The following is a 66,408-nucleotide window of genomic DNA, read 5'->3' as shown; positions in this document are numbered from 1 at the left end:
CCTAAGTTCTTTTTTTTTTTTTTTTTAAACCTGAGATCAAATAAAATGCATATATTACAAATGGTGGATGGTTCTTGAAATCTTGAAAGGGAACACCTTCTACCCCCATGTCTTCTTTTTCCCCATTGTTTTTGTGGTTGTCATTGAAGAAAACGGGTCATTGGTAACACATAATTTCCCAGAGCCTCCATATCACCGATTGCATTCCTGTCTTGTCAGTTAACAGATCCCAGCCCTTCTTTTAAAATTGGTAGTTAGGTCGACAGCTTTGATTTTCTTCAGGGCTCATTTTTTAAAAATTATTTTTCAGTTAAACATGACAGTAGATATATTTTGACATAGCATCCATACATGGAGTATAGCTTCCCATTCTTGTGGTTGTGTGTGATGTGGAGTCACGCTGGTTGTGTGTTCATATACAAACATAGGAAAGTTACGTCTGATTCTTCTCCCATCTTTCCCATTCCCATTCCTTCTCCCTTCCCTTCATTCCCCTGTTCAGTCTGGTGAACCTCCGCTCCTCACCCCCCTTGTGAGTCAGCATCTGCATATCAGAAAGAACATTCAGCCTTTGTTTTGAGGGAGCGGCTTATTTCACTTAGCATGGTAGCTTCCAGTTCCATCCAATTACCAGCAGATGTCATGATTTCATTCTTCTTTATTGCTGAGAATCATTCCATTTGGCATATGTACCATATTTTCTTTATCCATTCATCTGTTGAAGAGCTCCTGGGTCAGTTCTGTAGTAGCTTAGCTATTGTGAATTGAGCTGCTATAAACGTTGATGTGGCTGTATCAATGTAAGATGATTTTAACTCCTTTGGGTATATGCTGGGGAGTGGGATAACTGGGTCAAATGATGGTTCCATTCCAAGTTTTCTGGGGAATCTCCATACTGCCTTCCAGAGTGGTTGCACCAATTTTCAGTCCCACCAGCAACGTTATAAGTAAACCTTCCCCTCACCCCGCCCCGCATTCTCACCAACATTTATTGTTGCTTGTATTCTTGATAATTGCCATTCTGATTAGGGTGAGATGGCATCTCAGTGTAGTTTTAATTTGCATTTGTCCAAATGCTAGAGATGTTGAACGTTTTTTCATATATTTGTTGAATATATGAAGTGTGAAGTGTCTATTCAGTTCTTTTGCCCAGTTACTGATTCGGTTAGTATTATCATTTTTTTTTTTTTTTTTTGGTGTTAGGTTTTTTGAGTTCTTTATATATCCTGGAGGTTAATACTCTATCTGAGGTGCAGTGAGAAAGGTTTTCTCCCAGTCTGAAGACTCTTTCTTCCTGTTCTTGATTGTATTCTTTTCTATGAAGAAGCTTTTTAGTTTGATATAATCTCAGGGCTTTCTTTCTTTTTTTTTTTTAAGCCAAGTTACTTTACACGTGGCTTTGTCTATTTGTGTCAAGAGTACATAGTATCTATTTTTTTTTATCAGCCATGAATGATTATTGCCAGCACCAGGGGAGTCTCCCTCTGCCTGTCCCACTCTGACTTGTGCAGTTGAACTTGTCGGGAGAAGAAGGTGCTGACCTTGTTGACAGGTCACACTTTGTAAATTCGTGCTCTCTGTCAGCACCTGTTCTCTTGGGGTTTTAAATTTCATGTCTTTAAATAATAGCTATCTGCTTATGACTTCTCAATTATATTTTATCCAGAACGTCTCCCCTGAACTCCAGGCTAGTATGTCTAATTACCTATTTAAGTGCCTATTTAAGTAGGTGTTACCTATTTAAGTGCCTAATAGGTCTACCTAACTTGACATGCCTAATTCAAACTTGTTCACCGGCAGTCTTTTATATCTCGTTTAATAGCAATTCCAAACTCCAGGTTGCTCAAGTCAAAAAAATCCTTGGCATTATTTGTGATTTTCTCTTTACATTCAAAGTCATATAAGATAATGCCTCTTTTAGCTCCCATGTGTTATGTGCTAGGGCTCAAGAGAATTCTACATAGTTGCATTGTTTGTGTTAAAATAGCAGGTTTTATTGGGGGGAGATGACAAACTAAAGCCCTGGCGAGAAGAGAGGACCCACGATTCCCTCCATTGTTCCCACACACGGCACATTAAGACACGAAATTTCACTGAATATGCTGGGTGTGTGGATATTTCAACACTTTCTATAGCACAACTATAGCACCCTTGAAAATGGAAGAGTAAACAGACTTTTGGTGCCAGGCACTTGGAGTTAGGGTGCCAGCTGTTCATAGGCATAGCCTGTTTGGCAGCTGTGACTCCCGGGGAACCTGGGAGCCGTGAGTTGCACGCCTACTTATTCTGTTGCGTTTGGTTTGCTTCTGCATTTCTGAGCTATAGTCTGGAGTCGTATTTTTTGCCTGTCAAAATTTTAGAATGTTTATTTAATGAGGTTTTTCTTGAAGATGTCTGCCGCAGTCTGGCTGGGCAAAAATCACGAGCCACTCAAGCAGGAGCAAACTTTATTTTCGAACTCACACAAACGCCACCCACGCGACCCCTTCCTTGGAACACCACACACCCACCGGAACTCCCTCCACCCGAACTTCACCAACCAACACAGAATTCCCCAGGAATCTCCTCGAGAACTCTAAAGTAGCGGGCGCTTGAGGCAGACAGCAGGGGTCTATATACAATTGAATATACAACCTGTTTCATTCCAGCATCATCTTAATGGCTCGCCTCTCAACCATTACTTCTGGCAAAATGCCAGGGGCCATTCCGACTCTGCTGTGGCTCTCAACATCTCCCCACTTCTGTTTAATTAAACAGCAAGCATGTGGCTTAGGGACCTGCCTGTTTTAGGTTGTCCAATACTACATATGGTCCTTACCGGTCATCGGATGAGCTGACCTCAAAGTGTCAGCCTCCTGTCTTAGGTTGGTACCATTGCAATTGGATCTTTGTTTTGCTTTCATTTTTAAAAGGATGTGTGTGTGTGTGTGTGTGTGTGTGTGTGTATTCTTTTTTTTTTTTTTTAAGATGTTGTTCCATCGTCTCTGGCTTCCATACTTCTGTTGAGAAGTCAGGCTGAAAGTGTTATTGGTGCTCCTTTGAAGGTACTGTGTCCTTTGCCTTTTCTCTTCTTTGTCTTTGGTTATTTGGCATTTTACCGTGGCTTGCTCGAGTGTGGTTTTCCTTGAATGTATCCTAATTGAAGTTCATAGTGTTACTTGAATATGTTCCTTGAAAGTCTTTCTCATTTTTGGAAAATTTCAAGACCTTGTATCTCCAAATATTGCTTTCCCCAATTCTCTTTTGCTTCTCTTACTTGTGTTCCATTTACCTACATATGAGACTTTTTTTTTTTTTTTTTAAGGTACTGGGGATTAAACCTGGAGGCACTCTACCCTGAGCTACATCCCCAGCCCTTTTTAATTTTTATTTTGAGATAGGGTCCTACAAATTGCCAAGGATGGCCTCAAACTTGCAATCCTCCTGCCTTAGCCTCCCTAGTATGTGAGATTACATGCATGTGTCACTGTGCCTGGCCAGAGAGACTTTGTCTTTTTTCTTTTTTGTAGTGAGACTTTTTAATTACATCTCATATAAAAGTCTAAGTGTCTTTGTGTTATTTGCATCATTTTCTCAGTATGATTCCAAGTGATTATTTTCTACCAATCTTCCAACACTAATTCTCTCTTCCCTGTGATTAATTTATTGTGAAGCTGCCTGCTGCAGCCCTCATTCTAGTTCCCTTATTTTAATTCTGGATTTTCAATAAAATCTTATATTTAAATTTAACTTCTTTGGGGGAATTCTCTATTTTTTTAGTTATTTTATTGAACATATTAATCACATTATTTTCTCAAGGATATGTTTTTATTAAAAAGTTAAGCTCTACGTTTGTGCCTTCCTTTACATCTGAAATAATTATATAAGCCCTTCAGGCATTTTTGGCTTTGATTTTGGGTTTTTTGGAAGTTGTGCTAGTGGGTCCCACTGGAATATTGCCTCTCCCTGGGCACTGCCCCCAGGATAATGGCCCCTCCCTACGCCTGTGCTGGACAGTTTGTCACAGTTAATTTTATTAATGTGGATGTTCAGTAACCAGATCATCTGGGGGTTTCTTCCATTTTCTCTTTTTCACTGTCTTCTGTCCAGCAATACATGGCATAAATATATATACTGGTTGTAGCTGGACACAATACCTTTATTTATTTATTTATTTATTTATTTATTTGTATGTGGGCCCAGGACCTCACACGTGCAAGGCAACACTCCATCACAAAGCCACAACCCCATCATATATATATATATATATATATATATATATATTTTTTTTTTTTTTTTTTTTTTTTTTTTTTTTTTTTACTGAATGCTGAATCCCAAATAGGAAAAAATTTCTTATAGGCTAAAGATGATTTCTGTCTTCCTCTAAAAAATTTTCTGGAGGGCAAATAACTCAATTCTAAGCTGGGATAAAGTTGATTCGAGACTGGGTTTTAGGATTTGTAAGGTTTGTTTTATTTCTGATCTGTACACACTTCATCTTGGGACCAATTCTTTCAGGGTTCGAACTGAAATTCTGGAATTTTAAAGGGTGTTTTAACCTTGGTAATCCTCTGAGCTCTGGTTTTATCTTCCAAAGGTTCTGTTTTTCTATTTGAGCTCTTAATGGGAACTTTCTGATTGCTTCTGCCTCTTGGCCTGTGTGGCTTAGGATTAGGTGTATGCCCCCTGCCCCCCCCCCCCCCGGGGGAAAAGCCACGGAGAGTGATGCACTCACCATTCTTTGCTTCATTTTTATTACAGTCTCGGTCCTTCAAGTTCTGGCTGCCTTGAAAGTTTTAAACTCTGTTTTTCACCTCATCTGCCCTGATGGATTATTGAAATCTCAATCTTCTTTGCTTTTTATAAGTTACTTTCAGTTTTGTTCAAAATACTTAAGAACTAATTTGTGTCCAAAATACTTAAGAACTAATAAATGCCTCAAGGAGAGAAGTGGCTTAAAATTTTGAATTCATTTATTGAATTTTCTTTTTCTTGGGATCAAAAAATTTCAAGTTTTGGCCACTTTGATAAGTTTCTGATACTTTTTTTTTTTAAGTCATGGATGGACAATACCTTTATTTATTTAATTTTTTTATGTGGTGCACAGAATTGAACCCAGCACCTCACAGGTGCTAGGCAAGTGCCCTACCACCGAATTCCAACCCCAGCCCTCTGACACCCTTAAACAGATTATTTCTTGAATTTTAAAACTGGTCTGTTACAAAAATACACTGCAGTCAGGTGCAGACATTTTAGCAGTCATATTGAGCTACAGGGTTCTTAGTTCTGCTAGAGAGAAAGCATTAGTCAGGCTAAGAGCACATGTAGCCTGTGTCCTAATTAAATATATACACTCCAAAGAAGTACTCACATGATCCACAAGGAACTCATGTAACAACAATCATCATAGCACTTGTGTTGGTAAGAAGTGGGAGGCAATCTTGGGATAGAGCATGTATCTGTGGGGGAGCTGTAGACAAAATATTGTGGCTTCACATTATAAATTAAATGCACGTTGGATGTAATAATCTGAGAACAGCATGGATACAAGTTGGAGTTCCACTAAATTTCTTTAAAATTCTTTTGTTGGAGTGCATGAATTACAGACTCTTGTTCTTATACGTAATGGTCACAGAAGTTGGCTGGCTCATGTGAACTTCCTTAATGTATTTTGAAAAAATCCAAATGGAAAATGAAAGATTAAAAGATTGTCAAATAGCAAAAATGATGCTAATAAGCCAAAGACTCAACAAGAAATTTGGAGTCTTAATACGAAATTGAGCATAATCAGAGACAGAATCATGTGCCCACTGAGAAGCAGCCAGCATTTAATCCAACAATTTTGAGGGTGGTGGGGGGATAGGAGAGCCCTGGAACTTATCTCATGTTTGTCAAAACTCTTGTAAAATAGAAATGAAAACAACAACGAGATTTTATCTTACACTTAACTGAATGTATTTATTCTTTTTAAAAACTCTTGATTTGTTCTTTTAGTTATACATGAAAGTAGAATCTATTGAATGTATTCATTCTTTGTGGCCCATCAATTCCTTTCCTGGGCAAGAATACTAAAGAAATTATAGATCTGGAAGGACACAGGCATGGGAATGCTTGTATAGAGTTCCTGTAGAGAAGGTTAAAGGGTGCTGAGAGCGGTGGGGCATGCCTGTAAATTCAGCAGATTGGGAGGCTGAGGCAGAAGGATCACGAGTTCAAAGTCAGCTTCAGCAACTTAGCAAGAGTGTATCTCGAAATAAAAAATAAAACGGGCTGGGGATGTGGCTCAGTGGTTGAGCGCCTCTGGGTTTAATCGTGGTAAAAAGAAAAAAGGTGAGAAGAGGGCACAACAGATTCAGCACCAAGGACAGAAACACGCTGGTAAAGTTTATCTACCAGGCAACATTACTGGAGTCCTGTGATACTGGGATTCCTTGGGATCGTTTGGATTCCTAGCTCTTTCTCATGTTGGCTGTCATGTGAGTTCATCACAGAGTTATTAATTATTCTTTCTCTTTAACACTAACATAATGCATAAATACTACTAAATTGCTCTTGATCAAGTGATTAATCTTGCTCTAGTATGTTTTAGAATGAAGGTTCAATTCTGATCAGGATGATTCTAAAACTTGTACCCTTAGGCCCATCCCTATAATTGTCTACTTTGAATCTCAGACAATATCTTGATTCCCTACCCTGTTACTTGAAAAATTTTTAAAAAGTCTGGTGAAAGACAACTCAGTTTCCAGTTTGGTGACTGGTGCCCTGGGCCATGGCCTGGCTCTCCTCCCTCTTTACATCAGTTCTCTTCTGTAATCCACATGGTGTGTTGGGAAGAACATATTTCCCTTGACTTCCTGCCATGGCATGAACACCAGTATCTCAGGACGTATGAGAATTGCAGGCGGGACCCGTGGTCCTTGCCCTCAGGGAGCTCACCTCTCTGGGATGACATGGGTACATAAACCGAAAATTCATGATAGGCATGATGAACCCAACTGGCATAAACAGCAGAAGCACTTAGAGTGTGAACTATTCTCAGGACCACCTCTAGACAAGTCGATGAAGAAATATTTGTCCGCACATTTCTTCCTGAATTTTATGTATCGTTGCCAGGTGAAGGGAGCATTATAAGGTTAAACCTGAGCTGGAAAAAAAGAAGACAGGGCAAGCCGACCTCACGATCGTGGTGCTGGGTTAGGAGTCTTTGGTATGCTGGCAATGAACTTCAAAGTCCAGTGACCTGCACGTTTTATTGAGGGTCTTTTCTCCTGGGGGATCAGGAATTGAAACCTGGGAGGCTTTTAGCAGTTTCCATTTGTCTTTTAAAATTTACTTACTTATTTATTTTTCTTACCTTTTTATTGGTCACTTTTAGTTCCATTAATCTTTGGACCTGATTCTTGGGGTACTTTCCTCTACTTCACAGCCTGTCTATAGACCTGATACCAAAGGTTTGGCCTTTTTTCTTGATGCTAATCCAATAATGAGGATAAGGTTTTGAGAAAAAGAAGTTTCATTGCTTTGCTAGCAAAGGGGGAGTCTGCACAGGGAACCCTGCCCCAGGGACTGTGATTTCAACTTGTAAAGGGGGAACATGGGCTTTTACAAAGGGGATCTAAAGGCCATGCCCCCCCTGTGCCCTACCAGGAGTCATAACCTTGAGAGATAGTCCTGTGGCCAATGAGCTGAAGTTCAGGTAGCTCGGCCTAGGATGGGAAGAGGACTGATCTTGCTTCCTCCATGGTTAGGGAGGGGAGAGAGAGAAGAGGAAGGAAAAAACAGGGTCATTTAAGGAATAAGGCACAGGGGTAGAGCAGCAAGGTTTGTATTCAAAGGAAGAAGTGGCTTCCTGTGAGAGTCTGGAGGTTTTAGATTTGAACTGCTGTTAATACTAGATTTTTGACCAGGCTTTAGACAAATATACTTTCATAAAAAAAAGATTCACAGTACCTGTGATGGGCTCGAATGTTGTTATGTGCTGGAGTTCCTATGTGGCTAAGGTAGGTGATTTTCCTCCATAACTCAGGGCTGTACAGGAAGGCTGAGGGGAAAACTGTGATTTGGTTGCTAAAGTAGATTTGGGTTCAGGGGTGTATGTGAGGGAGACACCATTTCTTTTGGGTAGAGAGTTGGCAGTTCATTCTCTAAATGTCTAAGTAGAAGTTAAAGTTCAGACTTGAAATTTGATGTTAATCAGGCAGATTAGACATTGCAATGTATTTTATGGGGAGGGAACAATTAGAAAGATTGATATTGAGGCAAGAAACAAAGAGATATGTTGAGGGTGGGCAGTTGCAAATACTTAGAATAGTAGGAGCTAGGTTAATGGGGTTCCCAGAGTACTGGCCTGACAGGAGGCCAGACAGCATCTTTTGGAGGCCTGGCGTGATGGTTCCAAGCAGCCCTGGTATAGGGGACAGAGGACAAGTGGGGGAGGTGGATTCAGGTTTGGAGATTCGCAGAGAAGCTCTGGCATAAAGGAAAGAGGCAAGTGAATTGAGACTAGGTGAGACAGCAATTTGTATGGTGGTTCTTGGGGAGGCAGGCTGCAGAGGGAGAGCCACAGGGGGCTGATAAGGAACAAAACGACATTTTAGGGAAGACAGGATTTTTGTGATTTGCAAACAAGCAGGATAAGAATGAGGGAGGGAGCTGGGAGCAGTGGTGTGTACCGGTGACTGGAGAGGCTGAGGCTGGAGGACTGCAGTGTTTGAGGCCAGCCTCAGCAAATTAGGGAGGCCTTAAGCAACTTCGTGAGACCCTGTCTCAAAGTAAAAAGGGGTGGGGATGTAGCTCCGTGGGAAAACACCCCTGGGTTAAATCCCTAGCATCTACTTCCACTCCCTACTCCAAAAAAAAGAAAATGAAGAGGGTGTGGGGGTGAGAGGAGAAGAAAGTAAGGGTAAAAGGCCAAATATTGGGATGTACCCCTGAGTAACGACAAGGCGAGGAATATGGTCAGGAAATGATGCTCCTCGTGTGGAGAGGAGGTGATAGTCTATGAATAGAGGTGCTAAAGGAATGGTGTGAGCAGGGAGTGGACCAATCACCATGGATACAAATAACTCACTGCACACGCTGCCCACAGGTGGGATACAAAGAGAAGCTGCAAGACAGCCGCCTGATTCTCAGGACGCCTGGGCTAACCAAGAAGTTCACGGGCCTGTGGCCAGGAGGGAGGGTAGGGCTGGTTGGACAGACGATGATGTGACTGTCACGAAGGTGAAGCTAACAGCAGCTGCTGGGGGCGTGGTCTGAAGGCAGCAGAGGAGGTGAGATGAGGCCGACCCTGTGCTGTGGCCTCCTGGGGACCCGGCACTTCTGGGTAGAGTCAGCCCAGCCCCATGTCCTGATGTTTTCCTGCGTCCTCAGCTTCTGCACAGTGCCTGCCTAGAGTGGGTCACCTGTAAACCCCTGTGCACTCACCTGTCCTCACTCTCTGTTCCTGTCCTGACTCTCTGTCCCTGTCCTCACTCTCTGTCCCTATCCTGACTCTCCGTCCCTGTCCTGGTCAGCCTTCCCACAGGTGCTGCTGACCCAGGCCGGTCTCCTTCCTTGGGCCTGTGTGGGCTTCCAGACCACCCCGGGCTCCTCAAAAGCCAGAACTTTCCCCACCCTGGGGACCCGCGGATTCTCACTCCTGACGTTTGACAAGCCATTACTGTGGGTCAGCTTAGCATCAGGTGGACTCTCTGTCACTTCTGCAAGGTCACCTATAGCCCATACACCCAAGTCAACAGCACACAGACAAGGGCCCACCTCTAGGTAGCAGTCCTGAGGGCCCTGCTGAGCCTCCCATTCACCCAAGGGCCCTGGGTCCTGATGCCTGCCAAAGAGGTACTGGCCTCCCCTATGCCCTGGAGGAATAGATGGGGCAGGAGCAGGGTTGGGGACAGGGCCATGGAGCCCAGCAAGAGAGAGAGGTGGGCTCCTTCTCAGTGTAGTATCTGAATAACTCTGATATCCGAGCTTTGGCAAAGAAAAGCATCCCTAACACTTGGCAGAAGGCTTTGCCCACCTCCACCCTGGAGTCTGCCATGTTGGCTGCACTTAGGGGTCAGGAACAGGGGGGGACACAAGGTCCTTTGAGAGAAGTGGCTCAGTATTGCTGGAGACCCTAGGGAGGGACATTGCTGGGACATTCCTGGTTGAATCCCCTCAGGGAGATTCTCCATAAAGTTGACCAAGAATTGGTGGCTTTAACAACATAAGTAACCATAAAGAAATAAGTAATAAGTGAACGCGGTGAGTGTCCTGCAGGAGGAGACACTTTGTTGTTCTTGGTGGTCTCTGGCGGTTCCTGGGCTGGGCTAAAATCGCTGCTTTTCCCCAGAGCAGGGTGATGCTCTGTTCATGAGAGTCTGTGAGGATGTCCCCAAGCAAGGACAGAGCTCAGAACACTCAATCTTCTTATCATTATTCTTGTCCTTTTTCTCACAGATAATGACCAAGAAATCTGTGCCCTTTTGGTCCTGTGAGGAATGAAACATACAAACAAGAAAAAGAAATAAGGACGTCATGGCTGGAAGGGCAGATGGGGACGGAGGGACAAGGGGCTAGGGCTGGTGTCTCTGAGGCTTTTGTGTGTGTGTGTGTGTGTGTGTGTGTGTGGTACTGGCGATTGAACCCAGAGGCACTCTACTGCTGAACTGCGCCCTGAGTCATATTATTATTATTATTATTTTGAGACCAGGTCTTGCTAAGTGGCTGAGGTTGGCCTTGAACTTGGGATACTCCTGCCTCAGCCTTCCGAGTGACTGCCGTGACAGATGAGCGCCACCAAGCCTGGCCGCCTGGAGTCCTTTGTAGGGATTCCCTGACTAGGACGTCACTGTGTTCCACCACGCGACCAGCACACTGGTTTCACTAAAGAGGTTCTTGGCATAAAAGTCAGCTAGTGAGAAAGAAAGAAACACACAGGCTCAGTTGCCTTTTTCTATGACCAGGTCCGAGACAGCTCTCCCTCTGACTCATACCTCGAACCACCCGTAGGGCAGCAGGGATTGCTCAGGGCTAGCAGGAGAGAGAGCGGGAGCACGCCAGGGAGTAGCCTTTTATTGGGGAGCAAGAAATTCAGGGGAGAATTCCATCCAATGAAGGTTGAGGGGGCCGCACTCCAAGGTCAGGGTCAGTGATTGGGCCCAGGGTCAGTGGTCAGTCACACCCCCGCACGGACAGGCTCTCGCACCTGGAGAGGGTCGGGAAAGCTCCAACACAGCCAGAGCGCCTCAGACCCTGACCGGGAGTCGCCCAGTCACGTGTGAGAATGGCTCCCCACAACTGTGAAAGGCAGGGGTCAGGGTGGGCAGCAAGTTCTGCCCAGAGTGCTCCAATGAATGGACAGGGTGGGTAGGGGTGTCGGCCCCTGTCCCGTTTCCCCCATTTCCAGCCTGAGTGAGAATTCACTGCCCGTCTGTCTACACCAGGGGCTCAATATAAGCCTCATGCCTTGCTCTCCGCCTCCCCAGCCCTCCTCCCCGTTCTCTCTCTCTCTTTGCAGTGCTGGGGATGGGACCCAGAGCCTCGTGCATTTTCTGCAACAAAACCTGCGTGTTCTGAGTTCCTTCTTCTTGGTACCTAGACTCGGGGTTACCTGCAACCCACATTTTTTTTTTTGGTTTGTTTCAGGTTTGTTAATGAGCATTGTAAAGAGGGGGGTTAATTTCAATTAGCGGTGGCTTTAGCATAAGGTCAGGTCAAGTTCTGTCCCATGGAGTATCAGTGACAACGGGGAGGGGACCCATTCACTGCCCACAAGTCGCACTTTGTTGACCACCTAATATCAACCCTTTAGATCCACATAACTCCCCATCTTCATACCTTTACACATGGACACTTTACATGTCACAATAATCCCCCTTTTGCAGATGAGATAACTGGGAACCAGAAAACAAGGGTGACTTGTGCAAAGTCCCAGAGAAAAATGAAGGAAATGGATTTGGTGCTGCTGAGTCAGCTTTGCCAGGGCTCCATCAAGATGGAGAAGCCAGATCCCTACTCAGATTTCCACTCAGGCCTTCAGGGAGTTGGGGACGTTCCCCTTCGTCTTCAGCAGGTCTGGCTTGTCCACTGTGTCCTTTTGTCCCCTGAATTTGTGAAACACGTTCATGGTGCCCATCCTGGCTTTCTCAGTGTTTAGCAACACGCTGCAGAGAAGACAAACAATGACCCGGTTTCCTTCCCCTCACCTGTGGGTCTGCGAGTATGGGTGACGGTCCACGGGAGGGCTGAGGACCAGGGAAGGAGGGCCAAGATGGAGCAGAAGGAATTTGTTTTCCCAGTGTGAGGGGATAAGTTGCTCAAAAGCAGAGGGTAGGTTGGTGTCTGAGACCCAGGCCCCACAGGTCAGGGTCTTAGAGGAGATGTGGAGGGATAGCAGAAGACCAGCTGTGGGAGCCCTGGCAGCATGGAGGTCAGCCATTCAGAAAAGGACTGAGGTGGTTCACCCAGAATCTGGTCGACTCAGCAGCACCAAATCCATTTCCTTCAGCGTCAGAGTCGGGGTTAGAGTCCTTGGGGCCATGTCCTTATGATCTGCTCTCCGACCTCTGTGTGGAATGAAGGAACAGGACCCCTGGGGGCCCGTCTTGACTCTCTGCAAGCTCTGAATGAAAGTGTGGAGGCTCCAGGTGTGAGGAGGAAGGCGAGTGTCCTGAAGGGTGGTGGAGGTCTTCTGCCTCCGTCTTTGGAGTGAGAAAGAGGAACTGGTGACAGTGGTTGGCCTCAGATGGTAATAAAGCCCCTTGGAATTAAAAGCTCCAAATTGCCTTGGCTCCTGAACTTCCTCATGCTGAGAATGGACACTGAGACACTGTCCCCAAAGCCAGGTGGTGCCCGCAAGGGCTGAAAAACAGGAATCGGGACATGTTCTCTGGGTAGCATCGCCGACCTAGATCCACACACGCACGTCTCCTGTCCTTCATTCCTGTAAGTTGTAACTGCTCCTTCAGGACCAGCGGAGACAGACTCGCTGCTTCTCCCTAGTTTAGGCCAAACTGCCTCAAGTTCCTTTTCCATCGTTGGCTTATTTCTTATGTGGCTTGTGACCGACTTGGGTGAGCCAGGATGGAGGCAGGTTCCTGCCTTGGCTGCTGGGAACAAGATCTAGACCAGACAGGATGCCCTGGTTCTCCAGCTGTTGGGTGGGGTGGAGTGGGGGGCCTTTAGATGGTTCCGGTGGAGTGTCAGCCCTCTGCTCCTCCCTTCCTTCTGGATTGCCTAGGCCTAACCCTGTTTTAAGAAAGACACTACCTGATTTCCCAAAGTGGATTCCATAGCTGACGGATCCCCAGCTGGACTGGACTCCAAGTCAGAGAAGTTCAACAGTGCAGCTCTCAAACCCCAGGCTCCCCCAGGAATCAGGAAATGGCCTTGAGGTGTCTGACTTTAATAAACCAGCACTTCCCAATGCCTTCTGGCAGCTGTGTCGATGCCAGAGACTGGGTCTTAGGCCCAGAGGGCCAGTGGGCATTTCCCAGGATGCCATGGGAAGTGCTGTAACTTGTCCCAAGCACAGAAGGCTGGACACAGGGCACTATCCCTAGATACAGCAAAGAGGTGGATGCTGACTTTCCTGGAGGAGGAGGTGTCTCGGGGAGGAAGGACGAGTGAGATGTGCGTGTCTGGACGAAGAGCAGTTCCTTTGTAAGTCGCAATCTCATCAGGGTAGGCACCCCAGGGCCACCTCTGCCATCAGTTTTCTGGAACCCTGTGCCGTTTCGGTTGGGTGGGACACACCTGGACAGCTGTGCCCAGAATTTCCGGACAGTATCCCAGTGATCGGGGGCTGCACTTTCTGAAAGGCCTCACCTGGAGACTTCTCTTGTCCCCACTTGATCTGGGACTGGGCGGCCAGTGAGTATGTGGTAACAGAACACGGGGTAGGGGAGGACCCTGGGTCGCTGGACCCCTGGGCCCCGGGGAGCACGGTGGCTCGTGTTCTCATTCAGCCAGTCCTTCTACATGTTTGTGGAGATGTCGAGAGACCTGCTTTGCAGTCCCCTCCTGATTCTTAGACTCCTGTGGAGTAGGCAGTGTCACCCTCGTTTTAGGAAAGGGAGAACTGAGGTGTTCAGGGTCAAGCAAACTTCCCAACTTTGCTAGTCAGACAATATTTATATACTTATTTTTAGTTGGACACCGTACCTTTATTTTATTCACTTATGTTTATGCGGTGATGAGAATCGGACTCAGGGCCTCACACATGCTAGGCAAGCGCCCTGCCACTGAGCCACGACCCCAGCCCTGATGCGAATTCTTACTCCGGTCCCCTCTACTAAGCCTCCGGGACCCCATCAGGATCCGCTGGGAGGTCCCATCCAGGGGGAGGCAGGTTTGCTTCAGTGACGTCGTCTGGTCAAATCCCCTTGGGACCCTGCAGGGCTAGTGCTGGGGTCCCTGGTCTAGATTCACTGGTGGAGCAACCAGCAAGGAATGGGCCTGGAGGCAGGGGGTCGGGCAAAGTTTCTTCCAGGCTCTGAGACCCCGGCTTCCCCCAAAGTCCTTAGTCTCCCTCCCACTTCCTCTAGGCAAGGCAGCCTGTGTGGGAGCAGGGAGTCAGGCCTCGGCTCTGAGGTGCCCTAACCTGCTGCAGAAGGCCTGGCTCAAGCCGGGGACGGCAGGAACGGGGAGTCGTGGGAGAGCTGGGACACAGCGGGGAAAGCCATGATGAGTCCCTGCAATGAGCCCTTTCGCTCCTCAGTTCTGGAGTGTCTTGTGTGGTACAAGAGAGTTCTGGGTTCACGTACGGAGCAGCCCTTCAGGCACCCACCGCGGGCCTCGCTGAGCCGCCTGTTGTCCCTAGGAGAGGCCGTATCCTCTCAACTGCCTTCCCCATCAGTCCTTCTTGGTACCCTTGTTTTGCCCCCACCCCACAGGATGTGATGTTATTTAGTGACAAAAGGCCATAGATGACCCGAGTGACAATTGGAATGGAAATGGCTGAGGATTATCATACCTACACTGTAGATATTATGCAGCTGCTTAGAATGAAAACGCACTGGAGGGGCTGAGGTTGTGGCTCAGGGGCAGAGCGCCTGCCTGGCGGGTGCGAGGCCCTGGGTTCGATCCTCAGTATCACATAGAAATAAATAAGTAAAATAAAGACTTTGTGTCCATCTATAACTAAAAAAAATTTAAATATTGTACTGGGAATTTTTTTTGTTGTTGTTAAATAAGCAAAAAGTATTTTGTTTGATTGCTTTTTAAAAATAGACTTTTGATTATGTACAATTATGATGCACCCTTAAAGACATGGAAAATCAATTTTGAGGGAGCAGTTTTAAGTTCACAGCAGCATTAAGAAGAGGATGCAAGCCGGGCGCGGTGTTGCACACCTGTAATCCCAGTGGATCGGGAGCCTGAGGCAGGAGGATCGCAAGTTCAAAGCCAGCCTCAGCAATGGGGAGGTGCTAAGCAACTCAGTGAGACCTGTCTCTAATAAAATACAAAGTAGGGCTGGGGATATGGCTCAGTGATTGAGTGCCCCTGAGTTCAATCCCCAGTACCTCCCCCCCCAAAAGAGGATGCAGGTATTCTCCATATGTTCCCTGCCCCTGCACCGTCCCCTGCTTTATCAACATCCCCCAGGATAGTGGTACATTTGTTAACTGATGACCCTACATCAACACTTTGTCACCCAAAGTCCATGGGTTACATGAATGTTCACTCTTGGTGTTGGACATTCTATGGGATCTGACAAATTAGGATGACCTTTATCCGACCGCTGTAGTATCGTACAGAATAAAGATGCTATAAACTGTTGTATGCAGGTTTTTTGGACACAAATTTTTAAACTCATGTAGGTAAATCAAGTAGCACAATTGCTTTATTCTAAGGTAAGAGTATGTTTAGTTTTGGAAGAAATAGGCAACTCTTTTCCAAAGTGGCGGTACCATTTTGCATTCCCACCAGCAATGAATGAGAGTTGTATTTCCCCATATCCTGACCAGCATTTAGTGTCTTAGGTATTCAGAAATTTTGCCATTCTGAGTGTGTAGTGGTCTCTCGTTGTTGTTTTAATCTGCATTTCCTCGAGGACATATGACATGCAGCATCTTTTAATATGATTATTTGCTCTCTGTACGTATTTTTTGATAAAGTGTTATGGTCTTTTGTCCATTTTAAAATTGAGTTGCTTGTGTTCTTATTGTTGAAGTTTTAAAGTTCTTCATATGAATATACACTCCTTTATCTGATGTACCTTTTGTAAACATTTTCTCCCAGTCTGTGGCTGTCATTGTCATTGCATTTAATAAATCAGACGTTTTAAATTTTAATATAGTTCAGTTTATTAATTAATGGCTCTGCCTTTGGTATTGCATCTAAAAAGTCACTTCCAAACCCCAGATCATTTAGATTTTGTCCTATATTATCTTCTAGGGGTTTGGTAATTTTGTGTTTTTGCATCTATCTGTAACTCATTTTGAGTTATATATGGTCACTTTTTAGGAGGAGGAGGAGGAGGAGGAGGAGGAGGAGAAGGAGAAGGAGAAGGAGAAGAAGAAGGAGAAGGAGAAGGAGAAGAAGAAGGGCAGCAGCAGCAATACCAAAGGAATCAGACCCAGCAATATTAATATAAAACCACATAGAATTTCAAGAAAAGAAATTAATGGGAAAAAAATGTACATTTCTTATAGGTTTTATGCAAATCACCAAGATGCAAAAGCCTTCATCTTGACACAGAAACATAACCTTGAAATATGTAAAGCCAATGCTGAAAGAAGTAAATGGAAACTGACCAAGTTGAGATTCCTTGGCAGGTTTCACCAGAGTCTCTTGGAGACCTCGCAGTAGGAGTAGAAACGTCAGTAATGACATGGGCATGTGGGCTCCCCCTGTGTCAGAGCACACACAGGTTTAAATTCAAATACAGTTTATTTACAGAATCAGGAGGCCAACGAGCGGTGCTCTGGTGCTCCGTCTCCAGGGGACAACTCCAGTAAGCCAGTCACTGGCAGTGGGGACGGGGAGGAGGGCAGTGGAGTGAGAGGGACCTCAGAAGCCCCCTGCAGTCCTCAGGTCACCTCCTCTGTGAAGCCTTCAGCGGTCAGAGCCATCATCACCCATGTCCTTGTGCATCTTGGTGACAGTCCTGGTCACACACAGGTTTTCCTGAATGGTTCAAGTAAAGTATGGAATTTTGGGAATTTTGAGGAGGTTGAAATCACTTTTCCGGTGGGACACTCAGGGAAGGCTTTTTGGGCTTCCTTTGCCTAGGCTCTGGGACACTGCCCAGGCTGAGACACAGAGAGAGGCTGTGGTAGGAAGATAGGCAGAGGGAAACTGAGGGAGAATGTTTGAGGACAGAAAATTGTAGGGGATTTTTTTTTTTTTTTTTTTTTTTTTTGGCATTAGGCCTTGAACTAAGGGTGCTTCACCATTGAGCTACACCCTCAGCCCTTTTTATTTTGAGAGAGGGTCTCAGTAAGTTCCTGAGACTGGCCTCAAACTTGGGATTCTCCTGCGTTGGCCTCCTGAGTCTCTGGAATTACAGGTGTGTGCCACCACGCCTGGCAGCAAGGGGAACATTTAAGGATGACAAATTGTCCTGAGTGCGGCTGTTGGGTGTTGTGCTGGCCAGGTGCCTGCCTGGACTCAAGCAGCAGTTAGGGAGCAAAAGGAAGTCTCACAGCATCCATGAGACATCGTTGGAGCATGTTCCTGCTGCTCACCCCTCCACACTGGAGGGTGGGGACCCCAGTGAGGGGTGCAGTCCCCACCCTGCACAGCAATGCAGACTACACTTCTCACTCAATTTGTTTCTTTCTTTGGTACTGGGGATTGAATTCAGAGGTGCTCTACCCCTTCATTTTTTTTTTTTTAATTTAAACATTTGAGATGGGGTCTTGCTAAATTGAGGCTGACCTTGAACTTGCAATCCTCCTGTCCCAGCCTCTCGAATCATTGGGATTACAGGCATATGCCACCGTGCCTGGCTGATAATCTTGCCTAATTTCAAGAGAGAAAGGCTGGTGCGTGTAGGCTGGAGCTACTTAGGTGGAGAAAGCAGCGGTGGCTCAGTCCTCAGGTGCAATCAGGGCTGGAATAATTGCAGCCGACTCTGGTTTTCGACTCCCCCAGCTTCCACATGGGGGCGCTATGGAGCACCTGCCTCGCCTCTGTTAGGATGAGGTCTTTCCAGGGCAGCTGGGCTGTCTCAGGGGTTCTTGCTCCACGTTGGCCACAGCTTTACACCTTATTCTTTTTCTCTCCTTTTTTAAAGAACCATACATCTTCTTGTCTACCCTGAAACCTTCCAAAGGGCCTAGGGATTTTCTTATTTGTATTCAACTGACTCTAGAGCTCACCAAAGAGCTTGTGCACAGAATCATATTTTGGAGAACAGCTTCAGTCAGAATCGTATTTTCATCAGGAATTGATATGGGGGGGAAAAAAGAAAATAACTGAATTTTTAGTAGTGATGGGTTTTGATACAATGAATGTATAAAATCCCTGTAATAATACAAAATATATACTTGGTGTTTGTTCCTGACCCTGCTAAAACCCTTAGAATTTCCTGAATATCGGGGACATCTTTTGTTATTCAAAACAAACCCTTCCAACTAGTTTGTGCTAGTGAGGTGACTCTGGTGGCCCTTGAACTCTAGGATGGGCCCTGATCAGAGCGTGGAGACTTTCAGCCTCACCTTTCCCGTCTCTGGGGAGGACAGCAGGAGATTGGTTCAGTCACCTTTGGCCAGGGACTTAAATACTGGTTTGAGGAGCTTGAACACATGGAGGGGCTGGGAGAGGGTGGAAGCGCCATGTCACGCCCTGTACCTTGTCCTGAGAGACTCCTCCATTCGGCTGTTTCTAAGTTGTGTCCTTGATGGCCAACCGCAATGGTGAGCAAAGGGGCTTCCCAAGTTCCGAGAGGCGTTCTAGCAAATTATCAAATGTGAGGAGGGGCCGCAGGAGTCTTTACAGCCAATGGGAGTATGGGGGCCTCGCGCTCCAGCTGACATCTAAAGAGGGGGCGTCTTTGGGGGCTGGGTCTTCAGTACTAACTCTGCTGGTTAGTGTCAGACTTGCTCTGAGCAGGAGGACGCCCCCTGGTGTCCGGAGAGTTGGAGGGGAACTGGTGTCGGTGGGTGGGGGGAACCTCTCCTCCTCCTTTGGGGTCAGAAACACTGTTGAAAGTAAAGTGGCGCAGGACTGAGCACACACGCACCTTGTCAGGAGCCTGACCAGGCTGCTCTGCAGGGAGACGGGCAGCAGCAACCCCCCTTTGGTTACCTTTTATAAGCTAGAGTCATGGCCGTGCAGTAGAGGCGGGTTTAATCTCGGGGACTGGCATAGCAAGCATCCCCTGATCTTGTGGAAGGCAAGTTTGTTCCTTGGGAACAGAGTCAGGTGGTTTTCCTCTCTCTCAAGGAAGAAACAGGGGAACCGGCAGGTCTCTATCTCTCAAGGAGAGAACAGAGAAATCAGCACGTCCCCGTCTCAGGGGCCGGTCAGCTGTCTCCGATCTGTCAATGAGAGAACAGGCAGAGGCCAGCATGCCCCCAGGCTGGTAGTATTCATAACGTGGGGTGGGGAAAGGGAGGTGGCTGTCATTGGGCCAGCAATTGTGAGGGTAGGGCTGTTGATACGCTGGTGGTTATTCTCAAATGAAGGAATCTAGAGAGCAGAAGATTCTGGAAGGATTCCGGAAAAGGTTTCCTTCTGATACCTCCCTTTCTGTTTAAAATCTGGACCCCCCAAAAGACACCACGGCCTCTCCCCTGAGCTTTCATTAACAAAAGTCATACCGCAGGAAGGAGGACTGGCGGTCTGTCAGCACACCTGTGCCGACTCTCGCCACTCACCTTTGTCCTCGGCTTCAGGCCTGTTAGGGTTTGGACGTGAGGAGGCCCCCAGAAGCTCCAGTGTGAGGTGATGAAGAAGGTTCCGAGGAGGAATGACTGCGTTGTGAATGGATCCCCGGATGGGATCAGCCGAGTGGTGGCTGAAGTGGTGGGGTGTGGCTGGAGGTGGGGGGGGGGAATCGGGGGCATGGCTTTGGGGAGACCCCTCTCTCTGCTTGCTGATCACCACGTGATCTCTTCCCTCTGCCGTGCTCTTCTGCCATGATGGAGCTGGCTGTGTAGGAACTGAGGTGTCTGAAACTGAGAGCCCTTAAATGAACCTTCCCTCTCTGCAGGTGTTCTGGTGGGTCCTTACGTCACCGCAGTGAGACAGCGGACTGAAACAGGGCCCCGTGGTTTAAGGCAGTGTCCACTCTGGGTGCCAGCAGACTTTGTCCCAGTCTCTGACATCTCCTTAAAATCATTCCCTGTTCCCCCACATTCCCAATTCCCTCGCCCCCCCTACAGACAGCGGGTATATGAGCTTCTGAATAATTTGGGGCTCGTGAATAACCTCCCTGTGCTGCGACTTCCGTCCTGTAATACACTCTATGCCTCTTCTCCCACTTGATCTTTGTCAGTTTATTCCAGGAAACACTCAGAGGGCAGCAGGGTGAGCAGGGGGTGGGATTTCTCTTAGCTCTTACAGTAAAAGTGGCTCAGAAATCCAGTGTAATGTGCCTGGTTAGAAGGAGAGACACAAAGGATACCTAGGATGGTGGTGAAGTGCTTAAAAAATAGTCCTAATCGAAAAAGGCCATGGAAAAGCAGAGTACCGACACAATCCTAATTGAAATCAGAGTACAAGTTGGCTGTGGCCTACAGAATGGAGGGGCGGTGGGGTGGGGAGGGGGCCTGTAGGGTGCGGCATGGTAGGGGGGAGGGACTTGAGGGCTCCGGGGGCAAGGCCCTGCAGACAGGCCGCAGCATTCTGAGCCGAGCTGGTTTTGAGTAATAAAGTCACACCAGACCTAGGAGGCATGGCAGAGGGAAGATACCACCACACAGTGAGAAAAGAGTCGGTGGTAACCCTGACCTTCCTATTTATAGTCGGTGGATTTTCAGCAAGGATTTCAAGACAGTCAGTGTAGGAAGAATAGTGTTTTTAGATATGTAAGTTAGTGAGCCATGGACAGAAAGGTCAATGAAGGACAGACGTCAGTTAGGCCTGTGCACCGAGAACAACTCAGGAGTCCCCAAACTGAAACCCCGGAACCTACCAAAACAGGCCAGCCGTTGGGGAGCCCGAAGTGGAGAGGCCGACCTTCCCCTGGTCGTAGGCCATTGTTATCCTTTAAGGGAACCGTCACTTAGACTCATGGGGACCCTAACTGAAGCAGACAGACTGCAGAGAAGTGGTCGGTGGGTCGAGACCTCGCCAGGCCCTGTTTCCAGATCATATTGTCAACGTCTCCTGTGACCAAGTCACCAGGTCCCTCCCTTATCACAAAACTGTGACCACCCAATCGCTCTGGCCACATCAGGACTCTCCAGAAGAAGAGTCTGCTGGGGGCTATCCAAGGGGTAGTCAAGCAATTAAGGGGGCAGGAAAATTGAGGCGAGAACAGGGGAACTCAATTTCCTCAATAGCTGCAGTTCTGGGAGCACCACAGCGCCCTCTCTTGGAGGTGGGTGGTCTGTGCCATTGCTGTGCCTCCCCTCCTTCTCACTCTCTCTGTTAAAGATGGCCACTCTGTGCTGTGCTCAAATTCTTTCTGGGGGAATCACAAGAACTGGCACCTAAGGACCTCTGAGGTTGACCTGGCTGTGCAAGGGACCCTTGACCAGTAACATTCTCAACACAGGGTGCTGGGACAAGCCAATAGTCACATGGAAAAGAATGAAGCTGGCCCCTTCCTTCCATCATATACAAAAATTAACTCAAAATGGGCCACACACCTAAATGTGAGACCTGAAATTATAAAGCCCTTAGAAGAAAATATAGAAGTAAATCTGTAAGACTGAGGTCTTGAATGTATTTTTTTAAGTTACAGAAGCTTTATTACTTTACCTTTTTACATTTGGACCCTACAATTTACTTGGGATCAATTTACGTTTGCTTGCTGAGGTCCGGTTTCATTTCTGTTTCTGTGAATTAATATCCACATGGTCCAGTGAAAAGTAGGCAGTGCCATTTATTTCATGGAATAAATATAGCAGATGCTCATGTCTTTTTCTCAGCTTTCCACTAAGTTCCATTGGTCTCTGTGACCAAGTACTAGTCCCTCAGTACTTTAGTCACCATAGCTGTTATCAGAAATCTCAGCATCCTACTGTCCACCCTCCAGTCTCTGGTTTTCCAAGATTGTCCTGACTATCCCTGATTTTCGCATTCCCATATACTTTTTAAATTTGGCTTGTTAATTTCTACAAAGATCCCAGCCAGGATTTGGGGTTTGGAACTGCACTGAATCTGTGAGTACGTTTGGGAGAATTTGCTGTTTTACATTATTAGAGCCTTCTGGTCCATGAAATGGCATCTCTCTTACTGGAAATCCTTTAGTGGCTTCCCATCCCCCTCAGGGTAGATTCCAAATCTGCAGAGTGCTGGGCCTCACCTCCTGACTCTCTGCTCTGCATCCTCCCAGCCCTTCTTTTTATCTTTTGAGCACACAGGAGCGGCTCCAGCTGAGAGCCTTTGTTCCAGTTCTTTCCTCTAACCGCAGGGCTCTTCCCCTGGCCTTCCCATGGGGAACCCCTCATTATTCAGAGGCAGCACAGAGTAGTGGTTAGGAACAGGGGCCTCTGCGTACACTAGCTGTGTCACTGAGCATGTTGCTTTACTTAGGAAACAAGTTGCCGTGCTGGGTCCTTGTCCGCAGTTGTTAGTTGGGAAGATGACATGAGTGGGCAGATGTAGAGGCCACGACAGCGCTCAGCAGGCTGAGGGGGTAGCTCAGTGGTAGAGCGCTTGCCTGGCCTGTGTGGGGCCCTGGGCTCAATCCCCAGCACCAGACATGAAAACAGAATCAAAAAGACAGCGGCAACAACAAAACAGTGCTCAGCGCAGGAGAAGAACTCAGGGCTTTGCTGTGTCCTCCTTCCCCAGGAGCCTCCCGGAGTCTGTCTTATTCCAAACATTTCCCTTGAGGATTCTAAAGCAGCCAGTAGCCATCTGCCTTCTTCAAGCCAGATGAATCCCCCATCCAGTTAGTTTTCTTTGGGTGGGGGGTACTGGGGATTGAACTCAGGGACACTTGACCACTGAGCCACATCCCCAGCCCTATTGTGCATTTTATTTAGAGACAGGGTCTCACTGAGTTGCTTAGAGCCTCACTTTTGCTGAGGCTGGCTTTGAACTCCAGATCCTCCTGCCTCAGCCTCCCAAACCTCTGGGATTAAGGTGTGCACCACTGCGTCTGGCCAGTTTAGATGCTGAGTAGGATGTCAGTTTGCTCTAACTCTACGTATAAACTGGGTCTATAAAATTAAAAGTAGATATACACTGATGAGATTTGGTAAAAATACCAAATAAGCCTCAGTATGTCACAGGAGAACTTGACTCATCATCCTAGGTGCAAAGATGACCCTGTTTCTTTAGTTTCCAAAGTAACTGCTTGGTCTCTTCCACCCTACACTACCCTCTTAGCCAAACTCTTATTATCTTCTTGAGGTCTTTACCTGTCCTGGAGTTGTCTGGAACCCTGGGGGGCTTCATGGCCATCTGGGGTGGACCCCTTTTCCCCAGCACTCAGCCCAGGTGCGACGAGAACCCTATCACCTGGCAAAATTCTGCAGAAATGTCAGGATGAAGTCAGAGTCGATGTTAAAATATAACAACTAAAGGCTACCCAAGGGTCTCACCGATAATGGATCAATAAGACCTTCCGATACATGCCAATGATTATTATATGGCCATTAAAAATCCGGCTAGCTTTGGTTGAGCATGTGAGAAGACGTCTAGAACCCAACAGGAAGCGGGTAGTTACAGCAGGGCTGTGAAGGAATTGTCCCTGTGTACTGGCATGCCACGTAGGGATATTTTGTCTCAGACTGAACAAAAGGCAGGAGGAACTATTGGTAGGATTGTAAATTAGTACGACCACTGTAAAAATTAATATGGAGATTCCTCAAAAAACTAGGCGTGGAACCACCATGTGACCCAGGTCTACCACTCCTCAGATAACGTAGTGGTCCATGCATAACCATGTTTATGGCAGCACAATTCACAATAGCCAAACCATAGAACCAGCCTAGGTGTCTGTCAGCAAGTGAGTAGATAAAGAAAATGTGGGGTACACATACCATGGAGTGTTACTGAGCCATAAAAAAGAGATTGTGTCATTTGCAGGAAAACGGAGGGACCTTGATAACCTTACATTAAGTGACATAAGGCTGACTCCACAGGGTCATATGTTTCCTCTCCCATGTGTAAGGTAGAGAGTCAAAGGGGGGACAGCCAGGGGGACCAGCAGAGGGAGGAAGGGAATGAGGGGAGGGAGAAGGGGAGGAACTGGGGATGAAACTGACCAAATTATGTTCATGTAGGAATATGTCTCAGTGAAGCCCACTACTGTATACAGTTATAAACACACCAATAAGAAGAGGATGATCTTTTGTTTTTGTTCAGTAAATGTTGGCGAGGGTGTTTATTTATACACAGTGCTGAGAATTGAACCCAGGGCCTCACACATGCCAGGCAAGTGCTCTGCCACTGAGCCCCAGCCCCAGCCCCAGCCCCAGAAGAGGATTTAAAAAAAAAAAAAAATCAGGCAGGCGGGGTAAGAGGAGTAGGGTCTGACTCCCTAGAAAACCATGGGTTAAAAATGGGATTTGTTTTGCAAAACCAGTTATTATCCAGCAATTGTCCAAGGATGAGTCACACTGGTCTCCTAAAGCTGTTAATTACCTGACTGCCAGGTTTTAATTTTATTTTTGTTTCTTGATTGTACATACTTCAGTGGTGAATGTTTTCCTTGATTATTGCTTTCAAAACCTGGTTAATGAAGTGTTTGGGATAAATTCCCAGGGAAAAGAGGGCTGAGTGGAAGGTACTCAATAAAAAATTCTCTGGGCCCCTAGCTAGGTATGGCCAAATTGTTTTACTTTCTTTTAGAAATTTGAGTCATATTTTTAGTTTAGAAATTACAAAAGTGTAAGCCAGATATGCTGCCATATGCCTGGCATCCCAGCTACTTGAGAGGTTGATGTAGGAAGATCATGAGTTTGAGATCTTGACTCAAATTTAAAAAAAGGGGGGGGGGGCGGCTGGGGATGTCTCTCCTTGCAGAGTACCTCTGGGTTCAATTTCTAGTAAGGAGAGAGAGAGAGAGAGAGAGAGAGAGAGAGAGAGAGAGAGGGAGGGAGGGAGGGAGGGAGGGAGGGAGGGAGGATGAACCACTTGTTTGTTGAGGGAATTGTTATTTTGGATATATATCATCATCATAGGCCAATACTTAAGCCAATGCCTTTTTGGCTTAAGGATTGGCCTCTAATGATGATGATGATTTTGGTGCTGGGGACGGAACCCCAGACCTGGCGCAGGCACCTCCAGCCTTGGTGGTTCCCAGCCTTCCGGGATGCCTGGGCACAGTCTGGTTCAGCTGCTTATCCTTTGGCGCCCTCTTCTGGGGGATCCACGCATCAGCCTGTGTGGGCCTCCCAGGGAGCTGTGTTTGGAGTTGGGGTAGGTGGAGGGGGCCGCTGGGAGCAGGCTTGGGCGAGGGTAAGATGGGGGAGGGGAGCTCACCTGTCACTCAAAGGCCCCCGGTGGCATCCGGGTGGGGTGGAGGCCAAGCCTCTGGGCCTTGCCCCATTCAGAGTAGAGCCACTTCCACGTTGCAGTCGGTTATTTCCTCAGGGACAAAGCTGGTCCCACCCATCCACCACTCATCACCCACCACCCACAACTCATTAAACCCCTCTCTTCATAAAGAAAAATGAGATTATGGCATTTGCTGATAAATGGATGGAACCGGAGACTATCATGCTGGTGAAATGGGCCAGTCTCAATAAACCAAAGGCGGAATGTTCTCTGTAACACACAATAAGGGGGAGGGGAGGGAAGAATAGAAATGTTTTGGATTAGACCAAGGGGAAGGCAGGGAAGGGAGCGGGAACGGGAATAGGAAAGACAGTAGAAAGAACTGGACACAAGTTTCTATGTTCGCCTATGAATACGCGACCAGTGCACCTCCACATCATGCTCACCCACCAGAACGGGAAGTCACACTCGTCATGTATAATGTGTCACAATACAGTCCACTGTCGTTTGTACCTGAAGAGAACAAATGAAGGAAAAGCCCCCTTAGCCTCTCTCCATGCACAGGTCAGAGTTGCAGCTCTCTCTCGGTGTCTAGGGCCCTTCGCCTCTGGTTCACGCGCTGCTCCAGCCTTGCGTATTCTTACTGCTTGTGGGTGCCCTGCTCTGTCCCCTAAGCAGGCCTCGCTCTTTCAAACCTCCAAGCCTTAGCCCACGCCGTTTTCTCTGCAGGAAGCCCCTGGGCCTCCACTTCTCATTGCAACCCACCACTTCTTCTCCGGTCCCAACTCAAATACCACCTCCCTAAGGAAGTCTTTCAACTCCGCAGGCAGAAGCCGCGCCTTGTCAGGCGGCTGGGTCTCCCTGTTCATGTCACTGACTGCATCGTGACAGTGCATGATTGTCCCTTCACTCATCACCACCCTGTGGGCTGACCCGTGTCTTATTTATAATGCCTAGCAGAGGGACTGGCACACTGTAGGTACTCTGAAATACTTGTTGAATGAATAAATGAGTGAGTGTGCCCTGACTGTGGGGTTTGGAGGTCACTAATTGCAGGAGGACATCCGACAACAGTGTGTCTAAGTGTGTGCCCGACCCCACCTAAGCCCTGGCCCCGGGAGGATGAGCTCTGAGGCAGGAGATAGATAATGAGACCTTGGTGATTCTTAGATACCACGGATCCTGCTTCAGGGGCAGGTGGGTCCCTGAAACTGGATGAGTTCATCTTAGCAATAAGGGTTGTGACGTCTCATCAGGAATGCTGCTGAGGCTCCATCCTGCTGTTGGGGTTCAGGGAGAAGCACACACTGGCATAACAGGAGGCACCAGGGATGCACTGGATGTGGGGCCTGGAGGGGGGTCCCCTGCTCACACAACTGCCTCCTGCCTGAGCTCGGGAATCTCCAGGATCAACACAGGCTGTTCTGGGAATCCAACAGGTCAGCCTCTCTTCCAAAAGAACCCCGGGGCAGGGTGGGCTGTGCTGGGCGAGAGCGGTTCTGAGAGCACAGGAGGGCGGCCCACCTGTTTTGGAGAATATGCGCAGTGTAGATGGGTGTCCTAACGGCATAACTGTGGGGCCCTAAGCCAAAAGCAGGTGTTTGGGCTTGTTCCCAAGGACATGGGTTTGCATCCGACTCCAGGTGGATCCGTTGTGTGATCTTGAGAAACTTCTTGACCTCTTTGGGTTTCATCTCCCTACCCCCCAGGAAAATAGGGGTCAAGGTACCTGCCTTCTAAGGTCGCTGTGAGGATTAAATGGGGTCATGTGTAGACGGTGCCTTGTCGCCTGGCCGGCCCCATAAGGGTAGAAGCAGCGTCCGAGACAAGGTATAGGAATGTGGTCACGATTCCCACCTGCACAGGATTCAGGGAGGACGGCTGGGTTCCCCAAACTGGATCTCATCTCCATCTCTGTAGGAAGTGGGGTGCAGCAGGTGACAGCCTCAAAGTGCCAGGTGGGCACTGCACAGAGGTGGTGGGGGGCCGCGGGATTGGAGAGCTGTTGGCATGGCAGGTCCTGGAGAGGTCCGCACGGCGAGGGGATGGCAGGCCAAGGTGTCGGTCCCCATGCCGTCTGTACACTTAAGTGAGAAAGAAAACTGCAGCAATGCAGGAACAGGCTGGGTCCTGAGCATCCGGGTATTTGAATTTTCTGCTTGTGGAACAAAACTGTTCTTGGCAGGGACGCGGATACTGCCTTTTCAAGGATCTTAAATTTCCACTGTAAACAACATGAACGCTGTTTTGTTTCAGAGAGTCTCCAGTTTCCCCTCCTCCTTTGACTGCAGGTAACTCTTAAGCCCAGGTGGTCTGGAGGGGAGGAAGACACAGTTCCTGCACCCAGTACGCCTGTCCTCCTCAGTCCAAGTGAGGGGACACAGTTATATCCTGGGACTCTGCTGGAAAGCTTCTTGCTGGTTAGTGACTTTGAGTGGGTTTGCGGGGGGCCAGGGGGACTGCAGGGAGGACACCTGAGACCGGGTGCTGGAACGTGGGCAGGAGGAGGAAGGCAGAAGGTTCTGGGAAGAAGCATCCGTCCTGCTGTGGACTGCCCCAGACCAGATTCTCCGCGGGGCCCGGCTGCTCTCCCCTGCAGCCCCAGATCTGCCCCCTGTCCCAGGTTGGAGCCCAGCAGTCATGCCGGACACACCAGTGGAGGAATCCCTTTTCCAAATCATCCACTGCTACCACCAGTATGCAGCCCGCGAAGGGGACGTGGAGACCCTGACCCTGGAGGAGCTGAGGGCCCTGCTCACGGACAATGTGCCCCGCTTCATGGAGACCTTGGTGTGTGGGGTCTGGGATAAGGTGGGGATGAGGAGGAGATGGATATAGGGTTGGTAATGGGGTTGGAGGGGAGTGTTGGAAGTGAGTGGTGAGGGTGTTGGGAAGGGAGCTGACTTCCAGGAGAATCTCCAACTTATGGGGGGAAGTGAAGGAGAGCAGGATCTGCCCAGATTCACTTCCGGCCTTCCCTCCCCTGCCTGCCTCACACCAGTTCAAGGAACTCAGACCTCACCCCCAGACTGGTCGTCCACCTTGTCTGCTGAGCACAGGCCCTAAATTCTTCCCTCTGTTGGCAGGCCTATCTGTCAACGACTGCCCCCAGCCCTGGACCCCTTCTCCAGCCCTTTGAGCTCAATTCCTTCCCCTGCCACTCTGTCCCCTGGGCCTGGGGGAGCAGAGTTCAGGCTGTGGGGGCCACCCTAGGACAGGCAGGGGAAGGAGAATTAACTTTCCCCCCACCTCCTGCCCCCTGAGTGTCGCAGGCGTGGACGAGCCCCGCCCACCCCAGGGGAACCTTGGGGACTATAAGGCCCACAAGGATTTTTGTGGGTGCTACCCTCCGCCCTCTGTCCTATCCCCTAGGGTTTCTGAACAGTCATCTCCAGAGATAGGAGATTCAACCACTGACTCAAGGTCACTCTGTCATGTCCCATCCCTGCTCCTAACTGGGAAAGAGCAGAGGAGACCGTCTTGGCCTCTGTCACCTGGAGCGTACCCCTGAGAGCTATGGGTTGGGGAGCTGGGGTGACTAGTCTTATTTCTAGGACACCTTTTCCTTTCCAGGGAAAACTCTTGGGGCTGTGCCTGGAACCCGCCCCCCCAGGCCCTCCATGCATGGGGCTCACAGTCCCACTTAGGTACAGGGCCCTAGAGGACAGACACCTGGGCACGGGGAGCAGGCTTGATGTGGCACAGGTGAGGGAAGCCGGGGAGAGCCTGCTCAGGGCGGGAAGCCTCCAGCCGTTCTCTGGCGCCCAGCTTAGAGGTGGTGATAGGGTTATAGGAGCGGAAGATGGTGGTGGGAGAGAGGCCATGGATCTGCCTGCAGCGATGAAGCCTGCCCGCAGCCCCACGGCTGCCCACATGCCACAGCCCCCTCCCCTGAGTGCTTCCCAAACACCCCACGCCCATCAGCCCCTGCCACGACCCACTGCCTCACCGTGCCCACCTGGCCTGACCTGTCTCCTTGCTGGGCTGAGGCCACTGCCTTTCCTCACGTTGTCCCCTCCTCTATCAAACCTCAGTCCTGAGGTCAGGGATGCAGCATGCGGTGTCCTAGTCAGCGTTTCCTGCAATGGGCAGGGCACTCTGCTGTTACCCTGCAGGTGACTGAGGGCTGGTGGGCGGGCTGCGTGCATGCTTGGCGGGTGGTTGACCCTCTTGCCACTCTTCAGGGTCGGAAGGAGCCATACTACATCGCGGAGTTGTTCCGGGCAGCAGACAAGAACAAGGACAACCAGGTCTGCTTTGAGGAGTTCCTCTACATCCTGGGCAAGCTGGCGAAGGATTACCACCTGCAGTACCACCGGCAGCTGTGTGCCCACCACTGTGCCCAGCACAGCCTCTACTAGGGCCGCTGGAGCCTGCTTCCAGGAGGGGCGTGAGCTGGCTACGGGGTCGGCGGAGAACTCTGCTGTGTGTGCAGCTCACACTTGTGCAGCCTCACACTCATTTGGGGTCTTAGTCTATTCATGGTTCCGGGCACCATTCATGGATGGGAGATTCAACTTCTGCCTTCCAGAGGCCCCTGTCTGCTGGAGGAGGCACAGCCCGGAGCCCACGTGTTCTTGTTTAAGTGGGGACGCAGCCCCTGCCCTCGGCTCTCAGACTGTGAGAAGGAGGCTCTTCCTTTGGGCAGCTGACCCTCTAATAAGGAAGCCGTGCCTCCCCCGCCATGTTCCTGATGACTCTCTCCCTGGACAGGGGGGCAGAAGGGCAGCCACGTGGGCAGAAGTACACTGGACATTGTTTTTGAAGGTGTCCCTGCTCAGAATGAGAGCTTCAATGACCCTGTATATAAAGGGCTTGGGGAGGGACCAGGGTGGGGAGAGGAGCACATTTTAAGAGAGGGAACGGCAATGGAGACACCTGTGGTCGTCCAGGACAACAGAAAGTGGGCCTGGAAATGAATCTCCAAGGGGAATATACCCAGCTCTGTTTGAATAGGTGGGTCTGAGGAGCCTCTCTCTCTCTCTCTCTCTCTCTCTCTCTCTCTGGTACGGGGGACTGAACGCAGGGCCTGGCTGTGTGTGCTGGGCGAGAGTTCTACACTGCGCTGCACCCCAGGTCCAGCACAAGACCCCAGCAGTCCTGGAAGGTCCGTCTCTGGGGTTGGACTGTACCTGGGTAACGGACCCCTGAGTGGCTGTTTAAGGTGGAGGTGATCAACACTCCCCCAGAGACTACCTGGGGACCCCGGGGATAGGTCAGGCAGGGGAGAGGCTGGGGAGCCATCGGGAGGCTCCTGCACAGCCAGGGCCCAGTGGCTGTATGCAGGGAAACAAGGGAGGGCATAGACACAGGGGAAGTGGGGACATCGCAGCCCCAGACCTGGTGACAAACTGAGGGAGGGGGGGTCCAGAACGAGGCTGATGTTTCAGGCGTGGGTGACAGAGGGGAACACGTGCTGGCATTTGGTGTCAGGGTGGGGAGCCATTGTTCCAGGGAGGATCGTGCCTTAGGCTTTGTTCCTGCTGAGTCAGAGGTGGAGACGCGTTAAAGAGGACAGTCAAGTCCGGCAGAAGGCAGACTCCCGTCATAGGAAGGGCAATGCGTGGACCTGGACTGTCAAGCAGAGAGGACTTCCTGGAGGAGGAAAGATCCGGTCTGGTTTTTACCAATAAAACCTGATGACAGATGTGGTGTCCTGTCTCTGAGTTACTGGTGACTCCATGGTCCAAGCCTCTCGTGGTCCCTGACCCCTCCCAACTGAGACCCGCCCCTGCCCATCTGGGTTGTTTCTGTCTTGCTCTTCCCTGGAGCCGGGAATTGGAGGCAGAATTCCTGCCTTCAGGCCCCGTCGGAGCCCATCTTGGTGGGCTTCCTTTTCTGAGGATGGGTCTGGGAACTCGTGGCCGGAGCTTATTGTGATCAAAAGCATGGATTTAGAGAGAATGAGGGGCCACCATCGCATGCTCACCTCTGGGAAGCCTTCTGCACCCCATTTCCCTCGGGGTCTCTCCCTATCCAGGGGCACTTTTTTCGGTACTGAGGATCGAGCCCAGGGACACCCTACCACGGAGCCCCACCCCCAGCCCTTTACATTTTGAGACCGGGTCTTGCTGAGTTGCCCAGGCTGGCTTTGAACTTGTGACCCTCCCGCTCAAGGGGCCTGCTCTGTTCACTGTAGTTCTGCTGCACTCTCGGTATCCCCAGTCGTGACCATGAACTTGACCCCGAGTCAGCGCAGGGCTGGCTCAGCAGGTGTCAACGGGGAGGGCTCAGCTGGCTGGGGACCCACGATTCCCCCTCCTGCAGGCAGGCCCCTTGGTCAAGTCCTGGTGCGGTCATGGAGACAGAGTATCCGGACCTTCAACGTCCAGGGCAGAGGCCTCGCTGCCCGTCTCACCTGAGCTCTGTGGGGCTCTCCGGGGCCCTGAGGCCTTCACAAGGCACCGGGTTGAGTCCTTTGGGCCTCCCTTCACCCCCTTTCTGGGGATTTCTCCACCACTCCTGCCTGCTCTGTCCTCACTTCCTCAGCCGGGGATGGGCTGAGTCAGTCTGTTGGGACACATGCTGGGGACTGGCCCTTTCCTGTAAACATGGCCAGGTTCCGCTCCGCTAGGTTGCCCCACGTCCCCCAGGCTGATTGCAGTTTGCCCAATTCTTGGCACCCGTCTCCCGCCAGCTCAGCCCAGCCTCCTCCTCTCTCTGCAGCCCCCGCGTCTATCTATCAGAGGGCTCTGTAGGTGACCGTTCATGGCGTCCCGGGCCAGCCTGCACAGGATGCCATGAGGGAGCCCCCACTCATGACTGCCTTTAGTCTCCTGAGCCAGACCTGGAGGAGGACCTCAAGCCACACCCCATGCCTCAGTTTCTCCATCTGTCACCCAGGGATAATGATATCAGTGACACCCACTTTATAAGGTTGCTGGGGTATCAAGTGAGTCAGTGGATGTAAACACATTTTGAAAATATGTGACACTTTGGGATAAGGTAGTGTATGGCAGGTCACATAGGATAGTCCCTGACGAATACTATATACAATTTATGGGCTGATCACTGGTTGAAAACTTGTCCTGGTATATGGCAGAAGGGGCACTGGAGTCTGACCTAGAGGTTGATTCACCTCTTGTCAAGAAAGTCAGAGTGCATTTGGCTGATGGATTCATACACTCTGCCTTCTTCCCCAAATGGCTAAGTGTAACGAAGGGAATTTTTACACTGGGTAAAGAAAACACTAAGATTCAATTTTGTATTCATTTATTACCTAGAGGTGTGGAAATAAGTGTAGGCTCTCTTCTAGAGGGTTTCCCAGTGCCAAAGAAAAGGGAGACCACAAACAGGTGAATCCTGGAAAGTCAGGGCCAATGTCGTGAGGGGGAGGGGCTTGGGTGGCACAGAGGAGAGAAGAACTAACCTGCGTATATGGGGGCTGTGCGGGGATCAGGTGGCCTCAGAGCTGGGCTGGGAAGGATGAGAAGGATGTCACGAGGATGAAGAAGACTTCCAGGCAGTGTCACATCGTATCCTGAATCTCATTGTTCTCTCTGTGGATCTCGGTTTCCTTGTCTGTACAATAGAAATTACAAAGTATGTAACTCATAGGATTATTGTGAGAGTTAGATGAATTGATGCAAATGAAGCACTTATGATGATTCCTGACATAGGATACAGACTCAGCAAATGTCAGCTGTGATTTTGCAATTATTTGTTTGGGTGTGCTAGGCATTGTGCTGGGTCCTGGGGTCAAGGGCAAAGATGCACAGTCTGGCTCTGGAGGGCTCACAGCATGGCTAGAGAATCAGGCACAGGTCTGGGGCAGAAAGCATGGCTCACTGCTTTCAGCACCAAACATAGTGTGTGTGTGTGTGTGTGTGTGTGTGTGTGTGTGTAAACCTTTTATTAAAATATAATGCATAGTAATAAGTCCCAAATTTTCAACTCTGCAAATATTTCAGGGAAATTGACACAGGTGCACTAAAAATAGGTTGTATACCATGAATTAGAACCTATATATCTTTTATGATCATTAAGAACAAAAGTCTGGCCGGGCACAGTGGCACATGCCTGTAATCCCAGCGGCTCGGGAGGCTGAGGCAGAATTGCAGGTTCCAAGCCAGCCTGAGCAACTTAGTGAGATCCTAAGCAACTCAGTGAGACCCTGTTTCTAAATAAAATATAAAAAAGGGCTGGTGATGTGGCTCAGTGGCAAAGCCTCCTTGGGTTCAATCCCTGGTGCAACCCCCGCTCCAAAAACAAAAACAGAAAAAAAAACCTGGCCAAGTGTGGTGGCACATGTTTATAATCCCAGTGACACTGGAGGCCAAGGCAAGAGGATCACAAGTTTGAGGCCAGCTTGGGCAACTTAGTGAGACCTGTCTCAAAATAAAAAGGGCTGGGGATGTGGCTCAGTGGCTCAGAGCATCCAGTACCAAATAAAGGGAGGAGGAGGAGGAGGAGGAGGAGGAGGAGATGAAAATATAGATTGGCTTATAAATCTATAAAAGGGACATTGGGACAACATAGTAATATACATATATCTGTGGCCTTATAAATAGAAGATTGGGCAAATATGACATCTGGGATGATGGGACAAAGTGTGCCAAGAAAAGTGTATGAGTCATAAGTTTTTTTGGATCTACTATTAATCCTCACAAGGTATAATTCTTTTTGTAGATGGAAGCATTTTAAAACAATTTAAAAAATAATTGTGGCACAATATACATAACATTACATTTATCATCTCCACCGTTTTTAAGTGTACCTTTCAGTGGTATTAAAAGTACACTCACATTGTTGAACAATGTATCTCCAAACTCTTTTCATCTTGCAAAACTGAAACTCTGGACCCATCGAGCAGCTACCCTCTATTTGCCCTCCTCCCAGTCGCCAGCATTGGCCCTTCTACTTTCTGTCTCTATGGATCCGACTCCTCTAATGACCTCACATAAGCGGAGTCATACGGCATTCGTCTTTTTGTGATAGGCTTATTTCACTTAGCATAATGTCCTCAAGGTTTATCCATATGGTATCAAGTGTCAAGATTTCTTTCCTTTTTTAAAGTCTGAATAATATTCCATTGTATATGTGTATTTGTTTATCCATTCACCTGTTAATGTCCTCTTGTGTTTCTCCCCTCTTGGTTCTTATGAATTATGTTGTATGAACGTGGATGTACAGCACACAAGACTTCCGATCTCCCTAGGTCTTTGCCAACCGTTGTTACTTCTTTTTTTTTTTTTCTTTTCCTTTTTCTTCTGGTGGTACTGAGAATTGAGCCCACAGCATTTTACCACTGAAATATACTTCCAAGTTCTTTTCATTTTTTATTTTTGAGACCGGATCTATCTCACTAAGTTGCCCAGGCTGGCTTTGAACTTGTGATCCTCCTGCCGCAACCTTCTGAGTAGCTTGGAGTCATGAGTCACCCTCTCAGATTTTTTTTTTTTCATGATAGTAGTCCTCTTAACAGGTATGAGGTAGTAACTCGTTCTGTTATTTTATTTTTTAAGATGGATACAATGTCTTTATTATTATTTTATTTATTTCTATGTGGTGCTGAGAATCAAACCCAGTGCCTCACGTGTGTGAGGCGAGCTCTCTACCACTGAGCTATGACCCCAGCTCCTCCTTCTGTTCTGGTTTCGATTTGCATTTTCCTAACGATGAGTGATTTTGAGCATATTGTTCACATGTTTGTTGGCATGTGTATACTTTTTGTAGAAATGTCTATTTAAACCCTTAGCCCATTTTTTTTTTTTTAAATGGGGTTGTTTTTTTTCTGTTGTTGCTGTGTTGTCAAGAGTTTTATCATCTTCTGGATATTAACCTTTTATTGGATACATGTTTTACAAATATTTTCTCTCCTTCTATGGGTGGAAGGCTTACTCCATTTTGTATCTCTATTCATGAATCGCTTAAACTGAGGCACAGAACAGGTAAGTACACGGTCCAAGGTCACACTGTTACACAAGTGGAAATCCCAAGGAGAGAGACTAATACCGCCTCCCTCCCCTAGGTGGCGCGGACGGCCCGGGGGCCGGGGGAGTCTGGTCAATATTTGATGATTAAAGGAGGTGAGGAAAGAGGAATTTTCCCTGTCAGTCATGTTCCCATCAGAACAAGTTCTAGAACTGGATCCTCTGGGGTTCGGTGCGGGATTTGTCACACCTGCCCTGGGAAACTCAGGGAAAACCCCTTCACCTTTCTGGGCCTCCGCTTCCTCACCTGTCCATCTTCCCAGTAGGCATGCTCTGAAGTTTTTAAAAATCTTCTTTTTTTTTTAAATTTATGTTTTTTTTTTCCTTAGTAATGCATGACAGTAGCATCCATTTTGACAGAATTACTCAAGCAGGGAATACACCTTATTCTGATTCTGACCCAGTACCTCTCCTCTCCCTTCCCTTTCCCCACACCTGCCCCCTTCCCTCTGTTGATCCATTTACCCACGGTTGGTTTTTTTTAACTAATTTCTTGTGGATGGACATGATGCTGAGATTCCCTGGGGGTGTTCCTATGTGTTCCTAGGAAAGTCACGTCAGGTTCATTCCGCGGCCTCCTTTTCTCCGAGGTTCTTAGGAGGCAAAATGGATGTGGCTTGCACTGTAACAGGAGAATCACGCCACAGATCCTCAGCCTTGGAAGCAGGGAATGGGACTGGCATTGTGGTGGTGGTGGGGAGGGGTCGGCCCCTCCTGAAATCCTGGAGAATTGGCCACCTCCTCTTCTCCTCTTCAGCTGGGGTGCACCAGGCTCCTCCAAGAGCCCCCCTCTCTCCAGCCCAGAGCTGCCTTCCTTCCTCTGGCCCAGAAAAATCACCCCAGAGAGGGGGGAAGGCCCTGCTGGGTTCAGGCCCTGGCTCAGCGCCTTGAGGTCCCAGTGCAGAGGACCTCAAGCCACCTCACCCCCCGGGCAAGGCACCTCAGCCCCCAGAGCAGGATGGTCATGAGGGGTGCCAGCAACAGGAGAGGAGCTGACCCGGCCGATGACACCACGTGTCCCCACAGAGTCCCACCACCCACCCCAACACAGCACCTTGGAAATACCCACCCTTCATTCCTGAAAACCAGCAGCGAGGCCTAGGTTTTGCCTTTCTGGGGTCTTTGGGCCCTTTTGGGAGTCTGATGGAGCCACAGAGGAATGTCCCCCTGCACACACCCTCCAAGGCCCTTCCAGAGAGGCGCAGACTGGCTGACAGGCGGCAGCAGCAGCAGCAGCAGTGGCGAGGGCTTAGGAGTGAGGCTGTGGCTGCAGCAAGGCAGGGGGCTCCAGGGACCCAGGAAAGGACCCTGCTATGGCCTCCCCCTGGTTGCTCGCCCTGGGCCTGCTGCCCTGCAAAGCCTTCCCTCCCCGCTTCCCCCACCTCCCCACCCCTCAGAAACTCTGGCTGTGCCCAGTGCTTGCCACACCCACCTGGTTGGGAAACCGGAGGCTGGAGCAACCCTGCGGGAGCGCTGCCTCTCTGAATGGCCCAGCCGCAGGGAGCCGGCCCAGCCTCCCCGCTATAAAGGGGAGTGGATACTCAGCGCTGGAGATCCTTTGCCAAGCCAGCTTCAGGGACGTCTGGTGAGTGGTGCTGCCTGGGGCGGCCCGCCCTGGAGGCCTCCCTGGAGGAAGGAGCTTTCTGTGAGAGAGGAGGGAAGCTCAGGGAGATCTCAGCAGAGACCTGGTGCTCTTGGAGGAGAGCGCCAAGGATGAGTGGAGTCTTGTAGCTCTGCCAGCGGGCGAGGGCACGTTCATTTCCTAAGCAGGGACTTCTTTGACAGGGTGGTGCCATACCGAGGAACGGATGGGGGGGGGGGCGGAGAGAGAGAGAGAGAGAGACCCTCCCATACCCACATCCCACCCTTTACCATCAAAGCCAGGGTCACCTCCTGGTTTAATGATGTGGATGGTAGAGACCAGGTCAAGCCATTACCTGGGGATGGAGCCCTTTGAGTGTCCCTTCCCTCTTCCATGGGCAAGTGCACCATCTCCAGCTCAGGATTCCCCATGTGGCTCCTTCCTTCAGGTGAGCAGATCCTTGGACATCATGCCGACTGACCTGGAGAAGGCCCTGGACTCGTTAATTGGTGTCTTCCACAATTACTCCCTGCAGAAGGGGAATTACCATGCCATCTACAAGGACGACCTGAGAAAAATGCTAACTAAGGAGTGTCCTCATTACACGAAGGTGAGGAGGGGCTGGGTATGGTTGGGGGTCTCTGCCTGGCTCTGAGGAAGCCCCCAGGGGTCACTGGTCTTCCTCGCTGCCCTCTGTAGACAGCCATGCTTTAGCTTTCTCTGAGAAATTTATACTGTGGCTTCTCCCCCTTTGATCCTCACAGAATAAGGATGCAGATACCTGGTTCAAGGAGTTGGACGTCAATGCAGATAATGCTGTTAACTTTGAGGAGTATCTCATACTGGTGATCAAGGTGGGCTTGGCAGCCCATAAAGAGTCACACAAGGAGTAGCAGAGCTGTCCCGCCCTGGGGCTGAGCCCCTGTGTATGTACCTGCAGGATAATAAAGTCACCGTACCTCAGTCCTCTCTTGGTCTCTCGCTTTTCTCTTGTGGGATGAACTTCCTGGGGGTGAAGGAAGAAGACACCCGGGTTGTTGCTACCCTCACCCCTCAAAGCCTCCAGTGCTCCCCCCTCCTCGGCTTCCTCCCCTCTCTCTCCCCAAGTTACTCTAAGTCTCTTCTAGCTCCGTGGTCCCAAGTCGTTGGTCCTGGGACTTAGGGATTTAAAAAGTCCATAACACTATAGATGATAATTTTATTAGTTCCCCTCAAATGAGTGATTTGGGAACAGGGTGGAGTTAGGAAAAGTAATACTGTTCTCCCAGTTACGTTTTAGTTTCCAGCTAAATGTCTCTAGGGAAACCAGCGAGATAGCTGTGTAAGCGTGTGTGTGTGTGTGTGTGTGTGTGTGTGTGTGTGTGTGAGAGAGAGAGGGGTGGGGGTGGCTGATTCTATGACTGCTGGCGGATACTGTTTAGATTCTTGCCTTAACAGCACGAGGAGAGATCCCTGGTCCCACATCTGTAGTTTGACTTTAGGGATTTTGGAAAGATTTTCCTCTCTTTTCACTTCCAACCTCCCAACTCAATTAAATGATACAGGAATGGGCAGATAGACTAATCCATTAATAAAATCCAACTCAAGAAATAGGTTATTCAAATGCTGCTCTGTGAGATTTTACTCTCTGGTGATCTGTGAGTTATCTAAAATAATTTCCCAATCATTCCTCTGTGATTTTTTCCAAGGTGGGTTAAAAGGGAAGGCCAGAGAGGAACGGGTACCTTTGAGCAGAGCTTAACTCTTGAGCTGGATTTCCAAGTTGTGGCTTGGAAACTTGCTGAAGTCCCCACCTGGGGGCTGGGGCACTGAGGTCAGTGGTGGGGAAGAGGGTGGGGAGCTGCCACCCAATCACTAAACCAGGGTCCTTAACTCAGCCAGTCTGCGCATCTCTGGAAGGGCCTTGGAGGGTGTGTGCAGGGGGACATTCCTCTGTGGCTCCATCAGACTCTCAAAAGGGCCCAAAGACCCCAGAAAGGCAAAACCTAGGGCCTCGCTGCTGGTTTTCAGGAATGAAGGGTGGGGTATTTCTATGGTGCTGTGTTGGGGTGGGTGGTGGGACTCTGTGGGGACACGTGGTGTCATCGGCCGGGTCAGCTCCTCTCCTGTTGCTGGCACCCCTCATGACCATCCTGCTCTGGGGGCTGAGGTGCCTTGCCCGGGGGGTGAGGTGGCTTGAGGTCCTCTGCACTGGGACCTCAAGGCGCTGAGCCAGGGCCTGAACCCAGCAGGGCCTTCCCCCCTCTCTGGGGTGATTTTTCTGGGCCAGAGGAAGGAAGGCAGCTCTGGGCTGGAGAGAGAGGGGCTCTTTGGAGGAGCCGGGTGCACCCCAGCTGAAGAGGAGAAGAGGAGGTGGCCAATTCTCCAGGATTTCAGGAGGGGCCGACCCCTCCCCACCACCACCACAATGCCAGTCCCATTCCCTGGCTTCCAAGGCCGAGGATCTGTGGCGTGATTCTCCTGTTACAGTGCAAGCCACATCCATTTTGTCTCCTAAGAACCTCGGAGAAAAGGAGGCCGCGGAATGAACCTGTCGTGACTTTCCTAGGAACACATAGGAACACCCCCAGGGAATCTCAGCATCATGTTCATCCACAAGAAATTAGTTAAAAAAAAACAAAACAAAAAAAACAAAACAAAAAAAAAAAAAACGTGGGTAAATGGATCAACAGAGGGAAGGGGGCAGGTGTGGGGAAAGGGAAGGGAAAGGAGAGGTACTGGGTCAGAATCAGAATAAGGTGTATTCCCTGCTTGAGTAATTCTGTCAAAATGGATGCTACTGTCATGCATTACTAAGGAAAACCCATAAATTAAAAAAAAAATTTTTAAAAGTAACTTCAGAGCATGCCTACTAGGAAGATGGGAGTGGAACTGCCCCTGGACAGGTGAGGAAGCGGAGGCCCAGAAAGGTGAAGGCATTTGCCCTGAGTTTCCCAGGGCAGGTGTGACAATTCCGAACCGAACCCCAGAGGATCCAACTAGATGATTTAGGAACTTTGGCTTTTTGTTTGTAGTAAACTCGGTCAAATTAAAATGCAGATGAGCAGGGAAAGGTAGCAGGTTAACTCTATTCACTGAGGCTTTCATTACCAGCCCATTTTACGATGGGTGGCATATTAGTGACAGGGGTCGGAAGGCAGCTGAGGTGAAGATGGAGACCTGAGCTGTGGGTGGGAATCCAATCACTGACCGTGAAGATGGCTCCTGCCGGGTGAGTGGGAGCCCAGGGGGAAAACGGTTTTCTTCTTGGTTTTGTTCACTCTCAAGCTGGTGCTTCTACCTGCGCCAGGAGACTGGAACGCACTCGCAAGGTGGAAACACGGATTCTGCCGCTCTGAGAGGCACCGCAGGGATCTTGCTATAATTTTCTCCGACTTGTAGTGCAAAGGCAAGCAGCTGGCCCAAATGTGGCCCAGGCCAAGAAAGATGAGAAGGACACCGAGGGGGTGTAGTGGGTGGAGAGAGAATTCAGGAATACAGCAGGAGAGAGTACACCGGTTCTGCCTCTTAGTTACCTACGCTGATGGCGGTGGTGATGGGCTGTGTGTGCGTCAGGGTTGAAGTGGGGGGTAACATATCCTAGTGCCTTTGATTGCTCTTAAAAATGCACAGTTGGACTTGCCATTAACCCCTTTTGTCCCATTGTCCCAGGCGTGGAACATCAAAACTACCTTAAAGACAGTACATAAAATATTGTATAATTATATCATAATATCAACCAGGGGCTGGGGCTGTAGCTCAGCAGCAGAGTGCTTGCCTCGCATGCGTGAGGCACTGGGTTCGATCCTCAGCACCACAAAAAAATAAACAAATAAAATAAAGGCATTCTGTCCATCTACAACTACAAAAAATTTTTAAAAAATAATATCAATAAGAATATTATTACACTATAATATGGTGAGATTAATACAGTAATATGTATATACTCTCCATTATTATTTCCAACTTATTTTAATGCACCTGAGTAAATTTCATTGAAATATTCACAGAATTGAAGACGTGGGACTTAATGGTTTCACGGAGTCTTTGTTAGAATTTATATCATCGATAATGTTTGCCTTTGGTTGGAATGCCTGGGCGTCTGCTTTTTCTGAGCCCATCCAGGGGAACCATGGGGAGGTGGCCCAGTGCTCTGCGGAGTTTTACCCTCAGTGATGGGGCTCTGGTTGTAAAGAACACCAATCTACCAACAGTTGGTTCCTGAGCTTATGGTTGGGCAGAGAAGGTGGCCCAAGTGGCCCTGGGAGCTTGGAGAAAGAGGAGGTGAGGGGGCAGTTTTTAGAAGCTTCACGGAGGAGGCAGGTTTGGAGATTGTCACTGACAAACAAGACGGTGCCTATTATAGGAACCACTGGGCAGAGTCAGACAGGGTTTGTGGCCCAGAGCAAGGTGATTTGGTTTCCCGTTCCCCCAGCTGACAAAGAAGAACAAGGCAGTGGGAAGTTGAGAAATAGTAGTTTGGCAGGAAACCTCGTGCAACGTTTGAACCCACAAAACAGACCTTGGCTCACCAATTGAGGCAGATCCGGCCATGGAGATTTCCGAAGATTTGAAAGGATGACATTGTCTGAAAACTTGCTTCTCCATCTGGGTTCTCCACCTAAGGCTCTTGTGTGTTTGTGCACGTGTGCATGCCAGGGATTGAACTCAGGGGCACTCGACCACCAAGTGTGTCCCCAGCCCTATTTTGTATTTTATTTAGAGACAGGGTCTCACTGAGTTGCTTAGTGCTTTGCTTTTTGCCTGAGGCTGGCTTTGAACTCACAATTCTCCTGCCTCAGCCTCCTGGGCATGGAGAGGGTCTGAAACTGGGCAGTTGGTCTCCGGTAGTGGAGCAAAAGAGCTTATCCCAATGGAAAAGAGTTCCCCATACATTCTCTACATGGGGGCCAAGCCATTTTGGTTGGGGCCAGGTCCCAGCCCACTTTCTGGTTGTCCTGACTTAGGGATTTCCGTGTAAATTGAAACAGGCTGAAGAGGGGAGAGGAAGCTCCCAACGCGGATCGGGCTCCAGCTGTGTATGTCTGTGTGACAGTAAACAGAATTTCAAACCTGGAGAAAGACAACATGGTGATTGCTTGTGTTTTTAATCTCATGTCAGAGTTTGTCTGGATGAAAGTAGGTCTTGCTACTTATCATGACCTGACACTTGAGAATCCTGGTCAGCGCAGTGTGTTTGATTAGCTGTTCACCACAGAAAAAGGAGGAGATAGTTTTTATTTGCTAGACAGGGTAATAGGGGTTTGCAGCCTGGTCAAGACGCTAAACCCCAAACTGTCATGCTTTCTATCACCCCATTAAAAGTTAAAAAGTCTTGGGCTGGGGATGTAGCTCAAGCGGTAGCGCGCTCGCCTGGCATGCGTGCGGCCCGGGTTCAATCCTCAGCACCACATACAAACAAAGATGTTGTGTCCACCGAAAACTAAAAACCATAAATAATAAATATTAAAATTCTCTGTCTGTCTGTCTCTCTCTTTATAAAAAAAAAAAAGTCTTACATGTAACTTAAGAATCTTACTTAGGCATTCCTTTTCTGACTGTCTTTGTATATTCCCAAATATTATTCAAACCACCTTTTAAAAGAAAAATCTTCCTTGCCAATTCTCTCATGAACAAAATCAAATTTTGGTGTAGGCTCAACATTGTTGATGATTTTGCTTTTCAGCACGAAACGCCAAGGCGGTTGATTTCATCTATTTCCCATAACAAGCCTATGAGAGGGATTACTGTTTCCATTTTGCGTATGGAAAGACTTGACAGTTTCCTAGTCTGGCAAGTGGCGGACGTAGAATGAGATCCTTGGAGCTGTCGCAAGCAAGAGAGCCTTCTTGCCACACAAATGTGCCCTTTCTAGTTGGTTTTCCGTCTTGTGTGTGGACAGGACCAGCCTTGGTCTCTGCCTGCCTCTCCAGCCTCTTTCTCTTTGGCCCCTGCCCCACCTCTGCTGTGCAGAGTGACAGGTAGGCAGAGCAGGTGCCGACGGACTTCTCTCTCTTGGGTCCCCTCTGCCGTCTCAGACACACCTTAGGGCCTGAAGGGCTGTGAGTTTTTCCTGGTGTGAGTAACATTTCAGACAAGGACATTCTTGCTGCACGTAGAGCAAGAGGATTGACCTTTTCATCTCGCTAAGCTCTGAGGGGTTGACCCAGCACCAAGTTCCTCTCCGTTCTGGGGCGGAGGACGCTTCCTTCCAGTATCCGGAGCTTTGGGAAGTTCCCAGGTGCTTTGAAGCGTGACTGGATGGACCACTCCCAGTTTTGGAGCACTTCCCTCCAGACTTGAAGAGCCTACGTGTGGCCTATCCCCAGGCCAATGGGGGTCCCCACGGCCCTTGACAATTCTGATTGGAGAGTGAGACCCTCAGTGTGGGTGGTATGCCTAGAACATAGATTTCAACATGGCCAGTGGTGTGGGAGGGCATGTATGTCGTGCGAATTAATCCTGCCACCTCCTTCATGGCTAAACCAGACACAGTCTTTGTACCGTTGTGCTACGCTCTTACAGTGACCACTCTCTAACCAGGCTACTTGCACTCCCTCATATGTTCCTTTGTGGGGTGTCTTTCACCCTCAGATGGGGCATGATGTTTGGCAATTTTGGATCCTTAGGTATTTGTGCAAAGTGACTCTCCAAGCTGGAAAGACTCACACTCTGACACACCCCGCCAGCCACACAGACTCCATTCCTCTGTCTGTGTCCTCGTACTTGGAGAGTGGTCCCCAGCCTGTCATGGACTCTGGTGGAGATGGCCAACACTGCCACCTAGGCTCTTTAGGACCAACAAGACTTGCTGAACTCATGGGCGAGGAGGATGGTGTGTAGCTGAACGGTTTCTGATTCTGTGCTGGAAGAACAGGGTGATGTGTAGTCATTGCCAACTCCTCCTGCTGTGCTTATAGAGACACCGTGGGAGGGACCCAGAACCAGTCGCCCACCCCCAATTGGTTGCAAACAGTGGAGCCATTTGAAGGATCCTTCTTTGGTCTCTTCAGCACCTTCTTCTCTAGATGGCTGGGGAGATGTTAGGGCCTAGGAGATGAATTATCTTTGCAGCCTCCTGGCTTGCAGGGTGGACTGCAGGATAAGCTCCCATGGTCTTGCTGACCCAGCTATTCCAGTTGCCCCTGGTGTATAAAACCCAGGGAAGAGCGCTCCAGCAACATGGGTATATGTAGGTGAGACTCCATCCTGCCTGGCTGGTTTTCCTGAACCTTGGGGGACCAGCTCGCCATGAATTCCAGGCGTCTGTGGTCCGTGGTTGCCAGTCTGCGAGCTATAATGTTGCTTTGCAGCTGGGTACAGTGGTGCAGGCCTGTAATCCCAGGAACTCAGGAGGGTGGGGCAGGAGGGCCACATGTTCAAAATCAACCTGAGCAACTTAGTAAGACCTTGTGTTTCAAATATAAAAAATAAAAAAGGACTGGGGATGTAGCTCAGTGTAGAAAACCCCTGGGTTCAATCCTCAGTACCCCATCCCCAATACAATTGCTTTGCTTAAACTCGTGGGATCGTTGTGTCTCATTGGACTTGTGCAAGTGGTAGAGTAGCCAGTGTGTGGGCCTGTGCTTTACAGGTAGTGGTCACCCTAGTCCAAATTCCTGACTCTCTATAACTGCCAAGATCAGGCAGTGTGATGGGAAAGTGAGTGGACAGCAGACAGAGAGGTATTGTTCTCTCCCTTCCTGAAAAGCCCTTTTTTGATCCTCTACTCCAGTGGCCAGCTTTGCGTCCCCCAATAACTCAGGGAGAGTTCTTCTTTCTTGCCTCATTGGCTTCATTCATTTCTTCCACAGACAAGACAAAAACCAAAAACAAAACTTGAAGGTGACATTCTGTTTACCAGAACCCAGGGTTGGTACCTATTCTGTTAAAACAACAAGAAGCAATGCTTCCTCTGGCCCTCTTCACCTCCATCCCCACCTGCTAGAGTCTGGAATGTTCCCCCAAAGACCCATATGCTAGAGGCTTGGTCCTCCGGGCGAGAGGTGGGAACTGCTCAGAGGCTAGAACTGATCTGAGGTTGCCCATCTCTTTAGACCCAGAGTCCCAGACCCCTTTAAAGTAACTCTACCCTCTTTTTCTCTCTCGTTGAACACCTGGGAGTTTATTTCCTCTCTGGACATGGTAGCTTTAGAGAAATGACTTGGTGATGGAAAAATCACTTGTAGTTATGGAGTGACTCCCCAAAGCCAGGCTCTGGGTTAACTTGAAGACAGATGAACTGGGTGGGGGAGGGCGGCGGCTGCTGTCCTGCCCTACTGGAAGTTGCTGGCATATCCTTCCCTATTTCTTGGGTAACTAAAAGAATCCTTTGGTTGACATTACTTTTTTTTTTTTTTTTTGTATTGCTGACTTAATTTTTATATTATTTTAATTTGACATAATTTAGTTTGATACAAGTTAAAACTTAGAGAAAAATCACAAGTGTAGGGTTGAAAATTCCCATATGCCCTTGACTCACAATTACAAATGTAAACCTTTGTTTCTGAAAAAACTTTTTTTTTTTTTAATTTGAAGCTGTCTTGATGACTCTTTTCAGATGCTTGCATGATGACATTCTCTTAAAATTCGCCCTTTTACTTTAGAGTACCTATTCATTTCTAGTTGAAATTGCAAAAATTAGAATTAATTACCTGTTAATTTTTTTTCAAATGTTTTAAGTTTTCTACCATTTTTCACAGCAATCTGATTGATTTAAGAGAGGGAGTGGTGAAAGTGGGCTTGACTGTTTAAAAAGTTTGAATCTTGTGTTGTATTCCACTACTTTTTGTACACAGTAATTTTAGGTGTGGCGACACTTTCTAAAATTGATGAACTATTTGGTGGTGGTGGGGTAAGTTTCGGGTTTGCAGAAGACCTGAACAGAGAGTGCCGAGGGTTCCCATATGTCCTCGGGCTGTCTCTCTCTGAGTTTCCCTATTGACACCTGGCATTAGGGTGTTGGCGTGCTAATTGATGGGTTAATATTGATCCTTATTGCCATTAAAGCCCATGGCTTACCCTAGGGTTCAACCCAGCAGCTGTGCATTCTATGGGTTTTGATTCGGTCTAATGACTCATGTCCTGCCTTGTGGCACGGTACCCAGCAGTTTCACAAACTTTGGTCCCTTGGCTTCCCTGAGCGCCAGTCTTCCTGCACAGCCCAGACCCCAAGGATTTCCTGTTGGGTGGGGAAGACAGGGCCAGCCCCGACAGCCAGGAACTTTGCGCGGTGCTTTTTCTGTGACAACACCCTTGATCCCCTACCGCTTCCTTGGCTGGGCACCAAACAAGAGGCTGGTGCCCAGGTGGGGTGAGAGGAGCTTTCTGGAGGGGAAAGGGAGGCGGCCACACTGTCCAGCTGACTGCTGTTACTCCACTCCTGAGCCCGGCCCAGGGCCTTCCCACAGTGATTTTGGGAGCTTGGGCTGCCTTGAGGAAAGAATTTTTAAAAAGAAAACTGAGAACTGACTGTATTAGGGAAAAAATTGGAAATAAAGACAAAGGTCTGATATAAGATTCTCTGCATCTACCAAAAATCATATATGTATATATTTAAAAGAATGAGCAGGTATTGTTTTTTTATAATAATAAAACTATTCTCATTTTAGGGAATTTCTTCATCTGAGAAATAGGGCTGCTTTGAAGGTGTGTCGAGTTCCCAATGCCTCTTCACTTCTTGGCAAACAGAGACTCGTTTAGAATAGTCTTAGGTTTATAGAAAAATTGGGAAGATGGTACAGACAGTTTCCACGTCCTGGCATACAGCTTCCTCTGTCATTAATATTTTACATTGGTGTGTTCTATTTGTTAATATGAATGCATCACTATGGATATTAGTAAAATTCCATTTATTCAGATTTCCTTAGCTTAAACTAATCTCTCTTTCCCCTTCCAGGATTACGTGTTTACTTCAATTGTTTTGATTGTCATTATTGTTTTTGTTGTAATAGATTGTCAACAAATACCTCTCCTTCTCCTTCCCTAGTTTGCTCTTAGCCTTTTTTAAAATTTTTTCGTTTTTAGGAAGTAGGGTGTGAAGCTGAACTTGAAGGCTGGGCGCTGGCCCAGGGCTGGGAAATGTGCAAGGCCCCTGGGTGTTGGTGGGTGGCCAGTGCCGGGGCTTTGCTTTGAGCTGAGGAGGAATGTGAAGTTCAGGGTGGGTGGGTGGAATCTGAGCTGCTCAGGTTGCACTCAAAACCACAAGCCCAAAGCTTCTGTTGAGCAACAGAGTATCTTCCAGCAATTGCTTCAAGATGAATCAGAGAGATTTCTTGACCCAAGGTTGAAGGTGAAGTTTAGACTGCATTATAAAAGCCTCCTGGGCTCATGCTCTTCACCAGTGCTGGCTTTCCGCTACTGCTCCACACTTTTGTGCATTGAAGGGGTAAGTGTCCTCTCCTTGGCTGGCTCCTTAGGTGTCCCACAGGATTGTGATCGCAGGCGGTCACTTTGCAATCACAGGTGTCAGAGGCCTCCGCTTGCCTGGGCACTTCTGGGCTGATCCTACATTTTGAATTCAAGCTCTTGCTGTGCTAGGTGGATCCAGCCTCAGGCATGGCTTACCAGGGCTGGGGTGTCTGTAGACGTTGTATGGCCAAAGTATTGTCATCTGGGGAAAGCAAAGAGCAATGTCAGCTATAGAACCCTTCGCAGTGAGCTTAAGTGGGCAATAACCTCTAAATGGACTTGCCCGGTGGATGAGGGGGTGTGTGACACCACCGGCGACTGGGGTTGATGCTGTCAGACTTTAGACAGTGTCTCCTTCTCTCTTTCATCCTATCCACAAATCAAAAATTCACCATGATTCAAACTTGGTGCAGAGAGAACCCAAGTGGATCTGGAGGATGTCTGTCATGGTTTTTCTGCACCCTGGATGCAGAAAGAGGGGAGAGTGGATGGTAAGGTTGTGGGGAGGAAGTGAAGCTAGACCTCTTTTGTCTTCTAGAAGGTGAACCTGAGGTTGGGAAGATGCCCACTCTGGAAGAGCACTTGGAGGGGATCATCAACATCTTCCACCAGCACTCAGCTCGTGTGGGGGATTTTGACACCCTCTCCAAGAGTGAGCTGAAGAAGCTGATAACCAGGGACCTTGCAAACACCATCAAGGTAGGTGCTGCCCATCTCGTCCCCAACTTGTCCTCCCGCTGCACCGAGGGAGTGGCGAGTTCCGGGAGAGGATGGCGGGACAAGGACTGGGGTCGGGTCAGCCCCAGTTTGAGCTCCCAAGGACCTTCTCCCCCTGCTGTGGGGTGGGGCCTCTGCTGCCCTCTCTCACGCTCTCTCTCCTTTTGGGCTTTACTCAGTTTCTCACTCTGGGATTTGTGTCCTCAAGGGCAAAGATGCGGGGGAGGGGAGGCCTGGGTTAGATGCCCTGCAGAACACTTCCAGGTCAGGCTTTGCCTGAGTCTGGGGTGGCTCATCCTGGAATGTCTTGTCATGTTGGATTCCCCAGTGCCCGCCTCAATGACTTCATGTCCTAGACGTCACTAAACTGAGTCCCGAGGGCGGAGTGGTCCAAGAAGGGTCGGCGGGGGAGTTTGATACCGAGGGTCTGAACTCAGGGTCTCTGTTCTCTCTCCTAGAATACCCAAGACCAAGCTACCATTGACAGAATATTCCAGGATCTGGATGATAACCAAGACGGAGAGGTCGACTTTAGGGAATTCCTGTTACTGCTGGCCTCTGTGCTGGAGACGACCCACAAGAACCTCCACCGAGAGTAGCAACCTCTCTGAGAGCCTTCTCCCCAGCCATGTCCTGGGGAGGGTGCTTTTCCCCTCACCACAGCCCTGCTTTGCCTGAGGGGAGGGAGAATTAATAAATGTACTCATGAAAGATTCTCAACGGCATCTGTCCACTTTTTATCTTCTCCGCGCATGGCCCCTCCACTTAGTTATACGGCACCTTGCTATTCTGACAGCAAACCCCTGGCTCCATTTGTCTACCCAATATTTACTGAAAGTCCACTGCTTGTTTAGAAAAATATTCATTGAATAATTATGACAGCCAGAGACCAAAAATAACGAAGTCCTTGTCCCCTCAGAGTTTATATTCCATTGGGAAGTAAACGAATAGTCAAACACATGATATATATATATGACATATATAAATATTATGGTAACATTGGTAGGTGATAATAAGCGATGTGAATAAAACTAAAGCAGGGAATTTGGGCCCGGGTAGAAGGAAAAAGAATGGGATGTTAGTTTAGATGGAATGTTTTGGGTATGCATCGGAGTAGAAGTCGGAAAGAAATGAAGGAGAGTGGCTTGCAGCTATCTGGCATCCGGGAGTTCCTGACAGGGAAAGATCAAGGTCCTGAGGTGGGCATAGGCTCAAAGAAGGGCACAAAATCCAGTGTACCAGGCACACAACAACCGAGATGGGGAGTGGGGTAGGTGGGATACGGTCTGCAGGAGAGAGGACTACATCACATCAAGGAAATAAAAATTCCTATTTAGATATTTTACATTCTTACCTTTTGTTTAAAGCCTTTGAAATCCAAGGTGTATTTTATACTTTCAGTATATCTCATAGCTACAGTTACATTTTTTTAAATTTATTTTTTTTAGTTGTAGTTGGACCCAATACCTTTATTTTATTGATTTATTTTTATGTGGTGCTGAGGATCCAACCCAGGGCCTCGCACGTGCTAGGTGAACTTCTGTTGCTGAGCCACAACCCCAGCACCCCCGTACAGCTACATTTTAAGGGCTCAATAGCCACGTACAGTTCATGGCCACCATATTGGATATTGCAGCCCAAGGTCATTCGTCAGAAGCCGGACTGGGCCAGGAGGCTGGTGACAAGGAGTAGTCAGATGCTGAAGACATTTGAAGGTGGAAAGTGAGAGGTCACAGTTTACTCCAAAGGTGTTTTTTTTTTTTTTCTCTCTGACATTGAGCTGGGTGTTGGGGATATAGAAATGAAAGACCAAGCATTGCCTTCAGGTGCTCAATTCTGGAGAGGAAAAGTGGGAGTCAGCAGAAGTTTCCATGTCACGTCATGCGTGTTTTAGCAGAAGTTAGCACGGGACATTGTGGGAGAACAGGAAGGTGGCCCGGCTCGGGAGATGAGGCTGTTGGGCTTCCTGAAAGAACGGACACTTGGTGAGGATATTTGGGGTAGAACTTTGAAAACAGGGAAAATAATCCGGCACTTGCATGTTTCTGAGCATGGGGTTGTAAAGAACAATTTCTCTGGTTCTCTCAGAAGGGACAGGAGATGGGAAGAACAAAAGTAGGGACCAGGGAGTAGAACACGATGCTCTGTCCGACCTAGAGTAACGGGCAGGAAGGCTTCTCTGTGTAGACCCTTGATGGTCCGGGCCAAGTTCTCGGCTCAACACCACCCGAGACGGGTGCAGTCTCCTTTGGTGTCTTTCTCTTGTCTGTGAGCCACAGAGAGGCACAGGCATTGATGTGATTTTGCTTAATGCCCATACCCCAGTGGACCGGGTCGTTTGAGAGCAGGCGCCCAGAACCTGGCAGTGGGGGTGCTTGCAGTGGGTGGAATGTTTGGGTCCTTCCAAAATTCATGGTGAAACCGAATCCCCAACGTAGCAGTATGGAGCGGTGGTGGCTTTAGGAGGCCAAATACCATGAAAGCTCCACCCTCACAGAGAGGTTCGGTGCCTTATTGGAAAGGCTTACTGGGGTGTGTCCCTTTCTCCACCTGAGACTCAGCATTCATCCCCTACGGAGGAGGCAGCTACAGGGCCTCATCTCGGAAGCAGAAAGCAGCCCTCGCCAGACATGGAATCTATCAAAGTCCCGGTCTTGGGCTGTGAAGCGTCCCCAAATGGGAGAAATAAAATTCTATTTTATAAGTTCCCCAACCTGTGGCATTTTGTTGCAGCGGTACAAACGGACTAACACAGTGTCGGATAAGTATTTCTTCAATGAATAAATGTGTGGACATCAATAAGGCTATTGGTTTGGTTTTTCTCTTTAAATTTTCTTTCTTTTTTTAAAAAATATTTTTTAATATTATTTTTTAGTTATAGGTGGACACAATATTTTATTTTTATGTGGTGCTGAGGATCGAACCCAGTGCCTCATGCATGCTAGGCGTGCGCTCTACCACTGAGCCCCAGCCCAGCCCTAAATTTTGTTTATACCAGGGTTTGAACCCACTTAACCCCTGTGCCACATCCTTAGGCCTTTTATTTTTTATTTTGAGACAGAGTTTAGCTAAGTTGCTTAGGACCTCACTAAGTTCCTGAGGCTGGCTTTGAATTGTGATCCTCCTCCCTCAGCCTCCCCAGCTGCTGGGATTTCAGGAGTGCACCACCACAACTGGCGGCTGGTTTTCCACAAATGGTTCCAGAGGAGAACGGAGAGCATGACCCCGGGGTGCAGGAATGACCTCTGAAAGGGCCAGGTGGGTCAGTGTTCCCTGGAGAGAAGGGGAATTCAGTCTGGTCATCAGGAGTCAATGGAACCTCCCTGTCCTCCATTCCTGCCCCCCTCCAGCTAATGCTGATGCTCCGCTGGGATGGATGGGGAGCTTGGAATCAGGAGCAAGCCCTGCCCTTTGGAATCAGATGGATTTATCAGAATGTCAAGGTCCCCAAGGAAGAAGCCTCCAGGGCAGAGCCCTGGGCTCTGGCAGACCCTTCAGTGGCTGCCAGCCTCTCTTTCAGCAGCAGGCACAGCTCGGAAGGGCAGGATCTGAGGGAGATCTAAGGGAAGCTCTACCCGTGGGGCAGATGTGGGGAAGTCCAAGAGGGGCGCTGCCCATTGTGGGGACACGGCTTGGCCTCTGGCTTGTTTGGTGAGAAGCCACATGGAAATGATGTGCAGGATGCTGGGATTCAGCTCTGGGCCCACTCTGCAGCCCAGCAATCCTGCTCCCCACGGAGGAGCCCCCTGCCCTGCGGTCGCGTCTGAGCGGAGCAGAGAGGAAGCAGGGAGTGTTGAAAGTGTGTGAGGACGGGGCAGGGCAGGAGGCCGAAGTCGGTGAAGGAGGATTGGCAGAGGAGGAAGGGTTGGAACCCAGAGAGGAGGGTCCTGGGATTGTCAAAGCCCGGAAGCTTCCATCCCCACCGGTGGGCTCTGTTTCCCTCACTTTGAGGGGTTCAAAGGAGTTTTAGAATTTCATTTTTGAGGCGTTTCAGACTAGGTGAACACTAAGTTGTCACCTACTTTTAACGTCCGGAGAGATTACAACTGGATGGAGGGGGATTTTGAGTAGGTCCAGAAGGGCAGCGGCACTTCACGTGAGGGTACCAAGGATGACATCCCCAGGGTGCACTCAAGTGAGCAGTCCAGGGGGTGAGGGCTGAATTCTGTTTCTTGGTTCTGCTCCTCGTTTGGCCTCAAATTGTGAAACTTTGAACAAAGAACTTTAAATCTTTCAACTTTAGCTTCCTCCTCAATAACGTGGGGCTAACAATGGGAGCTTTCTCCCAGAGTGGGTGGGAGGCTTAGCTAGTCTCCAAGCATCTGTCAGCCACTTGGCCCCTGACGCCGGGAAGTACTTAAGAGAAATTAGCAGGAAGGGAGTTAGGATTTGCATATGAGGTGTCTCCCCGAAGCTCCTGGGTTAATGCAGCAATGCTCGGAGGTGAGATGAGCGGACTGTGAGAGCCGCGACCCATCAGTCCATCCCAGTTTGAATGGCCTGGGTGGTGACTAGAGGCAGGTGGGGCGAGGCTGGACGAGGTGAGTCACCGGGACATGCCCTGAGAGGCGCATCTTCCTGGTGGCCTTTCCTTCTCTCCCCCTTGTTTGCTTCCTTCTGCCATGAGCTGAGCGGTGCTTCTCCATACATCCCCCTACCATGATGTTCAGCCTCACCTCGGGCCCAGAGCAATGCCGCCAGCTGACCGTGCACGGACCCTCTGAACCTGTGAGCCAAACTGAACCTTCCCTCCTCTAAACTGTTCTTTGTTCTTGTCAGACATTGTGATCACAGTGATGCTAAGGTGACGAACACAAACAATAAGACAGTTTATCCAAGAGATAATTGCAGCTCACCTATTCTCTGCAATGTATCAATAGGTAGAGATTATTTTAAACTGAAGCAAAGATTAACGTTAAATTTAGAGGCAGCTTGGGTCGTCAAGTAACCCGGGGTGACTATACCATAGCTTTCTTGTTTTTTTTTTTTTTTTTTTTTTTCAAATATTTAGTTTTTAGTTGTAGTTGGACACAATACCTTTATTTTACTTATTTTTATGTGGTGCTGAGGATCGAACCCAGGGCCTCACATGGGCTGGGCGCACGCTCTACCGCAGAGCCACAACCCCACCCTACAATATCTTTCTTTAAAAGCCTTTGAACTAGATCAAGCTGCTGTGTCATTTAATGCACTCACACGTATTTCTGATCATTCTGGATATAAATCATAGTAAAACCAACAACCACATCAAGAAGAACAAAACCCAGTGTATTTGCTGTATCGAGAACATTCACTATGATTCTTTCCCCCTACAACAACCAGCTGAGCCACAAACTGAGCTGAAATCATAGGAAGAATTTATGAACTGATAAATCTGGTCAAGAATCCATCTGTCAGAGGCATGCAAGGGTGAAAACAGCTTCGAGTTGCAATCACTCGAGATGGTTCGCTTGTGGCTTGGGCTGGTGGCTGTGCAGTTCTCTGTAAAGTGATTGAACTAGTGGCCGCTGGTGCCATCATGAAAACAAAGACTAGACTCCGTGACTTCAGCAGGTGTCATTAAACAAGCAAACAGACACAAACACTGTTAGGATCACAGAGCCACAGAGACCGGACCTGTCCTCCCGTGTCCACTATCAACCTCTGTCCGCCGGCTGAAGCTCTTTGTCCAGCCCCTCCAGAGCATGCTCCAGTTTTCCCATGAACTTTCGGACTTCCCGGGTTTTGCTCTCGCTGTCCTGTTTCAGTAAGCGAACATCTGGCAAGAACAATTAAAGGAGGAAAAGTTTATTGGGGGGCTTGTAGTTTCAGAGGTCTCTGTCCAGAGACGGTCAGCTCCATTCTTTGGGGCCTGAGGTGAGGCAAACCATCATGGCTGAAGAACGTGGCAGGACATGGCACCAGGAAGCGGAGAGAGACCTCTGCTCACCAGGAACACAATACCTACCCCAAAGGCATGCCCTCCCTGGGTCCCCCGTCTCCAGCCGCACCCCACCCCATCGGGGGTTGACGTGCTGATGGGGTCAAGACTTCACAACCCCAACACTGCACCTCTGAACTCTGGCGTGTCTCACCCGTGGGCTTCTGGGAGTCGCATCTAAACCACACGGTGCCCTGTGCTCTCTGGCTTCCGTGCCTTGGCTCCTCTCCGTTCACAGCCCTGCCCACGTCTCCTCTCCTGTGGGCACTAGGCTCGGTGGCTCTTCTCTGGTTCTGTCTCTCCTACGGATACCCCAAGGTCCAAATCAAGCCTCACCGTTCAGGGCGTTCACCTGCCCATATCCCCGTGGCACCCTTCTATGGAGAGGAGAGTTTTGGGTCCTTCCAACTTGAGGCTGACCTGCCTGTTGCACTCTCAGGGACCTGCTGGGATGATTAGTCTGATAGAAGCGTCTGGGCTGCGGCATTGTCGTGTGGTAAAGGACACTGAGGCTATTCTTATGGGTGCTGCGCGTACCACCCTTACCCTTGAGAAGTCGTTTTGGAAGGCTGCGGGCATGCCAGAACCGAGCCTGCCTGTGTACCGGGGCCTTGGAGCTCAGCCAAAGGGCCTGGGGTCCCCAGAAAGAGCGCCAGCAGCCCCTGATGTGAGACTGGCTAGGACTCACATCACTTTGACTTGGCCGACCCAAGAAGCCTTCCACACTGAATGGAAGCAGTTAAACTGTAAAAATCTGGAGGGCACGGACCCTGACTTCCTGCGCTTGTGACATAGGCAGCACGTCCTGTTCCCTCCTTAGCAAGGCCTGGCCTGGTCACCTACGCTCCCAGCAGTCACTCCATCACATCTTCCTCGGGTTTTTCTGCGGAACCCACCACCTTCTGAAATGGCCCGGGCGGTTTCTTGCTCCACTCTCCCCAGCTGCAGACCCCCAGAGAGCAGGCCTCCCATGACGGTTGACCGGCACCTGGAAGGGAGCCCTGCGTTTGGTGGATACTCAGTGAATACTTGCAGTGTGAGGCAACACTGGGGAGCGGTGGTTTCCCTGAGTGGAGTCACGGTGCTTGGCCAAGGGAAGGAATGGCTGGCGCCGAATGCCAGGAAGAGGCTTATGGTGGTGCTGGGGGCATGGGAGGGGCTGGCAGCAACGAGCCACAGCATGAAGCGTTTCCAGGCCGTGTCACGGAGTGGGCATCTCTCCCAAGGACCTGGCAGTGTTTGAAGGCAGGGGTCATGACCTCCCTTCCCCTTTTCCCTGGACTCGATACCCCCAGCTCTTCAAGGAAGGTCATAATGATGTCTTGGTCAGGGGCAGACTGTATATGTGACAAGAGCCTCTTAGGGTTACGATGGAGCTGAAAATTTCTATCATCTGGTGGTGACATTGATGTACTATGCAGCGCAGAGCATTTCTCACATGATTGTGGTGACACTGGTGTAAACTAACTTGGCCAGTTGTTTAAAAGAATGAATGGCACACACAAGTATGTGCAGTACATCAAAACTGACAAAGATGAGAAACGACTATGTGACTAGTTTATGTATTTACTATACCCTAATTTTTATTGTTATTTTGTGGTGTGCTCCTCCTACTGAAATTTAAAAATGATGACTTACAACCACTAGTGTGAAGAGAAAGCCTACACAATGGGATAAAATCTATACCACATGTACCTCAGATACAGTATTTAATCTCCAGAATATACAAAAAACTCAATACCAAAAAAAAAAACCTCAAAAAACTCAATACCAAAAAAAAAAAAAAACCCTCAAAAAACTCAATACCAAAAAAAAAAAAAACCAAAAACAAACCTCAAGTAACCCAATCAATAAATGGACTAAGGAACTGAACAGACACTTCGTAGAAGAAGAAATACAGTCAATCAACAAATATATGAAAAAGTGTTCAACAGCTCTAGCAATTAGAGAAATGCAAATCAAAACCACCCCAAGATTTCATCTCACTCCAGTCAGAATACAGGCAACAATAAGCGTTGGCGAGGATGTGGGGAAAAGGTCCATTCATACATGGCTGGTGGGACTGCAAATTGGTGCAACCACTTGGGAAAGCAGTATGGAGATTCCTTAGAAAACTTAGGATGAAACCACCATTTGACCTAGCTGTCCCACTCCTCGGTTTATACCCAAAGGTCTTAAAATCAGTACACTACAGTGACGCACCACATCCATGTTTATAGCGCCTCAGTTCCCAAATAGCTAAACTGTGGAACCGACTTAGGTACCCTACCACAGATGAATGAATAAAGAAAATATGGTATTTATATAAAATGGAATATTACTCAGCCATAGAGAAGAATGAAATTATGGCATTTGCAGGTAAATGGATGAAGCTAGAGGCTATCATGCTAAGTGAAATAAGCCAATCCCAAAGAACCGGAGGCTGAACGTTTTCTCTGATTTGCAGATGCTAATCCACCATGGGGGTGGCTAGGGAAGAACAGAGTTACTTTGGATTAGTCAGAGGGGAGTGAAGGGAGGGAGGGGATATGGGAGTAGAAAGGATAATAGAATGATCTGGACATTATGACCTTATGTGCATATAGGATTACATGACCCGTGTAATCCTATATCATGTACAACCAGAAGAATGGGAAGTTATACTTCATTTATGTAGTCAAAATGCATGCTGTTGTCATGTATAACTAATCAGAACAGAGAAAAAAATGTTTACTGTGAAAACAGTGCGCTGCATCTGACGGCAACCACCTTCTACACCCCGTGTTTACTGAGCCTCTGCACTGCATCAAGAGGCCACCCCGAGTGACGGACCTGTTCCCGCCAGCTTCGTGGAAGCTCACTCTAGATGTTTGTACAACAGCAAGTTGCCTGGTCTGTGTTAAATGACACACATAAAGGGGTCTCCTCTAGTGACTTTCTCCTTTTGTCATTAAGAGGAGATTTGGAAACTGAACTCCGTGGGTTTTTTTTAAGGAATCATCCTGTCACTGGACATGGGACTGAGGAGGTCCCTCCAAGGGGGCAGTGGGACCTCAATTTGGCCTAGGCAGGTTCTTGACTTATACCACCAAAAAGAATTCCAAGATGCATTGAAAGCAAGGCACAAGCAAAGGCTTATTACAGGGCAGGTATACACTCCCCAAAGGCAAGATGTGGAAGACCCTCATGTTTCGGAGAACGGAAGCACCACGTGCTCAGGGCTGAGCTCTCTGACGGTATATATGATATCCCTGGGAAGAAATGTACAAATTCCCAGGCAAGCGCTTTTTTCTTTTTTTGAAAAATATCAAGTCTCGTGTCAATCATCTGACATTTGGGGTTCAGAATGTTTCCTCTTGGTTAAGCAATTGAGCCGTAAATCAGATGTAAGCATATTGTGTCGGTCTTTGACTCTGGGGGCATTGAAATGAGTGATGCTTTGTTCTGGTTGGTCTGGTATAAGCCAGTGCCGAGGTTCTGTTTATGTGACAGATAAGCAGGGCTGGTCACGCTCCTAGGTCCCGGGCTCCACCGAGTGAGGGTCTCTTTCTCTCTCCCTGAGAGTTCACCTGCCTCAATCCCTGTTAGATGTGAGTCCTAGATCCTTCTCAAAGGCACCCCCTGAAGGGACCCCGGTGACACAGGGCTGCATCTCACCTCGGAGAACTGGAGGTGGGGGATGCGGAAGGCAGCAGTGAGGAAGGGCTCTGAGGGAATACGGAGTAGGTAGAGGGAGAAGGAGAGGGGCGAGTCAGGAGGGAAGGGGCGAGAGTTGGGGGAGAGGAGAGAGCAAGGCGAGGACTCAGACTGGATCCTGCACTCTTGCTGGGCCAGCTGGGCGCCACCCTCCTCTTGTCTCTCATCTTAGGTCTTGTCAACGATCCCCTCCCTCACTGTAAGGTCTGCCTGCGACAATTGTGGGCATGTGGGCAAAAATGGGGGAAGTCATGGTGGACGGGAAACCTGTAGGAGGCCAGCGACTCCCTGCTGGGCGTCGAGTTCCCTGTCTCTTGGGACTGGGGGGGGGGATCTTAAAAGATGGGTGGGGTCCAACCTGGCCAAGGAGCTGACCTTGGGATAGAGGAATTGGTTCAGGTCTGAGCCCCAAGGTACAACAGGACTTGAGCAACCAGTTTCAGTCTTGTTGTCACCGTGGGGACCGGAATGTCAACACCCATGACCCAGGGCTTTCTAAACTAGAAATTTTAAGCAACTGCTGGGAGGGGGCAGGGCTCTGAGGTTGGATTCTGGAGTTTACTTCAGAGCGGGGCCTGCATCAGGGTTGTGTAAGATTGCTTCACGGGGCTGGTGAAAGCAGCGGCCTCTCTTCCCGGCAAGTTCTTGGCAAACAGCATCAAATTATAGCATCTCATTTATCCAATAGGGGATGCAGGTTGGGCTCTTCCTGAGGGAGCCTGGGATGGTCTGAGATTCCGAACAAATCTGCGTTTTCTAAGAAGGGCCCCTGGGGTCTCTGTTCAGAACCCACCCAGAATATTGCATCAGGCCCCCAACAAGCGGGGAGTCCCTGGCCCATCGTGGGTGTCCCCTGTCCACTAGGATCTCCCCCCGCCATGACCCTCTCCTCTCCCCTTCCACCCCTGGTGCTCCTCACTCCTGTTCAACCCCACACCTGTCACTTCCGGGCCTTTGCCCACCTGCTCTCCTCCCGCTAAAGCACCTTCTGGTCTGTTCTGGAACATTTGTAGCCCCCACCCCAATGCGTCTCTGATTCCCTCCCCCCCAGGGCATGGTTCCTACTTCAGCTCCACGGAGCTTCCAACCTCCCCTGCCGTTTGTCCTCCTTGTTAGGATAAGGTGAGGACCTGTCCTGTTGCGCTGCAGGTCTGGGAGTTGCTGGACGGCAGAGCCAAGTCTTATTTATCTTGTTCCCCTCTTGCAGCTTTACGTGGTACCCGGCACACAGCAAGGGTCCAGTGGACACCCGCGGAGCGAATGAGCAGAGCCATTCCATGCCGCCCAGACCCTGGAGGGCATTCAGAGCAGGCTACCAATCTGGGCAGAGTCCAGCAGCTCAGGTCACCACGGCGCCTTCCTCGTTCTTCCCAAAAAAGACATCCAGAAGTTCAGGTTCCACCGCTAGCCAGATCGGAGGCAACTCCCTCCTCTAGCAACTGGGGGACAGTCATCTCTGGTTCCTTAGACACTGCGATCCTGGGGAAACCCCCAAAGAACACACTCATCTGAGAGGCAGCCTCTAGCTCTCCCTGCAGTGGAAATCTTTACCGCGACCCTCTTGCTCTGTGTCTGAGGGAAGAGGCTTTGTTCCCCTTGGATCATCAGGACCATGTCATCTATTTAATGGAAGGGACCAGTGGGAAGGAAGGGGCTAAGCTACCTTAACCAGCTCTGATCAAATCCCCTGGGGCCTGAGAGAGTGGCTTGCTGTCAGACCTTCCCTGGGGTCTAAAACAGAACCCTGCAGCGAGACCGAGTTTGTGGAGAGATGAGGGCAAGGGGACGCATTGCCAGCACCTAACTGCTGTGTCAGCCTCCAAACTGCCAGGCAACCTCTGGGTCCTCCCTGTGAAGGACCCAGGTCTGTTCCAACATCTGCCTCCGACTCCCTAGGGCCCTAGACCCATCCACGACACTCAGTGCGAGTCTGCACTATGCTGAGATCCGGGGACGGGGAGCGGGGCAACCACATCCTGGTTTCAGGAGCTCACATCAACTTTCAGACAAGGAATTCCAAGTCATAATTGGACATGCCGTGGCAGAGCTGTCAAGCTGGGCATGGTGGCGCATGCCTGTAATCCCAGAAACTCGGGAAGTAGAGATGGGAGGATGGCAAGTTTGAGGCCAGCCTCAGCAACTTAGCAAGAGATCCTGATTCAGAATAAAAAAATAAAAAGGGCTGGGGGTTAGCTCAGGGGTAGAGTGCTCCTGAGTTCACTCTCCAGTACTGGTGTGGGAAAAGGGAGAGCGGTAGAGAGAGAGAGAGAGAGAGAGAGAGAGAGAGAGAGGGAGGGGGAGGAGGAGGGGGAGGGGGAGGGAGAGGGAGAGAGGGAGAGAGAGAGAGAGAAAGGAGGGAAGAGAAACAAGGATCAGAGTTCTGGTCTTGAGAAGGGAGGGAGGTGGTGGGGGGCTTCACGAAGTCAGACGCTGGCTGAGACCTGATGGATACCAAGGAAGTTGCTAGAGACACCAGGATGGGGAAGAATGTTCCTAGTCTGAAAGTGAAGAGGCTGGAGAAAGACTGGGCGCATTTATGGAGAGGGTTTTGGGGAACTGGATGGGTGGAAGGATGAAAAGGGAATAGATTTATTCTGTGTCTCAAATAGTTCTGTTCCCTCGAAGGAGGGGAACTAGGATCAATGTGTAATGAAGGGTGTTCTGGGTGTCAGAGCCAAAGGAGGAAGACCCACTTCCCTGGAGGAATTCAGGCAGCGTTGGTCCAACCTCTTGGTGGGCACCTTGGGGAGAACCACTCAGGGGTGGAGCTGGGACAGCTTGCATTCAAGCAATGGGTGTCCATTTTTTTTCCCCACAGCAAATCTCTTTTTTTCAAATCCAAAGTTCCTCTGTGTGTGTGTGTGTGTGTGTGTGTGTGTGTGTGTGTGTGAGTGACATAAAAGCAGAACGGATTTGAGCCAACACAGTGCGGGAGGGGCCCTTGGTTCCCATAAGCCTGCACCCCCAACCTTCAGGTTCCAGAGTCTAAGATGTTCACCCAGAAGCCTTCCATTTTCATGGCTTAATCACACTTTCCTCCTCCTCCTCCTCTCCCCTCCACCTTCCTCTGAGAAGAGAGCAAGCACCTCAGAAATTTTAGGACATTTAAACAGTCAGTGTTTGTTGGGATCCTACTATGCTCCATCCATCCCTCTGGGTGCTGGGGATAGAGTGAGAATAAGATAAAGACAGGGACTTTGCCACTCCCGAGTTCACAGTCTAGTGTTGCAGACAGAGTCACAGATATATTTCGGGGACATTGTGGTCAGTCATGGGCAGAGAGGGGTGGTGGGGGGAGGCACTGCCTGCCTTCCCCTGAGCCCCGAGTCCAGTGCTGGCGCTCAGGCTTCCTATCCCAGGTTGCTTCTTTCCCCTGTGCCAGCCGCGTTCAGAAGAGGATAAAGGGGGTGAGGCCTCCCTGGATGTGCAGAGGGGCAGTGGCCGGTCAGAAGATGCACGTCCGGTTTCCAAGTCAGGCACTGAAGGCCGGTGAGGGCTTCCCAACTCTGCTCCCCAAACCCACAGCCCGGAGACATTCATGGGCTCTTAAGTCCTCACACCCACAGTGGAGGCCTGGAGGCTTCAGAGTAGGAGCATGCGACCAGCAGCTGGGGACTCGGTGACAGTAGGTCGCAGCGGGAGGCTGCCTTCTTCTTGCTCAGCTCCAGGGAAGGAAGGGGGAGACTCAGGCAGTGAAGCGGGTGGGCTTCTCCTGGCACTAGTTTGATCCCCTCTGCTCCTGTGTGACCTTGCACTAGTCTCTGCTGTATGTGTCTCTTCATTTATTAAAAAAAAAAAAAAAAAAAAGGAATAGATGACTGCTAGTCCTTCTCCCGCTCCCCCAATCCCAATTCTGTGTCTTCTCCCTGCGGCAAGGGCCTCTGAAGCAGTGTTCTAGGAGTTCCCAGAGAGACGGGGAGCTTGACCAGGACCCGCAGGGCTCTTGGCATACACCACGGAGAAGAATTTCAGCATGAGCCATCAAAGACATAGACAGATGTTTATTTAGGAAAGAAAATACATAGTCAAGGGAGAAGGGGGCAATCTCAAGAAGAGCAAGGAATACAGATTCAGGGAAGATGTGGGTTCTCTCCAGAGGGAGAGACAGCAGCAAGCCCTCGTGTGGGGTGGAGCCAGGGTGGAGTTACATAATTTCTTGCCAGTTTTCCCCGAGCTTGCAGATTTTTGGTCCTTTTACAAGGGCCTGGGCTCAGGGCATGTCCCTCAGGATTTACAACTCTTCCTCCTGAGCATTTTCTGCATCTCAATGGCTTATGAGTGGTTTTTGAGATGCAGTGTCTCTCTCTTGATCCTGAATCTCATGTAGGGAACCCTGAACTGGGCTGTGGTTTTTGCAAGGCCCACACCAGCTGGCTGTGACCTGGGATTTTAGGAGCAGAGGTCAGGGAGATGAAAGAGGAGTCACTTGGACGTCTCTGAGGTGGGCGCTTGGGTCTGGAGGATGCAGGTTTTGCAGAGAGGAGTAAATTGCACTGGCCCAAGCTCTCAGCCACCAACCAGGGGCTGGAGAAATCTCCACTGCAGCAGGGAGACCAGCCGGATCTGGAGGCTTAAAATCTGAATCTTCAGGCCCCAGATGATCTGTGGACTCAGAGTTCAAGCTCTCCCTGGTACTTCTGAAGGTTTTACTGCAGAACCCAGCCTGGCGCTCGTGTCTTCTGCTGGGCAGGTGGGGGCCCTGTCACTCCGCCGTCCTACTGGGGCTGGGGTAGGCATGGGCTAACTCCCACGCCCTCCCACTGAGCACCCCACCCCCTAACCCCACATTTAGGATGCTAGGTCCTATTAGGAGAAATCCAACTGCTGTCTTGGATCCAGAGACGAGTTGGTACATAATCATCCCCATTTGTCCTTGTTCCCACCGCCCAAGTGTTTTCCCCCAGATGTGGCATTGTCTAGGTCCATTTCTGGGAGACTTCAGAGGGGTAGAGTTCTAGTAGAGAGAGATGACCAAATGGACAGTGATGGGCCAGGAGGGGCTGGTAGCGGGTAAGGGAGTGTGTGGCACATTGAGGGACAGGGATAGCCCGCTTTTGCTTTCTGCGGGGACCAGGCTGTGCTGACAGGCAGGACAGGGTGATGGGACCTGAACAGGAGGGTCTGATGTCAGGGAGGAGGACATGGCCAGGTAGGTGGACCCAAGAGGTTCAGAACAGAGCCACATGTTGCTGGTTCTCATTTTGTTCTGACCCGATGGAGGGCGGAGCTGCGGACACGGGTGGGCTGTCCACCCCTCCTGATCCCCTAATCCCTCAGACAACTTGGGAAGGTGGCAGAAGCAGCACGCGGAGTCCTTGCATGGAGAAAGACTTTATTTCCCCTTGACCTTACGGCCACAGCCAAGGCACTGGGACACATCATTCCCTGTGGCCCTGGCTGGCCAGAAGCAGGGTGGCGTGGCCTCCCGATTAGCGGCGCCCCCCAAGGCCTGGCCCGTGGCTGTGACCTTCCGTACTGGGGGCGTTCTTGTGCATCTCCTCGTGGGAGGCGTGGGTCAGCTTTGCTATCAGCATGATGAACTCTTCAAAGCTCAGCTGCTTGTCCTGGTTGGTGTCCAGGTCCTCCAAGATGTGATTTATGACCTTCTCATCCTTATTCTCTCTCTGTGGGTGTGGGAGAGAGGGCAGTAAGGGCTGGGTATGGCCAGGGGTGGGGGGACCCGGGAGCCCAGTGAATGGCCAGATAGAAAATGAACGGGGAAGGTTGGCCCCCATTAAAGACACTCCAAGATGACCATTGACTGGGTGCCCCCGGAGGGGCAGACACTAAGCGTGTGCTAAACACTTTCTATTTGGTTCCCCAGACCTGCCCTCCAACGTGAGGACCCCGGCCCTCTATTTTACAGAAGAAGGTCCCACAATTTGCAAGTCTAGACGTATCCCCTCGTTTGATCTTTTAAACAACTTGAACAGGTGGAAATCACATCTTCCTAGGAAGACTCGAGTCTTAGAGAGGCTCAGCCGTTCCGGGGTTGAGCAGGCCTGGAAGCCCAGAGGTGGAGAAGCAGATTCAGGTCTGACTTGGGCCCGACTCGTCCTGTTCTCTTTACTCCCCTCAGTCCCCCTCCCCTCCTTCCCTGGAGTCACCAGTTAGTGAAGCTCATCAGCCTCACGTCGGGGGAGGCACTTAGGGAAGCAAGCTGCTGTGAGGTGCTGGGCGGGGCAGAGCCGTGGAGGGGCTCTGCTGACCTCACAGGGTGAGACAGAGCATGCCAGGAGGAGGGGGGCGAGGCGCCGAGGTCCAGGAGAGCCACAGAGAACCAGCTGCCCGCTCTGCCATTCTCTGGCTGGGGCCCTCTGCTCAGCCTTCTCCTGGACTCTGATGGCCCATCTTGTAGGTCCCAGGTCCCCTTCTTAGCCTACCCCTTTGCTTCTGGCAGGGGACCCTGGGGAGGGGGATGGAGAGCATGGGGGTGTCCCACAGAGGAGCACGTCGCCCACACAGCCTCTAGGTGCCCTGTCTACCTCATGCAGCCTGAGACCCTCACCTGCAGGGAGTTGTCACTGTCCCTCAGACATCCCATGGTGGCAATTCTCCATCTTACCAGGGAGGGACAAGCACCAGAGGGCGGTGGGGACTTACCCCAGGACGGCTGGCCCTGGGGACAGGATTGGGCCTGGGACCCACGTGTTCTACGTCCTTCTGAGTCTAGGCCTCCGTTTCCCCAATTCCCCCAGATTTATAAAGGAAACAAAAAGAGTGTGGGAATGAATCCTCCTTTTTTCCTGGAAATCGTTTTCAGAACAGGGAAACGCATTCCACAAGTGCTCTGTACCTGGGTTCTCCACGGGCTCCTCATTTCTCAATTTTCTTCCCTGGACCGGTGGGATGGGAAAAGCCCCCTCGGTCTACCCCACATTCCCAGCTCAGTCTTAGAGTGCTGAGTGTAGGTGCTTCCCTTCCCAACACCCGGGTCTCAGCTCCTGGGTCACCTAAAGAGGCTCTTCCTGTCCTAATCCCCTCTGCCCCACCAACCCGGACCACCACCCTATTTGTCATCTCCCAGGCACTTAGAGGGGTTGGATTTATCTGTTCATGTGTTGTGTGTCTCCCACCACAGGGCTTCACACACAGCACATGTCCAACCACACAATTTCTCGACTCTTTTAGTGCTGCCCAGCTTTGAGCACCTCTAGTCCCTCTGGGTGGAAGAAGCTAGCATTCTCCCTTTCTCTCTTTTGGGATGAGTTGAGCCCAGGGGTGCTCTACCACTGTCTTAAACCTCAGCCCTTTATATTTCTTATTTTGAGGCAGGGTCTTGCTGAGTTGCCTAGGTTGGCCTCAAATCTGAGATCCTCCTGCCTCAGCCTCCTGAGTCGCTGGGATTCCAGACAAGTTCCCGGCTACAGCTTTTCTCCTTGATGGCTGCAGACGGCACCTGCTCCTCTCTCTTTGACCAAGCCCTACCTTGAGGAAGTTTTGCAGCTCTTTCTGCGCCAGCTGTTTGAATTCCTTCTGGTTCAGGGTGTCTGGGTCCCCTGACCTTACTGAGTACTGGTGAAAGGTGTCGATCACGGTCTCTATGCTGCGTTCCATCTGTGACAATTGGCGAGCCATCTTCTTGCACTCTGTCGGAATAATGGAGAAGCAGGAATTGGGACATTTAGAAGAGAGAATAGGCTGCCAGGCTGCCTTGATTGTCCTCTGGCCATGGGCAGGAAGGAAGGGAGGGGGAAAAGCAGTTGGGCACAGAAGACCCAAGAAATGTGAAGGATGCTAGAGAGTATTCAGGGCCAGACCAAGGAGGGCTTCCAGTTTGGAAGAAGGTTGGGTGGGAGGAGAAGAGAAAGAACTGGAAGGCAGGCTTCTGCCAGTGCGCAGTGAGTAGCTCACTCACCAAAGCCCAGGATCCGCACAGAGCCTCTGACAGGGAGGTGCAGGCTTGGCATTTATAGGCAGCTCCCGGCCAGCGCTCTCTGGGCAGGATTGCTTCACAGGCCATCGGTTTGGTAAGCCTCCAGGAAGGGGGCTGGGCAGGACAGGAAATGTTCACACAGTTCCTTTGCCTTTTTTTTTTTTTTCTTTTTGTGAAATTGCCAGCCCTGGGCCTGGAACTGGTTTGGGAGGAGGCTGGTGAGTTCAGTCCCCTCAACCCCAACCCCCTTCTCTCCCTGAGCAAGCCAGCGGCCTGCCACTCCGCTGGCCCCTCTCACATCCCACCTCTGTGACAGCTAGAAGTCCTCTGAGGACCGTGGTGCCGAGCCCCTCTGCCTCCCCTCTCCTTAGTCCCCTGTGCTTGCCTGGCTCTGGAGGAGGGGCTGGCATGAGTTCTTAGATTTGGAGAGTGGGGGTTAGGATTAGAAAGACTCTTAGAATTGCAGATGAAGGACCCCAGAGAGGGACCCCAGCAAGGTCACAGGGCTGGCTGGTGACGCAGCAGGACCTGGCCTCAGACATCTTGGTTCCTGGTTAAGGGCAATGGCAGGAATACGTCCTTCCGACAGTCAGAGTGAGAGGTCTTCAGGGCCTACCTCTTCTAAATCCCACTCCTCATTGGAACTTACGACCTAGAAGATGGCTATTGCATGTCGCTTCCTGGTGGGCAAGACAGACCCCTCTCCTGCGGCCACCTTCGTATGTATCTCCCCACCGCCCACAGAGCAAACTGATATGGCTCAGCCCTCTGCACAAGGCCCTATGGG

General features: G+C 49.6%; 4 protein-coding genes across 4 annotated transcripts; 3 read left to right on the top strand and 1 right to left on the bottom strand.

The window, feature by feature from the left end:
* The first annotated feature begins 28,170 nt into the window (after positions 1–28,170).
* On the top strand, positions 28,171–29,891 carry LOC143403570 (protein S100-A15A). Its single transcript, XM_076861614.1, has 2 exons — positions 28,171–28,320; positions 29,715–29,891. The coding sequence occupies exons 1-2, from the start codon at positions 28,171–28,173 to the stop codon at positions 29,889–29,891; spliced, it is 327 nt and encodes a 108-aa protein (XP_076717729.1).
* A 7,140-nt stretch (positions 29,892–37,031) lies between these two features.
* On the top strand, positions 37,032–37,978 carry S100a8 (S100 calcium binding protein A8). Its single transcript, XM_076863073.1, has 3 exons — positions 37,032–37,047; positions 37,493–37,654; positions 37,809–37,978. The coding sequence occupies exons 2-3, from the start codon at positions 37,514–37,516 to the stop codon at positions 37,935–37,937; spliced, it is 270 nt and encodes an 89-aa protein (XP_076719188.1). The 5' UTR covers positions 37,032–37,047; positions 37,493–37,513; the 3' UTR covers positions 37,938–37,978.
* A 10,000-nt stretch (positions 37,979–47,978) lies between these two features.
* Positions 47,979–48,798, top strand: LOC143405117 (protein S100-A12-like). Its single transcript, XM_076863470.1, has 2 exons — positions 47,979–48,132; positions 48,609–48,798. The coding sequence occupies exons 1-2, from the start codon at positions 47,995–47,997 to the stop codon at positions 48,747–48,749; spliced, it is 279 nt and encodes a 92-aa protein (XP_076719585.1). The 5' UTR covers positions 47,979–47,994; the 3' UTR covers positions 48,750–48,798.
* Positions 48,799–63,157: 14,359 nt separating this feature from the next.
* Positions 63,158–65,637, bottom strand: S100a9 (S100 calcium binding protein A9). Its single transcript, XM_076862773.1, has 3 exons — positions 65,604–65,637; positions 65,174–65,334; positions 63,158–63,369 (listed from the first exon to the last, which is right to left on the bottom strand). Exons 2-3 carry the CDS (start codon positions 65,321–65,323, stop codon positions 63,175–63,177), a joined length of 345 nt encoding a protein of 114 aa, XP_076718888.1. The 5' UTR covers positions 65,324–65,334; positions 65,604–65,637; the 3' UTR covers positions 63,158–63,174.
* Between the last annotated feature and the right edge of the window lie 771 nt (positions 65,638–66,408).

The sequence above is a fragment of the Callospermophilus lateralis genome, chromosome 7 (assembly GCF_048772815.1).
Source record: "Callospermophilus lateralis isolate mCalLat2 chromosome 7, mCalLat2.hap1, whole genome shotgun sequence".
Classification (NCBI taxonomy): domain Eukaryota; kingdom Metazoa; phylum Chordata; class Mammalia; order Rodentia; family Sciuridae; genus Callospermophilus; species Callospermophilus lateralis.
This window is presented reverse-complemented; position numbering and strand designations above follow the sequence as displayed.

Bases quoted from the DNA above. Each gene is read 5' to 3' on its own strand.
- S100a9 (XM_076862773.1), bottom strand. From the start codon at position 65,323: ATGGCTCGCCAATTGTCACAGATGGAACGCAGCATAGAGACCGTGATC. The intron at 63,370-65,173 runs GTAGGGCTTGGT...CCACACCCACAG, and splicing joins AGCTGCAAAACTTCCTCAAG to AGAGAGAATAAGGATGAGAA.
- LOC143403570 (XM_076861614.1), top strand. From the start codon at position 28,171: ATGCCGGACACACCAGTGGAGGAATCCCTTTTCCAAATCATCCACTGC. The intron at 28,321-29,714 runs GTGTGTGGGGTC...GCCACTCTTCAG, and splicing joins CCCGCTTCATGGAGACCTTG to GGTCGGAAGGAGCCATACTA.
- LOC143405117 (XM_076863470.1), top strand. From the start codon at position 47,995: ATGCCCACTCTGGAAGAGCACTTGGAGGGGATCATCAACATCTTCCAC. The intron at 48,133-48,608 runs GTAGGTGCTGCC...TCTCTCTCCTAG, and splicing joins ACCTTGCAAACACCATCAAG to AATACCCAAGACCAAGCTAC.
- S100a8 (XM_076863073.1), top strand. From the start codon at position 37,514: ATGCCGACTGACCTGGAGAAGGCCCTGGACTCGTTAATTGGTGTCTTC. The intron at 37,655-37,808 runs GTGAGGAGGGGC...TGATCCTCACAG, and splicing joins AGTGTCCTCATTACACGAAG to AATAAGGATGCAGATACCTG.